General features: G+C 47.2%; 1 protein-coding gene, 2 non-coding genes and 1 pseudogene across 3 annotated transcripts; 1 reads left to right on the top strand and 3 right to left on the bottom strand.

Moving 5' to 3' along the window:
* Positions 1-5,648: 5,648 nt before the first annotated feature.
* Positions 5,649-8,085, top strand: LOC123099335 (inorganic phosphate transporter 1-11). The gene is made up of 2 exons (XM_044521510.1): positions 5,649-6,857; positions 7,414-8,085. Exons 1-2 carry the CDS (start codon positions 5,701-5,703, stop codon positions 7,916-7,918), a joined length of 1,662 nt encoding a protein of 553 aa, XP_044377445.1. The 5' UTR covers positions 5,649-5,700; the 3' UTR covers positions 7,919-8,085.
* A 33,440-nt stretch (positions 8,086-41,525) lies between these two features.
* Positions 41,526-42,253, bottom strand: LOC123100038 (protein TsetseEP-like; annotated as a pseudogene).
* Positions 42,254-51,583: 9,330 nt separating this feature from the next.
* On the bottom strand, positions 51,584-51,655 carry TRNAP-CGG (transfer RNA proline (anticodon CGG)). The gene has a single exon. It is a non-coding gene; the product is annotated as a tRNA-Pro (tRNA).
* A 9,367-nt stretch (positions 51,656-61,022) lies between these two features.
* TRNAP-CGG (transfer RNA proline (anticodon CGG)) lies at positions 61,023-61,094 on the bottom strand. Its single transcript has one exon. It is a non-coding gene; the product is annotated as a tRNA-Pro (tRNA).
* Positions 61,095-72,089: the final 10,995 nt, after the last annotated feature.

Genomic DNA, 72,089 nt, shown 5'->3' with positions numbered 1-72,089 from the left:
GGCATGCATGTATCTTATGCTCCTCCAATCCTAGAGGGCATACGACCTTCTTTGATGCGTACGTACTGTCGGGCAATTCGTTATCCTTTGGAAGCTTCTTCTTCAATATTTTCAGTAGCTTCTCAAATCCTTTATTGTCAGGCACAGCATTCTCTGCCTTCCACTGCAGCAATTCCAGTACTGTACCGAGCTTTGTGTTGCCATCTTCGCAATTGGGGTACAATCCTTTTTTGTGATCCTCTAACATGCGATCGAACTTCTGCTTCTCCTTTTGACTTTCGCATTGTGTCCTTGCATCGACAATGACACGGCGGAGATCATCATCATCGGGCACATCGTCTGGTTCCTCTTGATCTTCAGCAGCTTCCCCCGTTGCAGCATCACCGTATTCAGGGGGCACATAGTTGTCATCGTCCTCTTCTTCTTCGCTGTCTTCCATCATAACCCCTATTTATCCTTGCCTCGTCCAAACATTATAGTGTGGCATGAAACCCTTATAAAGCAGGTGGGTGTGAAGGATTTTCCGGTCAGAGTAAGACTTCGTATTCCCACAATTAGGGCATGGACAACACATAAAACCATTCTGCTTGTTTGCCTCAGCCACTTCGAGAAAATTATGCAGGCCCTTAATGTACTCGGAGGTGTGTCTGTCACCGTACATCCATTGCCGGTTCATAAGCGTGCATTATATATAATTATGTGTGTCAAAAGTAAGAAAATTAGACAAGTATCTATCTAAAGTAAGAATTTTTTTTCTTTCGGAAAGAAGATAAGAACAAGAGGCTCACCACGGTGGTGCCGGCGACGAGATCGGCGCGGGAGATCGACGGCGGTGAAGACGGGGACGGGACGGGACGGACCGCTAAACCTAGACAAATCTCGGAAAAAATGGATCTCGGAGGTCGAGTTTCGAGAGGGGAAAGCTTAACTAGTGTGGCTCGGGCATTTCATCGAACACCTCATGTGCATAGGAGGTGAGCTAGAGCACCACAAAGCTCTCACCTCGCCGGCCAGAAAAACAGAGCAGTGTGGAGTGCTCACCTCATTTGTCCCGGTTCGTGGCTGGAACCAGGACTAAAGGCCACCCTTCTGTCCCGGTTCTAGGCACGAACTGGGACCAATGGTTGTGGGCCAGGAGCGAGCACCATTGGTCCCGGTTCGTACCTAGAACCGGGACAAATGGGTCCACACGAACCGGGACAAATGCTTCCTGGGGCCCGGCCGGCCCCCCGCGGGCACGAACCGGGACGTATGCCCCCCATGGGTCCCAGTTCGTGCTTGAACTGGTACTAATGGGCTGGCCAGGCCGCAACCAAAGCCCTCTTTTCTACTAGTGTATATGGATGATTCATAGAATTCCCCCACTTGTCTGTTAGACATATGGTCCTGTTATTCAATAAAGTTCTATGACTCGTTAGGTTTGTGAGAAGCTTGGCCCAAGCTTGTATGAGTTTCTGCAGAAAACTGCCTACCACCCATTTCCAATCGACCTAGTCCTCAAGCTTGGAGTGCCACTTTTGGAATCTGCCCCATGTATGTGGTGACAATACCTTTGCAAACCTCGTTTGTTTCTTGTACTTGCTTTTCTTTCCTATTATGATTCCCTATTTTTTGTCCTGCGCGCTTTTTCCGTCTACTTTTCTATTGCCTAACTATCATACCTACATTGTCTCTACTAGGAACGACCACACTCATGAGCTTATTTTGGGCATGAATACTGACATGACTGGATATTAGTGTACATTCTTTTGTTTGTTTTGTCAAGGACTAGAGCTGACTTTCCCTGGTCTTGTTAAGGAAAGGGTGGAGCTATCCATATGATATATGGAGCATTGGGTCTATTTATTTAGGACAATATAACTGAGCCAAATCCCAACGCTCTAATGACTTAGGCATTTCGAGCCGTCCATTTGCATGATTTGGGAGATCGCAGCCATCAAATCTGGTGCCAGTTCTGGCCTCTACCACATGTTCTATTTGTTGGGCCAGATGTCCTAAAGGGCTGTTGTTCTGGAGGAAAAATCTGAGCGCTCTCGTTCATTGGGCCTTTTCTCCTCGCCCAGAGGGCTAACCAACTATGGTCCACAAGCTTTAGGGGAGAGAGAGAGAGAGAGAGAGAGAGAGAGAGAGAGAGAGAGAGAGAGAGAGAGAGAGAGAGAGAGAGAGAGAGAGAGAGAGAGAGAGAGAGAGAGAGAGAGAGGGACTAACGCGGACGGTCGCCGATGTTGGCGGCCTCCGGCGCCCCCAGCCCCCCCAGCCCCCGTGGATAATCCCCATTCATCTACACCATGGGATCCTGATCCCCTCCCCAAGCTCGCCACCGACTGCTCCTCTCCACATCGCGGCGCTATTTGATGCCGAAGTTTGATCCCGGCCCGACGGAGTAGATCTATTCGAGTTTCACGCCACAAGGTCTCCCTCCACCTCCCCCCTCCATCAACATCATCATGCCTATACTGCTGAAAGCCTGGAACCCTTCAACTATTCTTATTTTGTTTCCAAAGTAAACTGGTGGGATTATTTACTGATATCATATCATAAGTGTATTTTTTCATGTATTGGCAGAATCTTGCCTTTTGTCTTCCTAGCAAAAGAGCCCATGCGTTGCAACAGGAGAAAAAAAAAATCATAATCTTCAATGGTCATGACCACATTTTGCTGCATCACCGAGTTACACTTTCACTGCTAATTTTGTGAAATCATGAACATTTTTAAACTCATGCTCATATTTGAAATTGTGAACATTTTTCAAATTCATGAACACTTCTACAAATATTCAAAGAGTTTCTAAAATGAAGAACATTTTTTTGAATTCACGAAAATTTTATACTATTTCCAGACATTTTTAAAAATTCTGAACATTTTTTTTTAAATTCTAGAATCGGCGAAGATTTCTAGAATCGACCGGCATTTTTTGGAAATTGGTGGAACAATGTTTAAATTCATGAACATTTTTTTATTTAACGAACATTTTTTCATTTAACGAACATTTAAAACCAATGCGGACCATCTTAATTCATGCACAATTGCAATTGCACCTAACCTTTCTTTACATGGTGTAGATAACCTCCAGACATGACAAAAGTATCTATCTACATCAGCATTTCAAGAATATACACTAGGCTGCATGTATCATGGCTATCAAGTACGATTTTGGTTTATTTGTATATGTGCATTACCCTATTTTACATGGGATTTGTATGCAAACTTCTGAAAGTATGGTCGGTTTCTGTAGGGTCATATTTTGTGCCTGTGGTCTATTACGACCGCACTTCTAATTATATTATTTATGTAAACTTTTTATGAGCAATTAGTTTTGTTTATTTCACATCACCGATCACTCCATTAATCATGATAGTTTGAGTTTTAAAATTCTATATATCCTACATGCTTGTTCCTTCACTCCTGGCTTCCTCCATTACCAGTGACCAACACTCATGGTACATATGCCAATAACATAAGTTGACTGGCTCCAAGTTGATAACCCATATTGTAGTTTGATTCTAGTGCCAAGTTTTATTCCTTGCAGCTATAGTAGTGATAATTATTTTAACTTCCTTTTGGGCATAGACTGAAGAACGTAGTACCTAATGGTAGCTGCAAGTCCATATACCGAGAATTACATTTTTGTTCCTTGCAAGTCCCTGTATTGAGAATTCCTACAATCTGGGTTGAGGAATAGTAGTACCTAATGGTAGCTCCAAGTCCATATACTGAGAATTACTTTTTTGTTCCTTGCAAGTCCCTATATTGAGAATTCCTATAATCTGGGTTGAGGAATAGTAGTACCTAATGGTAGCTGCAAGTCCCTATACTGAGAATTAATTTGATTCCAATGCCGAGTTTTATTTGCTTTCCACGTCAGTAGTTTTGCTACACTATAGTAGTGATAATCCCCGTGGCAATTATTTTGGTGATTAGATCATCACACAGGGACAATACGAGGAGCTTTCAAGCAACAATTCGAGAGACAGTCTGTGTTTGGCCTTGGGAGATGCTCAACTATAAAGCACAGACACGGGGACGGAGAGACGGGGATACAGGATACAAAATTTCAGAAACAGCCATTCAGGGATACGGTGAGTATATATGAAATATAAATTAAATAAAAATATGCCATGTAATATAGAGTTAAGACAGAAAATTAATTAGAAAGAGATCATAATAGAGAATACTGCCCCATTTGGTGTCTCTTTTATCAAGTGCTTGATTGATCCTCATCCCCACATGTCATGTTGTCATTGCAAGCTACATCCATCTTGCAAAACACATGAAACACAAACAGTAAAGAAGATTAGAAGGCAAGACATAATTGGAAGACAATACAAACACATGAAAACAATTCATGATTTTTTGTCTTTATTATTTCATGTTGAGTTTGCTATGGTAATGTGTTTCACAATGATCTTTGTATTCTTTATGAATAAAACATAGATTTCACAGTTATTAATGATATGTAATTTCTTTATTATTTAATGGCTAGAAGTTAGTTTTCTGGACTTAGTAAGTACTCTATGTTAAGAGTCAGCTTACTTTAAACTTTGCCTTAGCGCTGTTATTCCGAACTGAACATCAATATTCTATTAAATATTTGAATTCTAAAGACTGAAGCCTGACCTAGGAGTCCATTACTAATACCATGTCCTTAGACCAAATAAAATTGACCTTCTTTTTATTGACCAATACCATGCTCCACTGTTGTCTACTGATTATAGTTTTGTACTTTGATTACTGACAAAATATGGCTCTACTTAAATTCTATTGTAAAACGCAACGCGCGTCATCAACGATCTAGTACTCGTTGACAGTGGCGGAGCTTCGACAAGGCCGAGTGGGCCGTGGCCCGCCCAGGTCAGGAGCAAAAATATTTTTGATACGGAGCACATCCCATGACGATGGACAGCGATACTGAAATACATCAGCCATTACGGCATCAAGCCTCACATAATCTCAATGCTAGTGATCGAATGGCCATGAACTTGACCGGGACTCTGCTAAATCTCAGCTGACTGACTGAGTGAGGTCTAGGAAAACAGTCTTTTTTATTACCACACACGACCGATGATTCAGACAGTTGGCCTGCAACCGTTGGAAAACTAAGTTTGACAGCTGGACCTCCCTTTGTTCTTACGGTACCTACCTATCGCCGACCAGAAAGGGGGGTTCGACTGGTTGCGGAATATCCTGCCAAAAAGACACATTTGTGCCTTAGTTACCTTCGCTCCTGCCATGTCGAGGTGCGTTCCCCAGCACTAGCCTCCAAGTAAATTTCACGAGAGAGACAAAATAAGCACATGCCTCGCTTCCCGCCATTTTCTAGATGGGAACGGCTGCTTGTTTATTTTTCGTCTTTGTCAAGGGTATTATTCTGTCGTGTATGTTTGTCCCGGTGTATTAAACTTGTAGAAGTATGCCCGTGTGTGTTCAATTGGTAAGAAATGTATGATCCGAGTAGTATGCGGAATATGCTGCCAGCCAACCAGCACGAGGCAGACGGAGCCTACGAGCGATGAGGACAGTTTTCCCTTGTTGCCGCCGTCCTCTCCTTCATCGTCATTATCTCCGGCCGGAGCACAGTTATAAGAACCATGGCGAGCAAGCAGCAAAGCACAAACACACGGAAGTTGAGTTGAGAGTTGAGACACAGTCTCATAGTCTCATAAAAGCGCCCTTTATCGGAAAAAAAAAGTTGGGACCGGGATGGCGGAGAATGGGGCGGGCGGCGGAGGGGGGCAGAACCTGGCGGTGCTGGACGCGCTGGACTCGGCGCGCACCCAGATGTACCACATGAAGGCCATCGTCATCGCCGGCATGGGCTTCTTCACCGACGCCTACGACCTCTTCTGCATCACAACCGTCTCCAAGCTGCTGGGCCGCCTCTACTACCCGGACAGCAACGCCGACATCGGCAAACCCGGCACCATGCCCGTGCGCATCAACAACATGGTCACAGGGGTCGCGCTCGTCGGCACACTCATGGGCCAGCTCGTCTTCGGCTACTTCGGGGACAAGCTCGGCCGCAAGCGCGTCTACGGGATCACGCTCGTCCTCATGGCCGTGTGCGCCATCGGCTCCGGCCTCTCCTTCGGGAGCTCCGCCAGCGCCGTCATCGGCACGCTCTGCTTCTTCCGCTTCTGGCTCGGCTTCGGCATCGGCGGGGACTACCCGCTGTCCGCCACAATCATGTCCGAGTACGCCAACAAGAAGACCCGCGGCGCCTTCATCGCCGCCGTCTTCGCCATGCAGGGCGTCGGCATCATCTTCGCGGGCCTCGTGTCCATGATCGTCTCCGCCATTTTCCTCCACTACAACCCTGCACCGGCGTGGGATGCGCACCATGGCCGGACGGCTGATGGTCAAATGGATCAGTGGCCCGGGGCGGACTACATGTGGCGCGTCGTGCTCATGCTCGGGGCGTTCCCCGCGGTGGCCACCTTCTACTGGCGGATGAAGATGCCCGAGACCGCCAGGTACACCGCTCTCATCGAGGGTAACGCCAAGCAGGCTACCAACGACATGCAGAAAGTGCTGGAGATCCGCATCGACGAGGAGCAGGAGAAGCTCTCCAAGTTTAGGGCGGCCAACGAATACTCTCTGCTGTCCATGGAGTTTGCGCGGCGTCACGGCTTGCACCTCATCGGCACCACCACCACGTGGTTCCTCCTCGACATCGCCTTCTACAGCCAGAACCTGACACAAAAGGACATCTTCCCAGCCATCAACCTCACCGGTCCCCCGGGCACCATGAGCGCCCTCAAAGAGGTGTTCGTGATATCACGAGCCATGTTCCTCATCGCCCTCTTCGGTACTTTCCCAGGCTACTGGGTCACCGTGGCACTCATCGACAAGATGGGAAGGTACGTACCTATATCATATTATGAACAAAAAATATAAAATTGTGAACAATTTTTTTGTCTATCGAGTAAAATAGTCATTATCCCTCAATCATGCTTTACAAATAAGCTCACATTTTTCCTAGATCAGAAATGGGCACATGCAATCTTTATAAAAAAATTAGGATTGAAAAAAAATGACACGTTCATACAAACGAAAGAAGATTCAATGTTTGGTTTTTAGGCCTAAAACAGACATTCTTTTGTACTAATAATTTAGTGGCAACAAGAGGTCAAACATGGCCAGTTTGGCTATAGTTTGACTCTCCTCCCGGAAGCACCTTGTGCTATTTGTAGCTGTCCGTATGTACATAGGTTCTGTCTAAAGTAGTAGTGAAAATTTTAAAGTTTTTGGAGGGGGCTGGCTTCAGCCTATTGAAGTCTGCCGTCTGCCTACTAGACACGCCACCATCTATATGTACGCATGCATAACTCATGCACACACAGTCCATGCGCGACCGACTTGGTTGGTTTTGTTACACCCTACACATTTGAGCATCTATGAATTGACTGCATGCAGGTACTTGATCCAGCTTCTTGGTTTCTTCATGATGTCCCTGTTCATGCTAGTGATGGGCATCAAATACGAATACCTCAAGGACCACGGCCACGCCCTGTTCGCCATCCTGTACGCGCTCACATTCTTCTTCGCAAACTTCGGCCCCAACAGCACCACCTTCGTGCTGCCGGCCGAGCTATTCCCCACGCGTGTCCGCTCTACATGCCACGCCATCAGCGCCGCGTCAGGCAAGGCAGGCGCCATCGTCGCGGCCTTCGGGGTGCAGACCCTCACCCTCAAGGGCGACCCCAAGCACATGAAGCAGGCGCTCATTCTCCTCTCTGTCACCAACATGTTCGGCTTCTTCTTCACCTTCCTCGTCCCCGAGACGATGGGCCGATCGCTCGAAGAGATCTCCGGCGAGGACGGCAACGTTGCCGGCGCGGCCGCTGGGCATGTGGACAAGGATGTCGAGAAGGCCCCTCCTTCAAGCACCGAATGGCAGCCACCATCGTCCATGAATTAATGCATGACAAGTTGACAACACACGCACAAGCACGTGTGCGGAATAATATCATCTTATCTTCTGCTATACTATCAGCTAGCGAATTGGAAAGGGGACAAGAATAATAACGGCAACCAGCTGCATGCATGCTACTTAAGTTGCCAGGCACTTGGTTTGAGAGTTTGTTGTTTTATCTACACGTGTAATATTATTGCACTAGGATTGCTTGTGTTGTGTGTGATACCATCCATTGTGTTGTTAAGGTTATATTGAATTTTCAGTGTGAATGTACGAGCATTGACTAAGGATCGATTTCCCTTCTCAATCGTCAATATGTATTGCTATACTTATAATAATGCATGTCAAGTTTAATGAATTTTTTTAGGGGTAACCAAGTTTACAGAATTAAATAACCATGCATGTCGAGTAGGCATATATATGCACTGTGTTTTTTTTCTTGTTGTACAGAGCTAAATTGTATTGCATCTCAATAAGTTAACGAATGGGTATTTTTTTTTCATTACCAAATCTCCAACCGAACAGCTAGAAAGAACAAACTACGTAGACCATACAAATCTGCTTTTTGGAACGAGTGGGTTTAGACTCACTCTGAAGGCTACTTTTTTTTCGATAAAGGACATTTCATTGAATAGATATATCGAGATGATACAATCATGTCGAAAGAAAGCCCAGCCTCTGCATAGCTAGATGCACACAGCCAAAAAATCCAGAGCACCCTAAAAATAAAATAATTTGATACAATGCCAAGCAATAAATCGTGTCCAGCCTAAGGACCGGTAGATCCTATCCGTAAATCACACCGCCATCCATGGGGTAGAAAACCTCCCTGGCCGTACGCTCCAGCCGTGTAGACGCCATCATAAAAATGTCCCTGTCTTCCGGCTTCTGCAGGATAGACCAAGTACGAAGCCATCGTGTACAAACATGAATAACTCTGAAGGCTACTGGTCGAAGTATACAAACCAAGTAGAAGAGCAGGACTGCAGGAGCAGGACAGAGCAGCAGAAGCATCGAGGTGGCAACCCACATTACCCCTGCAACCATAATAGACAAGGTAACACTATAGCATCATCATCATCAGGCATCCTTCTGAGTGAGCGACTATGACTGTGACAGACGAGGGTTAGAGCATCTACAGGCGGACGCCTCAAACAATCTCTCATACGTTTGGGATGTGTCCGGTCAGTGACCGGACAGGAGAGAGAAGGAAAAACGTCACTCAACCGGACCGCTCATATCATCCCTATACGTTCGGACTATCCGCGAACCCTCATATCCATGTCAAATATGGGGAGGATATGAGGGCACGCGGACGCGCCTGGTCAGTCCGCCACGTTGGATGCGGCCGCACCCCGAGCCACATTTTCTCTTTCTTTATTCATTCTTTTCTCTCTCTCTCTCTCTCTTCATCTCCACCAATCACATGCACATGACTGGACATATGAGGAAGAAAATGGAGAGTTTGGCTGTGCAGACGGACAAATAGGGGTTCAAAAAGGACACGCCCGGTCACTGACCGGTCGCGTCCACGGGCGTTTTAGGGGTCGAATTAGAGGTGTGTGGCTGAAGATGCTCTTAGGGAAGGAGACAAGGTGCTAGTGTGGCCGGCTCTCGATCTTGGCAGGCTGATCTCCCGGAACATGAATGCCCATAACGGTGAACCAGACCGCTTGAGGGATGGAGTCACCCGCACCCGCGCCTGCCTCTGGCGACTGCCGGGGCGATGTCCCCGACGCGGCCACCGCGGCGGCGCCGCCGGCCTCTCCGCCCATGTCCCCGGCCCCCTCCCCCTCCGCCCCCGCCCCCTTCGATGCCCCGTCGTCCCAGGTTTGGGCTGACCTTGCGGAGGACGAGGACGTCGCTGCCGGCCGCCCTGTGGTCTGCCGGGATCGGGTCCCCCCTCCCGCCCCTGCTCGCTCGCCGCAGCTCCCTGCCGCCGGCGGCCTTACCCCCAGGGGTGGGGGTTCGGCTGTCCGTGCGCGAGCGCAGCGCCGTCGAGGCTCGAGCTCAGCTCGGCCTTCTTCGGGGCAAGGCACGACCTTGGGGACGGGACGATCCCGCCGCCGCCGGCGCGCGGCTGGCTGGGGGGTCGCGGGACGCGCGGACCTGGGCCCTGCCCGGTCGTCGTGGCGGCCTTCGGGCGCTGTGGCTGCGGCCGAGGTGGCCGCGCCTCCCCAGGCGATCGCCATCAACTTGTCGTGCCCGCCCGCCGCACCCCGTTCCGGCCGTTCATCGCCACCTTCGGTTCCTCCCGGCTCCGTTTTGTCTCAGCCCACCGCGCCGTTCGCCCGTGCCCCCCTCCCCGGCGACCTGCCCCCGCCTCCGCGCCGCTCCCCACGCCGGCGGCGGTAGGGGAATCCCTAGCCGTCTGCCCGCCCCGTGCCTGCGTGGTGGGCCGCCCTGGCGTGGGCCACCCCTCCCGGGCTGGACTGCCTCCCGCGGCGCCTGCGGCTGGGCTGGTCATGGGCTTGGGAACGACACGGCCCACGGTGGGTGCCGGCCCATCCCAAGGCCTGCTGCCCCGGCCTCCTCTGGTGCGATCGGTTTGGCCCCCGCTAGGGTTCCCGATCCAGCCAACTCGCTCCCCTCTCCCCTCGTCTCTCCCTCACTCGCCCCCTCCCCCGCCGCCTCGGCTCGCCCCTGCTGCGCCGGCCCTCCCTCCCTCCCCCGACCTCGGCCCCGCCCCCTCGCCGGGGATGACACGCGAGTGGGGGGACAACGCTGGCCGCCCCAAGCGCGGCCTGGACGACCGCCGTGCCCCGCCACGCTCGTCACCCGAGGGACTTCGCCGGGAGGCAGACCTGCGCCGCGAGCTCGACTCCAGGGCCCCGCGCCGCTCCCCTCCCCGCAAAGCTCGGCTCTCCCCCAGTCGTGACAGACGCCGCTCGCCGGCCAGAGACGGCCGCCGCTCCCCGCCCCGCGATGACCGCCGGGACCGCCCCCGGTCGCCCGTGGTGGAGGCGCGACAACCTGACCGGCGGCGGTCCCCATCCCCGGAGCGGCGCCGGGCCCGTTCTCCGTCCCCGTCCCGTCACCCTGTTCCTGCTGCCGCCGATGCACCCTCACGCCGCTACCAACCCCCCCACAACCAGCCCAGTTTCCCTCCCACTTCTGGAGGCAATGGGAGGCGAGGGCGCCAGGGCGCAAAGAAGAAGAAGAAGCGGGGTCCGGCTCGCCCCCCTGCTGCTGCGGCCCCCTCCCCCGCGACCTCGGCGTTGGCCGATGTGGTAGCTACTCGTGACCAGCCCCCATGCTTCAACTGCGGGATCGCGGGCCACTACCAAGTGGAGTGCACCAACCCTCCGATGTGCTACCTCTGCAAGGATACCGGACACCCGGCGGCCTTGTGCCCGGATCGTTCGTTGACTGATGAGCTCATGATGTACGGCCATGGCATCGAGGGCCTCGGGTTCTTCCACATCGAGGTCGATGATCTACCACCCCCCTCCCCATCGCTCCAGGCGATCGTCACCGTCGTGGGGGTGGGTGTTGCTTCTTCGGAGATGATCGAGGCCGAGCTCAACCACCTGTGCCACCGTGTGTGGGACTGGCAGGTGACTCCGACCTCTGCCAGCTCTTTCACCGTTGTCTTTCCTGACGCCATCAGCCTGGGCCTCTGCACCCGCAGCGACGACATCACCTTGGCCCTGAACAAGCTTGTGGTCAACATCTCTGAGCCTAAGGCCGACCCCAAGGCGGTCGCAGTTCTGGATACTGCTTGGATCCTCATCGCTGGGCTACCTGATGTCGCCCGGTCCGAGCGGGTCATTCGCAGTATGTCCAAGATCCTGGGCAAGGTGGTGGTGGTAGACGAGCTCTCCCTCCGCAAAGAGGAGGAGGTCCGGGTCAAGGTTAAATGCCTCGACTCCGACAAGCTCCGTGTCACCGTTCGCGTCTTCTTCAACGACCTGGGATTCGACCTCAAGATCTCCCCCGAGCCTCCCAACCACGTTGGGCGCCCACGCTTCTCTGATGATGGGCACTTTGGGGTGGGGGCACTGACCGGCGTGACGACTCCCACTACCGCCGGCCACGCCCCTCCCGCCACGAGGATCCGGACGACGACGATGAGCGTTCGGGCCACAGCCGCTCCCCCTCGCGCGACCCAACTCCGGGCCGTGGGGGAACGGGCGCCGGCTCGGGCCGCTCACATGGACTGATCCGTGCTGTCGGGGCTGCTCCCGGGATGTTGCCGACGGCCGTTCCCTCCTCCTCCACGGAGATGAGTGACATCTCCAGCGTCGGCCTTCTCGTCGCTCCGCCTTCCTCACCGCGCTCGCCCTGCTCCACCCCGACGCCCGGTCCCCCGCCTCCGACCCTGGAAGTACCCCTCCTGGCCCTGGCGGACCCACCTTCGGCCATGCCTCCCTCCGGCGAGCTCCCTCTGCTCGGCTCCCCTGAGGGCGCACCGGCGCTGCCTGCCGCCGCCTCCCCAGAGGCCGCCGTTTCGGCATCGCCGGAGGATGGCCCGCCGGCCCCGGACCCGCCCTCTCCAGCTCTGCCAGGGTCCGACGCCAGCCAGGAGCCCGCGACGACTGCTTCTCCGACCTCTCGGCCCGCGACGACTGCTCCTCCGACCGCTCTGCCCCTGGGGGTTGCTACGGACGTGGCCACCCCCGTCGCCCCCCACCCGCCCCGGACTGCGCCGTACGCACGCCGGGCTCGGGCCTCGTCGACTCCGGTGACTGCCTCCCGTCGCAGTGCCCGTCTCGATGCGGACCGCCCTACGGGAGGCCCTCCGCCGTCCATCTCCGAGCGCGCTGAGATCCGGGCCGCGGCCCGGAACCTCGAGCCAGGTGCGATCGACATCCCCCCCAGCTCTTCCCGTTGCTCGTTTTCTGCTCTTGAGGCTGTTCCGCTGGGCCACCTCGCCAGGGTGGCCGCGGACTCGTCCATAGTTTTCAGGGGGGAGGTTGGACCCCCCTTAGAGCAGATTGCTGCGATCCAGGCCCGGGAAATCCTTGATGGGAAACTCGCTGAGACCCGGGCCCGCCTCCTCCACCCTCCGGCTCCCCAGCCCCCTGCACCCGAAATCCGTGGCCACACCCGATCCCGCACTGCGGCGCTTAGGGCTAGTAGCACCTCCTCTGTTCTGGGGTCAAGCAGCCCCCCGATGGGGGTTTAGATGCGGGTCCTCTTTTGGAACATCCGCGGTTTCGGTCATGACGGCCGGCGCCACCAGCTAGTGGAGTACATGCGTGACGAACACATCGACATCATCGCCATTCAGGAAACCTTGCGCACGGAATTTTCTCTTCCCGAGCTGGAGCGCCTGAGCCCCCACCTATTCGCCTGGCATTGGCTCCCTTCTAGTGGGACCACGGGGCACTCGGGAGGCATCCTTTTAGGTGTGAAGGATGCCACCTTTGAGGTAGGCGGGATGGACCGGGGCGAGTTCTTCGTTAGCATGGAGCTTTTCGAGAGGGCGCTCAACTTCAAATGGGAGGTTGTCATTGTCTATGGGCCGGCGGACCACCGCCGCTCCCCGACCTTCCTTGATGAGCTCCAACGGAAGGTCTCCGCCTCCACCTTCCCGGTGGTTGTCGGAGGGGACTTCAACCTCATCCGCTCCCCTGATGATAAGAATAATGACCGAATCAACCTCCCCAGGATGCAGATGTTCAACGACTGCATCGCGGATCTCGGCCTACGCGAGCTTGAGCGGACGGGTGCCAGGTTTACCTGGACTAACCGCCAAGCCGACCCGACGCGGTCCGTCATGGACCGCGTCCTAGTCTCCCCGGAATGGGAACTTAGATGCCCCTTGGCCTCGCTTCGTGCGATTACCCGGATTGGGTCGGACCACGTCCCTCTCCTTCTCTCCACCGTCGATGAACGTCCTCCCACCCCGCCTCGCTTCAGGTTCGAGCTCTTCTGGCTCAACCAAGCGGGCTTCAGGGAGGCGGTCGCGACCAAGTGGACCTCTGCGCGCTCCTCTCCCCACCGATCCATGTCAGCGGTGGACTCGTGGCAGTTCTGTGCCAAGATCAGCCGCCAAGTCATGAAAGGGTGGGGAGCTAACCTAGGTAGGGACCTCCGCGAACGGAAAAAAGTCCTCCTTTCAGCCATCCAGGCCTTGGATTACCGCGCGGACACCTCCGGGATCTCCCCGGATGAGTGGATGGTGCGATATGATCTCGAGGATCAGCTCGCTACCATCTACACGGATGAAGAAGCTTACTGGAGGCTCCGCGGTACCCAGCGTTGGGTGCTGCGGGGCGACGCTAATACGGCATATTTCCAGGCGATCGCGAATGGGCGGCGACGTTGGAACTCCATCCACTGTTTGTGGGATGGTGATTCCCAGCTCCTCCGCCCCTCGGACATCCGGACACATGTAGATGGCTTCTATAAAGCCCTATTCTCCCCCACCCCTCGGGGTGGGATCGCTCTGGCACCTGACATTTGGTCAGGTGCCCAACTTGTGTCGGTTGCGGACAATGCCGCCTTAGTTGCCCCGTTCTCCGAGGAGGAAGTCCTCGCGGCGATTAAGGGTATGAACGCCTCCTCGGCACCGGGGCCAGATGGACTGCCAGTCTCCTTTTTTAAAGCTTTCTGGCAGACCATCAAACCTGAGATCATGGCTCTCTTTGACGAGTTTTTCTTAGGGACCATGGATCTTGGGCGCCTGAACTACGGGGTAGTCACTCTTATCCCCAAAGTTCCGGGTGCGACGGACATCCGCCAATTCCGACCCATCACTGTGATCAATGTGATCTTTCGGATCCTGGCCAAAGGGTACGCCAATAGGGTGACCCGGCTCGCCGACGCGATCACCCACCCCAATCAGTCGGCTTTCATTCAGGGCCGTTTTATCCTGGATGGGGTGTTGGTCTTCCACGAGGTCCTTCACGAAGTCCGCTCCAAGCACCAACGGGCGGTATTCCTGAAGCTTGATTTCCATAAAGCCTATGACACTGTGCACTGGCCCTTCCTTCGGGAAGTTTTACTCCGTAAGGGCTTTGATGACCGTTGGGTGACCAGAGTTATGCAGCTTGTCTCCTGCGGTCGGACCGCTATTAACATTAACGGTGAGATTGGCCCCTTCTTCCCCACACTTTGTGGGGTCCGCCAGGGCGACCCTTTCTCGCCGTTCCTGTTTAACATGGTGGCCGATGCCCTCGCGGCCATTCTTGACAAAGCCAAATCGGCCGGCCACATTCACGGCGTGGTCCCACACCTTGTAGGAGGGGGGGGTCTCCCTCCTACAATATGCCGACGACACCATAATAATGGTTGAGGGCTCCGAGTCCGATATTGCCAACCTGAAGTTCCTCCTTCTCTGCTTCCAACGGATGTCCGGTCTGACCATCAACTTTGATAAGAGCGAACTGATGGTGCTAGGATACCCACCGCTGGAGGCCCAGGGCATTGCGGACCGGCTTAATTGCCGACTGGGTTCTTTCCCCACGACCTATCTGGGGATCCCCATTAGTGACTCTCGCCTCACCGTAGCAGACCTCCGCCCTTCCGTGACCCGGATGCAACACCGAGTCGAACCCTGGAAGGGTCGGTGGCTTTCGAAGGCGGCGCGGGTAATCCTCATCAACTCATCGATGGCTAGCCTCCTCTGGTTCCTCACGAGCTTCTATAGACGCCATGAGACGCTCCACCAGGAGGTGGCCAAATATCAGTCCAGATTTTACTGGGCTGGCGAGGGCGACAAGCAAAAATACCATATTGTGAGCTGGCCGGACATTTGCAAACCCAAGGACCAGGGAGGTCTGGGGATCTTGTCCTCCCGTCGCATGAACATTGCTCTCCTGACCCGATGGCTATGGCGTATTACCAACGGGGAGGGCGGCCTCTGGCTTACCATCATTCAGAATAAGTACCTCCGAGGACAACCTCTTGCTTTCTGCCAGCGCACTGGGGGATCCCAGTTCTGGCAGACGGTGATTCAGCTCCTCCCCGTGCTACGGATTGGCACCTCCATCTCGGTGGGTTCCGGGTCCTCGACCCTGTTTTGGTTCGACCGCTGGCTTGGGGATTCCCCTCTGGCCGCCCGCTTCCCGGGCTTATTTGCCATTGCGGCAGACCCTCGCATTTCCGTCGAAGCGGCCCTTATTGACTTAGGGCGCCTCGCCTTTCGGCGCTCCTTTGGCCCCCAGGAGGTTGACGCGTGGGACGCCCTTCTATAGGACATCGCTCTCTTGCCAATGCAGGTAGAGGGCGCCACCGACTCCATGGCGTGGCGTCTGGAGCCCTCGGGATGCTTCTTCACGAAGTCTCTGTATGCTGCCATCGCCCCTTCGCTGGCCCCTGAGCCCTTTAGCCTGATCTGGGACATTCGTCTCCCCCTCAAGATCCGGATATTCCTCTGGCAGTGGATCCGAGGACGTCTCCCCTCTGGGGTGGAAGTCCGCAAGCGCAATGGCCCTGGGGACGGGATGTGTCCCCTGTGTGCCACGGTGGAGGATTCGAACCACATTTTCTTCAACTGCTCCACTGCCCAGTTCCTATGGTCGTGCTTCCGTGAAACGGTCGGCGGACAGTGGTGCAATTCCAACTTCCCTGACCTACTCGCGGAGATCCATGCCTCCTCCCCACGCTACCGCCATATTAGATGGTTGTGCATTGGGATACTTGCATGGACGCTTTGGAATATTCGCAACAAGCTCGTTATTCAGAAAGTGCCTCTGCGACGTGCGACTGACGCGATCTTCAAAATGTGTGGCTATTTGCAGCTTGGCGGCCGCTTAGCCGCCCCGAGGACCGGAGCACCATCGACACCCTCCTCACCGACCTTCGATCGATGGCCTTCCGCATGGCGCCCCCGCTTCCGCCTCCTCCGCCGGAACCTGATTAGGCTGGTCTCGCCCGTGCCGGTCTTTGCCTGTGTTCTTTTGTTCTTAGGGCTTGTTGAGCTGTGCCCTCAGCATTAACCCCTTTGGTACCGTGCGTTTTGTGCGGCTGTGACGTTGTGCGTGTGTGTGTGTGAACTCTGTTGGATGTTTGTTTCGGGCAGTTTGCTTTATCTATAAAGCGGGGCGAAAGCCTTTTTCGATAATGCCCATAACACCCTGAAGAACACTGTCATATGTGCCCTCTCGGTCTTGAATTACTAGGAAACCAAACCGCATCTCTAGAAATTAATGGCCACGTGTGATTATAAAGAACTACTCCCTCTGTTTCTAAATGTAAGTCTTTTTAGAGATTTCACTACAACCTACATACGGATGTATATGGACATATTTTAGAGTGTAGATTCACTCATTTTGATCCGTAACTAGTCCACAGTGGAATCTTTAAAAAAACTTATATTTAGGAACGGAGGGAGTAGAAGATACCCCACGCGTTGCAGCGGGACTTTTGTTGGATTTTGTGTGATATGCTGGTATGTAATTGTACCGTTTATACAACCAGTGCAAAACACTAATTAGGCAGCAGCAAAATACTTCGGACACCTAGAGCATGCAAATCTAAAAGGAAGTGGATTTCAAATCTATAACAGCTGTATTGGTCCAATGAAGTTAAAAAACGTTCAGCTTGAGGTAAATTTAATGAGTAATTTGAAGGATACCTAACGTTCATAGAAGATGGGTGAGGGAGAGCTGTCATTGGTTTTTTAGGCTCCAGTGATATATTCGCTGTACCCTTGTATGTCGTCATCATGATTTCCATGACTGAAAAACAGAAAAACCAATAAATCATGCGCCTATAATTAAGATGGGTGAGGAACAGTATAGAGGAACCACCAAGATACCTGATGCGTTGATGTTAGAAAGAAAATACCTGATGCGTCCATTCAGACACCAATGAAAGGGTCTGCACAATGATGCGGTTGCTGTGTGCAAGGGAATGCCCCTCGTCTACCTCTGCCTCGACCTCTCCACCCGCTGTGTTTCCATCGCTCTGGTGGCGTCGCCAACAGGTACTCGTACTCAAGTTCGAGGGCAGCATCCCAGCCATTAACAGCCATGACACGTTACCTTGCATATGAATCGGCTAGCTTTGCCTTCGCGCCCTGGGGCCGCACTGACACATAAAAAGCCTCTGCATGTTGGAGCCTTGGAGGTGCTCATCCTACTTAGGCACTAACTATCTAACAATTATGCCCCGTCTGTGACTCCGCGTTGCCGAGCTCACGACGTCATCAGCACGGCGAGCCGGCAAAAATTGTTGTTGCGCAGGGCAACCATGGACATGACAAGGGAGCTCACACGCATGTCAAACAATGCCATCATGACGATGTTTGTTAGCCATAATCTTGATCTAGAAATTAGCTGCATGCATTTAGTTCACGTGGTGCGGATCGTGGACTTGACGGGCGTTGCGTCGTGCCGCTGGGTCGTGGGCTGCATGCGTGCTGTAGTTAGTGCAGAGCAAAAAAAGGATCAAGCCGTTGTGTGGCTTGACCGGCGAGTTTGCATGCTAGCTAGGTAGTTAGTGCATGGGGTTAGTGGCCGATCTGGGCGGCTGGGCTGTGCGTGAGTCTGCGTATTAAAATGGCCGCGGTGCTGCTGTGTAGAGTAGCAAGAGAGAGATGTAGCATCTCGGAGTGTATGTGTGCTCGCCGTGGGATGGTGTGTGTGATTCGAGTTCTTGCTCGGGGAAAAGATCGCCGTTGTTGTGGCGGGCGTACGTGCGCTGGAAACTCCACCGTATCCTCTGTGTTCTCCGTTTCTTCTTCTTCTTCTGTCGTGCGAGCGGAGCAAGAGAGAGAGCCAAGTGAGAGCTCGGGTGAGGAGGAGAGCTAGGGCTAGACAACAACAGTGGCGAGCAAGCTACCTAGCGGAGTGATGGATGCGGCTCGGACCTGCGCCAAGCAGGTTGTGTATCGGACCTGCAGTGGCTGAGCCAGAGGACGCATGCCGTGCACGCAGGTTCGACGTGCTGCTAGAATCCATGATAAGACCAAGGAAAAGCAGGGCCTGAGAAAGACGAGAAGACAGAACACTTGAAGATAGTACAAACGATGGGGCGTTTGGAAAGAGAAGTGGGATCCGGGAGGTAAAAAGGCATCTGGCCATGGACCACTGGCATGCCTCGTCGGAGTTAATTCCCCCATCGGTTTGTTTCCACCCGGAGAGAATGTGGTCTTTGATAGTTTGTTCAAGGAAACTTAATAATTAAGATGAAAATGATGATGTGGAACACTTAGTGAGATGGATAGGCTGCATGTCAAAAAAAATAACATAGTGGGGATGATGTGGCACATTGCTGATGTGAACAGTGTGTGTGGTGAGAGAATAGGGAGTAGTGGGGAGCAACTTCTTAAGAATGGTAATGGTAGATAAGGAAAAAGAGAATAATACACTATGCAATAGGGGAAGGTGAGCCCACAAATGGTGGGTGACCTCCATGGAGGTGGTTATTTTGGAAAAGTCAAAAATCTTTTTTTTTAGTTTCCAAAACTTCTAAAAAAGGCATACATGTCCATGAGACTGCACCCTATAGGTTCTCAAAAGAAAAATGAAACTGCGCCCTATAGAGAAAACAACATAGACTGGACAAAATAGCTCATTCGTATAAATGGATGCAATCATGCATAGATACTTAAAACAACGAGTCGAGTCACATACAAAGTAGATTAACATATACCAACAAGAAAATAATAATTACAAAGTACTAATACCCATCACACGTGCATGGAACTATAAATGAATACAGGGAATACAACACCACTTATTCTAGAAATAACACATTGTGGCTTCATACAGGGTCTCCTCCAGCAACTGGCATATATCAGTATCCCATCAACTGTGAGTGGTTGGTGGTTTGCACTTCGGAGGCGGCTTCGGTTTCGGTTCAGGTTTAGGCTTGGGCTCCAGCTTTGGTTCAGGTTTTGGCATTGGATCGGGCTTAGGCTTTGGCTTTGGTTTGGAGCAAGGCTTGGGCTTGGGCTTTGGCTTCGGTTTTGGCATCGGCTCGGGCTTTGTTTTGGGTTCAGGCTTGGGTCCAGACTTCGGTTTGGGTTTGGGCATCGGTTCAGGTTTGCAGGGCTCCGGCTCTGAGTGTGGCATAGGTTTTGGCATTGGCTCTTGTTTGGGTTTTGGCTTTGGCTCTGGATCTGCAAACTTCTCAACGGCAGCAAGGCCTCGGCCAGCAGCGGCTGCTTGGTGGAAAGCGGAGGCTGCCACTACCCCCATGAGGAGCACGGCAACGAACCGATGCCTCACCATTGCTGCCTACTTCTTGTGCTTGTAGCCAGTGTTGCACCTGCTGTGCTTTGTGTGTGTGCGCGTGTGTGTTGTGTGGAGAACTGGAGATACATATTGTGTGGTTTTATAGAGCGTGCGAAACAAAGCAGATCTGGAGGCTGCATCAATTAACATTGCAGGTAGCTAGCTGGAGTGACAAGTATTGTGTAACATGGCAATGCAGTTATATTGGTTAATTACAAATGAAGGAACCAATGTGCGTACCTACAGGGTGTTAATAAGCACAGCTGGACTTTGCGTGTGTGTCTCCATGCGATGATAGAAGAAGGGTAACAATATTTTAACTCTGTTAGTTGTCTCCCGCAAGCAGAAAATTATGTTAGTTGCGCTGTCCACTGCTCACACGTCTATGTGATCAGCCATCATCTAGAAATCACGAGCGACCGTGTACACGTAAGTGCAATACTTCCGTTCAATTCACAATGGAAAAGAAAGCCCGGTTGATGCTAAGATGTGATGGCCATTTACTATGTTGTGATGTGATGGCCATTTACGATTTTGATTGCAGCAAAGGCTACATGCGTTGGCTCACCATTCTGTCAAGATATGGGAATATGAGACAAGCCTTATATTATTTTGTCCAGAAGAAATTTTGAACCACGCCTTCTAAACCCAGATGAAGGGGGTAGAAGAGAGGCGTTTTGGACGAAAATTATAAACTCGCGGAGCTTTACGGGGCTTCTTCCATAACTAATCTTCACCCTTCTGATTTTCAGGGGCTGTGGGCCCCTAACCCTGGTTTCTATCCAATTAAACTATGCCAACTAAGCCTTTCTGTAAATCCCGTATTAATTCGTCCGTGCGTGTAGCATAGCTCCGTTTTGGAGCTCAGACTCCATGGATCCTTTTTTTTAACAAAATGATCAAAAATTAATGTTTGAAGTTTCAAAAAATGTTACAAAACAAATTGTGGATTCTAATAGTGAACAGTATATGTGCTAACAAACTACTTTTTTGTTCTTTTTTGCAGCTCAGATGTAAAAAATCATTACGAAAGTCTATACACATTCGAAGGTACATGTGGATTTTATTTTTGAATTTGCGGAAACTTGAAACATGATTTTGATTTATTTTTTCATAAAAGGGCTCCATGGAGCCCAAACTCCAGAACAAAAATGGTTACAGTGTTTAATACCATGATATATTTAGATAGGCTAAGAATTATGTTGTACCGATATTTTTGCCTTTGATTGCGGCATTATTGTCAGGTTTACCTCATTACTTGCATTTTCTTTTGATCGTGCCTAGCTTCTACTTGGGGGCAAATTCACCAAAATGATTACAAAGCAAATGTTTCACTGGAGCAGGATTCGGACCCTAAGTGGGATTCCTTAGTAGTAGTATCAGGGGAAAATACTGATCTACTAGGGTTGGTTCAGTTTTGTTTTATCTACTTAAGTGTAACACGGATTGATCCTATGTTTTTATGCAAGCTTAAGGACCTACTTGTGCAATTGTCGAGATCAAAGATCTAAATCTCATGATAATGCGAATTTTTTTACCCTATGGCTCACTTAGCACATCGGTTCAAAATGTCATGTTTCTCCTATTTCGTTGTGACTTGAGAGTCAGCCGATGAGATTTGCGAAGAGACTTCCAAGGTCAGCATCCCATTGTCGAGGGAGCAATGCCTGGCAACTTTGCATTGGTGCCAAGAGAATTTGTCAAGATATGTGGAGATGCACAACATGTTCTTACAACAACTCTCTATTGCACAGATGTCATCGAGATGTGGTACACTCTATACCAGGTCAACCTTCCCTTTTCCCCATAGACAACATCTCCAAGATGGTGGAAACTGAGAGCTCACAGTCGAAGAGATCGACCATAGGAGGAAAGATCACGTGAAGATATGAAAACTTGAAAACTATCCCTTGGAAGTCATGTATGAAAAAAAATAGGAATTCTAGACAAAAATAATCTAGAACGATGCAAAAATAAATAAAAACATGAGGTGGCACATTATATTTGATGTTCTTCTATAATTTCTTTAGTCTGTAGGAAGCCCAGATAAATCGAGGGTGACCAGTCCTTTTTTCCAAACGTTACAAAAGAAGAAGAAAATTATATGAATCCTATCCTGCAAAATTCTTACATTTTTCCTGTGTTTCAAACAGTGTCTACAATTAAAGAAAGACTTGCTATTCCTCGACAACTTAGGAAACTACTATTTCTCATTCAACAAATGTGCAGCTGACAAATTATATATCGATAAACCAAAATTTACACATATAAATTTTAGATATGCAATTGCTCGACAGACCTTTATATCAAGAATCGATGTTAAAGATCGCCGTTTATAGAAATAACGAACTTCCTCTTACGACATTGATCCTGTTGGGGATCGTTGCAGAAATTAAAAAATTTCAACGCATCACCAAGATCGATCTATAGAGAGACTAGCAACGAGAGAGAGGGGAGTGCATCTTCATACCCTTGAAGATCGCGATGCGGAAGCGTTACAAGAACACGGATGAAGGAGTCGTACTCGTAGCGATTCAGATCGCGGTTGATTCCGATCTAAGCGCCGAACAACGGCGCCTCCACGTTCAACACACGTGCAGCCCGGTGACGTCTCCCACGCCTTGATCCAGCAAGGAGAGAGGGGGAGGTTGGGGAAGACAACTCCAGCAGCAGCACGACGGCGTGGTGGTGTTGGAGCAGCGTGGTACTCCGGCAGGGCTTCGCCAAGCACCGCGGAAGGAGGAGGAGGTGTTGGAGAGGGGGAGGGCTGCGCCTTGGATGTGGTGCTGCTGCCCTCCCTCCTCCCCTCTATTTATAGGGCGAAGGGGAAAGGGGGCCGGCCCCTCTAGATGAGATCTAGAGGGGGGGCCGTGGCCAAGGGGAGGGGGCTTGCCCCCCAAGCCAAGGGGGGCGCCCCCCCTTAGGGTTCGCCCCCAACCCTAGGCGCATGGGCCCTAGGGGGGATGGCGCCCAGCCCACTTAGGGGCTGGTTCCCTTCCACATACAGCCCATACAGCCCTCCGGGGCAGGTCGACCCTCCCGGTGGACCCCCGGAACCCCTTCGGTGGTCCCGGTACAATACTGGCACACCCCCGAACACTTCCGGTGATCGTATGATGACTTCCCATATATAAATCTTCACCTCCGGAAAATTCCGGAACTCCTCGTGACGTCCAGGATCTCATCCGGGACTCCGAACAACATTCGGTAACCACGTACAAACTTTCCCTATAACCCTAGCGTCATCGAACCTTAAGTGTGTAGACCCTACGGGTTCAGGAGGCATGTAGACATGACCGAGACATCTCTCTAGCCAATAACCAACAGCGGGATCTGGATACCCATGTTGGCTCCCACATGCTCCACGATGATCTCATCGGATGAACCACGATGTCGGGGATTCAATCAATCTCGTACACAATTCCCTTTGTCTACTGGTATGATACTTGCCCGAGATTCGATCGTCGGTATCCCTATACCTTGTTCAATGTCGTTACCGGCAAGTCTCTTTACTCGTTCGTAACACATCATCCCGTGATCAACTCCTTGGTCACATTGAGCTCATTATGATGATGTCCTACCGAGTGGGCCCAGAGATACCTCTCCATCACACGGAGTGACAAATCCTAGTCTCGATTCATGCCAACCCAACAGACACTTTCGGAGATACCCGTAGTGCACCTTTATAGCCACCCAGTTACGTTGTGACGTTTGGCACACCCAAAGCATTCCTATGGTATCCGGGAGTTGCACAATCTCATGGTCTAAGGAAATGATACTTGACATTAGAAAAGCTTTAGCAGATGAACTACACGATCTTGTGCTATGCTTAGGATTGGGTCTTGTCCATCACATCATTCTCCTAATGATGTGATCCCATTATCAACGACATCCAATGTCCATGGTCAGGAAACCGTAACCATCTATTGATCAACGAGCTAGTCAACTAGAGGCTCACTTGGGACATGTTGTGGTCTATGTATTCATACATGTATTACGATTTCCGGATAACACAATTATAGCATGAAAAATAGACAATTATCATGAACAAGGAAATATAATAATAACCACTTTATTATTGCCTCTAGGGCATATTTCAAACAGTCTCCCACTTGCACTAGAGTCAATAATCTAGTTACATTGTGATGAATCGAACACCCATAGAGTTCTGGTGTTGATCATGTTTTGCTCGTGGAAGAGGTTTAGTCAACGGATCTGCGACATTCAGATCTGTATGCACTTTACAAATATCTATGTCTCCATCTTGAATATATTCACGAATGGAGTTGAAGCGACGCTTGATATGCCTGATCTTCTTGTGAAACCTGGGCTCCTTGGCAAGGGCAATAGCTCCAGTGTTGTCACAGAAGAGATTCATTGGGCCCGACGCATTGGGAATAAATCCTAGGTCGGTGATGAACTCCTTCATCCAGATTGCTTCCTGTGCTGCCTCCGAGGCTGCTATGTACTCCGCTTCACATGTAGATCCTGCCACGACGCTTTGCTTGCAACTGCACTAGCTGACTGCCCCTCCATTCAAAATATACACGTATCCGGTTTGCGACTTGGAGTCATCCAGATTTGTGTCGAAGCTAGCATCGACGTAACCCTCTACGACGAGCTCTTCATCACCTCCATAAACGAGAAACATATCCTTAGTCCTTTTCAGGTACTTCAGGATATTCTTGACCGCTGTCCAGTGTTCCATGCCGGGATTACTTTGGTACCTTCCTACCAAGCTTACGGCATGGTTCAGATCAGGTCTGGTACACAGCATGGCATACATAATAGACCCTATAGCCGAGGCATAGGGGATGACACTCATCTTTTCTCTATCTTCTGCCGTGGTCGGGCATTGATCCGTGCTGAATCTCACACCTTGCAAATACAGGCAAGAACCCCTTCTTGGACTGATCCATATTGAACTTCTTCAATATCTTGTCAAGGTATGTGCTTTGTGAAAGACCAATGAGGCGTCTCGATCTATCTCTATAGATCTTGATGCCTAATATGTAAGCAGCTTCTGCAAGGTCCTTCATTGAAAACCACTTATTCAAGTAGGCCTTTATGCTTTCCAAGAATTCTATATCATTTCCCATCAATAGTATGTCATCCACATATAATATGAGAAATGCTACAGAGCTCCCACTCACTTTCTTGTAAACACAAGCTTCTCCATAAGTCTGTGTAAACCCAAACGCTTTGATCATCTCATCCAAGCGAATGTTCCAACTCCGAGATGCTTGCACCAGCCCATAGATTGAGCGTTGGAGCTTGCATACCTTGTCAGCATTCTTAGGATCGACAAAACCTTCCGGCTGCATCATATACAATTCTTCCTTAAGGAAACCATTAAGGAATCCCGTTTTGACGTCCATTTGCCATATCTCATAATCATAGAATGCGGCAATTGCTAACATGATTCGGACGGACTTCAGCTTTGCTACGGGTGATAAGTCTCATCGTAGTCAACCCCTTGAACTTTTCGATAACCCTTAGCGACAAGTCGAGCCTTATAGATGGTCACATTACCATCCGCGTCTGTCTTCTTCTTAAAGATCCATTTGTTCTCTATGGCTTGCCGATCATTGGGCAAGTCTGTCAAAGTCCATACTTCGTTTTCATACATGGATCCTATCTCGGATTTCATGGCTTCAAGCCATTTGTTGGAATCCGGGCCCGCCATCGCTTCTTCATAGTTCGAAGGTTCACCATTGTCTAACAACATGATTTCCAGGACAGGGTTGCCGTACCACTCTGGTGCGGAACGTGTCCTTGTGGACCTACGAAGTTCAGTAGCAACTTGATCCGAAGTTTCATGATCATCATCATTAACTTCCTCTCTAGTCGGTGCAGGCACCACAGAAACATCTTCCTGAGCTGCGCTACTCTCCGGTTCAAGAGGCAATACCTCATCAAGTTCTACTTTCCTCCCACTTACTTCTTTCAAGAGAAACTCTTTCTCTAGAAAGGATCCATTCTTGGCAACAAAGATCTTGCCTTCGGATTTGAGGTAGAAGGTATACCCAATAGTTTCCTTAGGGTATCCTATGAAGACGCATTTTTTCGATTTGGGTTCGAGCTTTTCAAGTTGAAGTTTCTTAACATAAGCATCGCATCCCCAAACTTTCAGAAACGACAGCTTAGGTTTCTTCCCAAACCATAATTCATACGGTGTCGTCTCAACAGATTTCGACGGAGCCCTATTTAAAGTCAATGCGGCAGTCTCTAAAGCATAACCCCAAAATGATAGTGGTAGATCGGTAAGAGACATCATAGATTGCACCATATCTAATAGAGTGCGATTACGACGTTCGGACACACCATTACGCTGAGGTGTTCCAGGCGGCGTGAGTTGTGAAACAATTCCATATTTCCTTAAGTGTGTGCCAAATTCGTGACTTAAATATTCCCCTCCATGATCTGATCGTAAGAACTTTATTTTCCTATCACGTTGATTCTCAACCTCACTCTGAAATTCCTTGAACTTTTCAAAGGTCTCAGACTTGTGTTTCCTTAAGTATACATACCCATATCTACTTAAGTCATCAGTGAGGGTGAGAACATAAGGATAACCACCGCGAGCCTCAACGCTCATTGGACCGCACACATCAGTATGTATGATTTCCAATAAGTTGGTTGCTCGCTCCATTGTTCCGGAGAACGGAGTCTTGGTCATTTTGCCCATGAGGCATGGTTCGCACGTGTCAAATGATTCATAATCAAGAGACTCCAAAAGTCCATCTGCATGGAGTTTTTTCATGCGTTTGACACCAATGTGACCAAGGCGGCAGTGCCACAAGAATGTGGGACTATCATTATCAACCTTACATCCACTAGTAGGAAAAGGGGCTTTTACCCCGGTTTGTAAGGGCCTTTTGTCCCGGTTTTTGAACCGGGACTAAAGGGTCGTTACTAAAGCCCTAACCCTTTAGTCCCGGTTCTTACACGAACCGGGACAGAAGGCCCTCCACGAGGCCGCTGCTGCCAGCCCAGGCAGGGGGGCCTTTGGTCCCGGTTGGTGCCACCAACCGGGACCAATAGGCAGGGCCTTTTGTCCCGGTTGGTGTCACCAACCGGGACCAATAGGCATCCACGCGTCAGCAGCTGGCAGGAGCTGAGGTTTTTGTTTTTTTTGAAAGGGGGTGGTTTAGGGGTTTTGGGGGGTTAATTTAGGTGTTTCATATATTGTGTTAGCTAGCTAATTAATAGAGAGAAGTGTCCTCTCTTATCTCCGTGCTTGGTCGACGCTACGTACTATATACGTATGGAGAGGACTAGACACGCTAGCTAGTAATCAAATGAAGGAAACAGAAGATCGTCATGAACATACGCATACAGAGAGAAGTGATATCGACCACCTCTCCTTCTCCGAGAGATTGGTCGAACAACAAGTTCTCGTATATCTATCCGACACTACCGGCTACATATATACAATAATTATCTCTTACAATACAATCTCCTAATTAAATTGTAGGAACACAGGGTCCACATAGTATTCTCCGTTTTCAGCGATCACGTGGTCAAGGAAGAATGCCGCCAATTCCTCGCATACGATCTGGTTCTAGGAGTTCATCCCGCTTCCGAAACATCTAATTTGAAGAAGGGGGTCAATACATATATATATATGAATAAATGAAACTCAACACAAATGATGGTAATAAAATAAAATTGTGAATATTATTGCTTACGCACTTCATATTGTTCTTCAGTGTAGCCCCGCTCACAGGTCGTGTAGCGGATGGACTCGCAAACGTAGTATCCACAGTAATTATTCCCGGATTCCTGCCACAACCACTTTACAAGAAATAGAGGTCAATCTAACTGATAAGCAAGCATGCTAAATGGTATTGATGAAACTAGCGCTTGAATCACTAGGAGATGCGCGGAACATGCTACTATAGTACTTACTTTCGGGTGTTTAAATTGCAGCTTCTTCGGCAGTCCCGGAGCTTTCGTGGTGAATTTTCTCCAAACCCTGCCAGACAAAGAAAACAATTACTTGATATCAGGAAATGAACAAAGTTGCTGATATGGTGGATAATGATCGATTTAACTTACTTCTCGAGCATTTGAGTCATGTTCGCATAGTCCTGGGGATCTTTTCGTCTCGAGTCTAAGACGGTTACTACTCCCTGCTCAAGCTTAATCTCTAGGAGAATATAGTGGAAGCTGCGCATGCATGCATAAGTCATCAATTACATTACCATAACCTGGACTAATAAGGGAAACCGAATATGCACAAGACAGTAACACTCACTTGAAGTTGTAAGGAAAGAGTATTATATCATTGTTTTGATTTAATACCAACGATTGTAGCAAGTTGGCCTCGGCTTCTTTGGGATGTTTTTCAACCGTATATGCATCTATGAGATTGGTGTTAATGAACCCAATATCACCGATTTGTCTTTTCTTCAATTCGGCGATCTTCAATCTGCATAATATAGTGAGGATAATTATAAATACATGCAATGAAAGAGCTGACCTATATAGAGAGACTTAATGACAGAAGTAGTACTACTTACAGACAGTAGCAAGTGATCGTTGTTTTATCGAGGGCCTTTTGATTGTAAAACTGGAAGAAATCCTCAAATGGAACATTCAGCAGTTCAATTCCAACCAGGTCATGCTCCGGTTTAACTCTCAGCGTCAAAGTACTCGTCCCATCAGACTCTCTGCAGGTTTTCATGTACCAATCATGTAATCTTTGCATCATCGTTGTTAGAGATCTTTCATCTTTGACGAGAGGCTTCCCGTAATGGTATTTGTGTTCGTCCACCTCCATGATTTCATAATGTACATCGTCGGGCAGGTAATCTCCAAGATTGCTATAACCGGGCACCATCCTCGGATCATTAGCGACGATGTCTTTTGACACCTTGAGCGGGGGGCACGATCGGTTCGCTTGTTCGCCGAGCTGGGCAAAAAAATTTCCCAGCTCGTCGTTCTTTTAACCTCTTATCACTGACGGTACTTCCCGACCGCTCCGCTTCGGCATATGTCTTTGCAAGAATGCGCTCATAGTTGCCTCTCGGCGGAGACTTTGGTGGTTTTGTCAGGGCAGCTAGAGTGCGCTTTGCTTTCACCGGATCTACCTTCTCCTCCGGAGGTGGATGTTTCTTTGCTTTCACCCCTTCAAAGAAGTTTGTCACTTCGGCTCGCACGATCTCCCTGGTTTCCTCCTCGGTCCTCTCGTATGGTAACTTCTCTGGAGTCTTCAGAGAAGGACCGAATTTGTATTGCCTCCCGCCTCTGGCAGCTGTACTGCTAGACGCTGGCAGTGCAGACGAAGCGGCTGCGGCTGTCTTCTTTCCTTGCTTACGAGGCGGAGGAGAAGGACTACGACGCGCCGGAGCAGCCGCAGCGGCGGCGGGTCTCTTCCGCCCTTGCTGACGAGGTGGAGAAGGAGGAGGCTGGCTGCTCTGGCGCGCCGGCGCAGGCGGAGAAGGAGGCGGAGTGCCGCCACACGCCGGAGAAGGAGGCTGAGTGCCATGATAACTCGCCGGAGGAGGAGGCGGAGTGCCCTTACTCACCGGAGCCGTCCAGTTCGGAAGCTTGATGAGCTCCTTCCGCCATAGGCATGGAGTCTTCAGAGCAGAACCCAGCCGAGTCTCCCCTTCACCGGTAGGGTGGTCAAGCTGGAGCTCCTCAAATCCCTCCGTTATTTCATCCACCATCACCCTAGCATATCCTTCTGGAATCGGCCGGCAGTGGTAGGTTGCGCCGGGTTCAGGAGGTAAAACAGAGCCAACAGCCGCCTTGACTTTGAAGTTCTGCCATTCCGCCATAAGGTGGCAATGTTGAGACTCCGTGATAGCATCCACGGGGTAGCTAGCAGGAGCCGCATGCTCCAGCTGAAGCAGCTCGGTGGAAGCCACGCTGCTTCTCCGCTGAGATGGCGGTGTAGCTTTGGGGGCAGTTTCGGCATGTCGATTGCCGTCTCGTTCCTCTAGCGCTTGAACCCTTTCGTGCAGCTTCTGAATTTGGATCTGCTCCACTTTTTCCTCCTCTCCTGGCTTTTGTAACCGCCCGCGTCCGGAAAACCAGCCTTCCACGGAACGGAGCCTGGCGTGCCTCGTGTCCGTCCAGGGTGCTCAGGATTCCCGAGGGCCATTGTGAGCTCGTCGTTCTCTCTGTCTGGAACGAACGTCCCTTCCTGCGCTGCATCGATATAGTACTTAAGCTTCTTGACGGGTATTTCAAGTTGCTCGTCCGTCCAACGGCACTTCCCTGATACAGGGTCCAAGGTTCCGCCAGCCCCAAAGAACCAAGTCCGGCAACGGTCTGGCCAGTTCATTGTCTCTGGTTCGATCCCTTTATCAAGCAGATCCCTCTCAGCCTTGGCCCACTTAGGTCGGGCTTTGAGGTAGCCACCTGACCCCGTGCGATGGTGAAGCTTCTTCTTCGCAGCATTCTTCTTGTTTCTCGCTGACATCTTCTTACTCTTTTCCGATGTCTTGTGGGCCACAAATGCGGGCCAGTGGTCTCTGATCTTCTCATACCGGCCGATGAATTCTGGTGTCTCTTCTTTGTTGACAAACGTTTTTAGCTCATTCTTCCACCTCCTGAATAGGTCTGCCATCTTCTTAAGAGCATGAGACTTGATTAATTGCTCTTTAACTGGCTTCTCCGGATCCTCCTCTGGTGGTACGGTGAAATTTGCCTTCAGCTCAGTCCAAAGATCATCTTTCTGCATATCATTGACATAAGACACCTCAGGGTCTTCCTTCTTAGGCTTATACCATTGGTGGATGCTGATCGGGATCTCGTCCCTAACTAGAACCCCGCACTGAGCAGCAAATGCATCCTTTGTCCGGAGGGGTTCAATCGGTTGGCCGTCGCGCGCGATTGCTGTGATCTCAAACCTTTCATCCGAGCGCAACTTTCTCTTCGGGCCTCGTATCTTTACCGAAGATGTGCTCGATCCGGAGGGCTAGAAAAAAGAAGAAAGACGAGTGTTAATTAATATGTGTACATACCAAAACAATGAATGCATCAATTAGCTAGTCGGCACAGGCTTAACTAATATATTTACCTGGCCGGACTCTGTTCGGTCACCGGAGCCGTCACCACGGGCTCCTTCTTGCACCAGCATTGGGTCACCGGAGCCATCATAATCATGTCTTTCCTCCTCCACTCTTCGATCACCGTAGCCTGCTTCTTCACCCTGTTCTTCCAGACCATCATTGTCGTTAAGATACGACAAGATATCACCTCCGGCTAAGATTATGTCCCCCAACACCTCTTCTGCTTGCTCGTCTCGTCCGTGCTCCATTGTTTCTGCAAATATTACAACATGGCAATTATTACACAAACATGACAGCAGGTGGATATATTAGTGCAAACGCAGACCTAGCTTATTCCGGGTTTGGGGTGGCCTCGGCAATGCTTCAAGGGTAGGGGCGCGGCGGGAGGGGGTAGGAGACCGACATCGTTTTTTTCTAGGGTTTGGGTGTCCTCGAGAGTTTTGGTCGAGCGAGAGGGCCAGGGGGTGCTCCCATGGTATAAGTTATCACGGTCGAGAGGGGGTATAAATATCGACCGTCCATCATGTCGAAGTTATCTGGGAGGGAGTTATATATATCGACAACGACAACATACATACATGGGAAAATGATGTTATCGGGGAGGGGGTATATCGACCCCCCCCCCCACGTGTTGAAGTTATCGGGAGCGGGTTATATCGACAACGACGACATACGTACATGGGTAATATTATCGGGGAGGGGGTATATCGACCCCCCCTCGTGTTGAAGTTATCGGGAGAGGGGTAGTATATCGACGACGACATACCCGATAAAACATAAGAAAACGAAGAAGAAATAAAAAGAGGAGAAGAAGAAAAGGAATAGAGGAGAAGATCGAAGAAAAAAAAGAAGAAAAAAAAGAGGAGAAGAAGAAAGGAATAGAGGAGAGAAGAAGAAAAAATAGAATTTTTTCTATTTTTTCTTCTTCTCTTCTATTCCTTTCTTCTTCTCCTCTTCTTTTTCTTCTTTTTTCCTCTTCTTATTTATTTCTCCTCTTCTTCCTCTCCTCTTCTTCTCCTTTCTTCCTCTTCTTATTTTCCTTTTTCCTCTCATTCATAAAAAAATGTTCAAATAGAAAATTTCGAAAAACTACATTTTCTTTGCATATGCATATGAACATACATACATACATTTTTCTTTCATATGAACATACATACATTTTCTTTGCATATGACCATACATACATTTTTCTTTGCATATGACCATTCATACATTTTCTTTGCATATGCTTTGCATATAAACATATATACATATGAACATACATACATACATACATATAAACATAACATACATACACAAAAAATTCTAAAAATCTGCCTAAAAAAATTATATGAAAAAAAGCATACATCATCCATCCATCCATATAATGAACATATACATCATCCAACCATCCATATAATCAACATATGCATATGAAAAAAAATATGAAAAAATTATATGAAGAGGATCGAGGGGACGGGGAGGAAAGGGGGTCACCGGAGCCGGACCGAACGGGGAGGAGGGGCGGGGTCGAGGCAGGGGCGGCAGTGGGGGCGGGCCGGGGCGCAGGGGCGCGGCCGTGCGTGCTCTTGGACGGGGCAGGGGCACGGGGCGGCGGCCGACGTGGGCTCGGGCGCGGGGCAGGGGCACGGGGAGACGGGGATGGCGGCCGGCGGCGGCGACGGCGACGAGGAGCGCGCGAGCGATTTGGGCAGCCTGGCGGCGGGGGCAACTGGCGAGGGAGGCGAGGGAGATGTAAAATTTTCACAAGTCCTGGTTATATAGCAAAGGCATTGGTCCCGGTTCGTGGCACCAACCGGGACCAATGCCACCCTTTAGTCCCGGTTGGTGCCACCAACCGGGACCAAAGGTCCCTTTTCAGCAGCACAAAGGGCGGGAAGCGGCGGCCTTTGGTCCCGGTTGGTGGCACCAACCGGGACTAAAGGGGGGGCATTGGTCCCGGTTGGTGCCATGAACCGGTACCAATGCCCCCTTTAGTCCCGGTTGGTGCCACCAACCAGGACCAAAGGCCTTGCGCTGCCCGCGGCCAAAAGTTTAGTCCCACCTCGCTAGTTGAGAGGGGCTCGGAGTGGTTTATAAGCCCCACTGCGGCTGCCCTCTCGAGCTCCTCTCAAATGCAGGCTTACAGGCCTAATGTCACACTGTGCTGTCTGTGGGCCTATTGGGCCTTCTGCGGGCCTGAATCCTGGCCCAGGTTGGGTTTCTAGTCGTATTCAGGCCGTGGTGGCCCAATAGGTGGCAGGTTTTTTAAATTTTTTTTCCAGTTTTTTGGTTCTGTTTTTTGCATTATTTATTTTCTTCTGTTTTTTGCTTTATTTTTTAATTCTTTGTGCTTTTAGGTCAGAAAATTTATAAACTTTCTGTTAGTGCCATTAGTTTTCAAATTTAAATAGTTAAAATTTGAATTCTACGAAATTTGTGTGAATCACAAGTTTGTGATTAACTTTACTATAAAAATAGTTTTTTTCAGTTTTTTTGTTTTGTTTTTTGCATTATTTATTTTCTTTTGTTTTTTGCTTTATTTTTTAATTCTTTTTGCTTTTAGGTCAGCAAAATTATAAACTTTCTGTTAGTGCCATTAGTTGTAGAAAAAATATAAACTTTCTATTAGTGCCCTTAGTTTTCAAATTTGAATTTTTAAAATTTGAAGTGTTAAAATTTGAATTCTTTGAAATTTGTGTGAATCACAAGTTTGTGATTAACTTTAGTATAAAAATAGTTTTTTTTCATTTTTTTGTTTGTTTTTTGCATTATTTATTTTCTTTTGTTTTTTGCTTTATTTTTTAATTCTTTTTGCTTTTAGGTCAGCAAAATTATAAACTGTCTGTTAGTGCCATTAGTTTTAGAAAAAATATAAACTTTCTATTAGTGCCATTAGTTCTTTATGAAAATTCTTTTTGCTGTATTTAGTTTTTTTGTTTTCTTTTTTGCTATATTTATTTTGTTTTGTTTCTACTTACAAAAAAAACTTATTTATTTTATTTTATTTTGTTTCTAATTACTTATTTATTTTACTTTATGATAATTCTTTTTGCTATTAAAGTTTCTATCAAAAAAAGTTCTTTATGAAAATTCTTTTTGCTTTTAATGATTTTGAACAGAAAATACTTCGATAATTTTAGTTGCATCAATTTTATATGATTTTAGTTTCAATAATAATAGAGGTTTCTTATAATGTTTTGAACAGAAAATACTTTGTTAATTTTAGTTTCATAAATTTTATTAAAGTTTATTTTATTTTGTCGGAACACAAGAAGTCCGGAGTTGTAATAAGTTATTAAAAATAAAAAAGAGGCGCAATGCTCGTTGATTTGCTTCAAGCCTTTCGGAATAGTGTAGACTGCACTGCACATAGCTCGATGCAGTCTACCTTATTCCTCAAGGCTTGAAGCTAAGCAACGTGAGCATTGCGCCTCTTCTTCATCGTCTCTGCACTCAGGGCTTATAAACCGCTCCTAGTGCCTCTCAGCTAGCGAGGTGGGACTAAAAAACTGCTTAGTAAGAAACTCTAGTACCGGTTCGTGCCACGAACAGGTACTAAAGGTGCTCGTGCGGCCACAGCCTCATTAGTACCGGTTCGTGGCACCAACAGGGACCAAAGGGTGGAATTGGTCCCGGTTCGTGCCACCAACCAGGACCAATGGCCTTGCACAGCGGCGTGGTGGTGAGTTTAGTCCCACCTCGCTAGCTAAGAGAGAGCCGCACCTGTTTATAAGGTGCGGTGCGCCTGAGCTGTGGAGCTCCTCTCTAAAGCAGGCTTACGGGCCTAACCTCTCTGTACATGCCTGTGGGGCCTACTGGGCCTTCTGCGGGCCTGAATCCTGGCCCATGGATGGGTTTCTAGTCGTATTCAGGCCGTGGTGGCCCAGTAGGTGGCATAATTTTTTTCCTCTGTTTTTTTTCTCTTTTGCTTTATTTGTTTTGTTTTGTTTCTACTTACAACAAAAAACTTTTTTATTTTGTTTCTAATTACTTATGTATTTTACTTTAATTATTTTATTTTTATTTATTTTACTGCTGCTATTTTTATTTATTTTACTGCTGCTATTTTTACTTAATTTATTAAGGTTTATTTATTTTAGTTACTATAGTTTATTTTATTTTATTTTATTAAGGTTTATTTATTTTATAAATATAAAAAAATGAACATAGATGCGCTTATAGAGAAAATTAAACCTATATAGGCATAGAGGGACGGGCTTATAAACTGGTGTGAGCGCCCTTCGGTTGGCGAGGTGGGACTAAACACTGGCCGCAACTAGGACCAGCCCTTTAGTCCCGGTTTGTGGTATGAACCGGGACTAAAGGGTGGTGGGCCAGGAGCGTGGCCCATTGGTCCCGATTTGTCCCACCAACCGGGACCAATGCCCCCACGAGGCCCGGCAGGCCCCTGGACGCACGAACTGGGACCAATGCTCGCATTAGTCCCGGTTCGTGACTGAATCGGGACTAATGTGAATATTGCCCTGTGACCAAAGCCCTTGTCCCACCAACCGGGACCAAAGGGTCTGGACGAACCGGGACCAATGCCCCCACGAGGCCCGGCAGGCCCCTGGCCGCATGAACTGGGACCAATGCTCGCATTAGTCCCGGTTCGTGACTGAACCGGGACTAATGTGAATATTGCCCTGTGACCAAAGCCCAGTTTTCTACTAGTGATCTTTTGGCATTCACACTATGAATATGTGTAACATCACGTTCGAGATTCAACAAGAATAAACCATTGACCAGCCGGGCATGACCATAAAACATATCTCTGATATAAATAGAACAACCATTATTCTTAAATTTAAATGAGTAGCCATCTCGCATTAAGCGAGATCCAGATACAATGTTCATGCTCAAAGCTGGCACTAAATAACAATTATTGAGGTTTAAAACTAATCTCGTAGGTAAATGTAGAGGTAGCGTGCCGACGGCGATCACATCGACCTTGGAACCATTCCCGACACGCATGGTCACCTCGTCCTTCGCCAGTCTCCGCTTATTCCGCAGCTCCTGTTTTGAGTTACAAATATGAGCAACCGCACCGGTATCAAATACTCAGGAGCTACTACGAGTGCTGGTAAGGTACACATCAATAACATGTATATCATATATACCTTTGGTATTGCCGGCCTTCTTATCCGCTAAGTATTTGGGGCAGTTCTGCTTCTAGTGACCGTTTCCCCTGTAATAAAAGCACTCAGTCTCAGGCTTGGGTCCATGCTTTGGCTTCTTCCCGGCAACTGGCTTACCGGGCGCGGCAGCTCCCTTGTCGTCCTTCTTGAAGTTCTTCTTACCCTTGCCTTTCTTGAAACTAGTGGTTTTACTGACCATCAACACTTGATGTTCCTTTTTGATCTCCACCTCCGCTGATTTCAGCATTGAATATACCTCAGGAATGGTTTTCTCCATCCCCTGCATATTGAAATTCATCACAAAGCTCTTGTAGCTAGGTGGAAGCGCTGAAGGATTCTGTCAATGACCGCGTCATCCGGGAGATTAACTCCCAGCTGAGACAAGCGGTTGTGCAACCCAGACATTTTGAGTATGTGCTCGCTGACAGAACTATTCTCCTCCATCTTACAACTGTAGAACTTGTCGGAGACTTCATATCTCTCGACTCGGGCATGAGCTTGGAAAACCATTTTCAGCTCTTGGAACATCTCATATGCTCCGTGCTGCTCAAAACGCTTTTGGAGCCCTGATTCTAAGCTGTAAAGCATGCCGCACTGAACCAGGGAGTAATCATCACTACGCGACTGCTAGGCGTTCATAACGTCTTGAGTTGCTGGGAAAATAGGTGCTTCACCTAGCGGTGCATCAAGGACATATGCTTTCTTGGCAGCTATGAGGATGATCCTCAAGTTACGGACCCAGTCCATATAGTTGCTACCATCGTCTTTCAGCTTGGTTTTCTCTAGGAACGCGTTGAAGTTGAGGGCAACATTAGCGTGGGTCATTTGATCTACAAGACATATTGTAAAGACATTTAGACTAAGTTCATGACAATTAATTTCATCTAATCAAATTATTTAATGAACTCCCACTCGGAAAGACATCCCTCTAGTCATCTAAGTGATACATGATCCGAATCGACCAGGCCGTGTCCGATCATCACGTGAGACGGACTAGTCATCAACGGTGAACATCTCCATATTGATCGTATCTACTATACGACTCATGTTCGACCTTTCGGTATCTCATGTTCCGAGGCCATGTCTGTACATGCTAGGCTCGTCAAGTCAACCTAAGTGTTTTGCTTGTGTAAATCTGGCTTACACCCGTTGTATTCGAACGTTAGAATCTATCACACCCGATCATCACGTGGTGCTTCGAAACAACGAACCTTCGCAACGGTGCACAGTTAGGGGGAACACTTTCTTGAAATTTTAGCGAGGGATCATCTTATTTATGCTACCTATGGCCAATATCATTTTGCTCCTTTTGATCTCCATCTTCGGGGCGCCATGATTATCATCGTCACCGGCATGACACCATGATCTCCATCATCGTGTCTTCATGAAGTTGTCTCGCCAACTATTACTCCTACTACTATGGCTAACGGTTAGCAATAAAGTAAAGTAATTACATGGCGTTTTCATTGACATGCAGGTCATACAATAAATTAAGACAAGTCCTATGGCTCCTGCCGGCCGGTTGTCATACTCATCGACATGCAAGTCGTGATTCCTATTACAAGAACATGATCAATCTCATACATCACATATATCATTCATCACATCCTTTTGGCCATATCACATCACACGGCATATGTTGCAAGAACAAGTTAGAGGTCCTCTAATTGTCGTTGCAAATTTTTTACGTGGCTGCTATAGGTTTCTAGCAAGAACGTTTCTTACCTACGCCAAAACCACAACGTGATATGCCAATTTCTATTTACCCTTCATAAGGACCCTTTTCATCGAATCCGATCCGACTAAAGTGGGAGAGACAGACACCAGCTAGCCACCTTATGCAACTAGTGCATGTCAGTCGGTGGAACCTGTCTCACGTAAGCCTACGTGTAAGGTCGGTCTGGGCCGCTTCATCCCATGATGCCGCCGAATCAAGATAAGACTAGTAACGGCAAGTAAATTGACAAAATCGACGCCCACAACAACTTGTTTTCTACTCGTGCATAGAAACTATGCATAGACCTAGCTCTGATACCACTGTTGGGGATCGTTGCAGAAATTAAAAATTTCTACGCATCACCAAGATCAATCTATGGAGAGACTAGCAACAAGAGAGAGGGGAGTGCATCTTCATACCCTTGAAGATCGCGATGCGGAAGCGTTACAAGAACGCAGATGAAGGAGTCGTACTCGTAGCGATTCAGATCGCGGTTGATTCCGATCTAAGCGCCGAACAACGGCGCCTCCGCGTTCAACACACGTGCAGCCCGGTGACGTCTCCCACGCCTTGATCTAGCAAGGAGAGAGGGAGAGGTTGGGGAAGACAACTCCAGCAGCAGCACGACGGCGTGGTGGTGTTGGAGCAGCGTGGTACTCCGGCAGGGCTTCGCCAAGCACCGCGGAAGGAGGAGGAGGTGTTGGAGAGGGGGAGGGTTGCGCCTTGGATGTGGTGCTGCTGCCCTCCCTCTCCCCTCTATTTATAGGCCGAAGGGGAAAGGGGGCCGGCCCCTCTAGATGAGATCTAGAGGGGGGCGGCGGCCAAGGGGAGGGGGCTTGCCCCCCAAGCCAAGGGGGGCGCCCCCCTTAGGGTCCCCCCCCCCAACCCTAGGCGCATGGGCCCTAGGGGGATGGCGCCCAGCCCACTTAGGGGCTGGTTCACTTCCACATACAGCCCATAGGGCCCTCCGGGGTAGGTGGACCCTCCCGGTGGACCCCCCGGAACCCCTTCGGTGGTCCCGGTACAATACTGGCACACCCCCGAACAATTCCGGTGAACGTATGAGGACTTCCCATATATAAATCTTCACCTCCGGACAATTACGGAACTCCTCGTGACGTACAGGATCTCATCCGGGACTCCCAACAACATTCGGTAACCACGTACAAACTTTCCCTATAACCCTAGCGTCATCGAACCTTAAGTGTGTAGACCCTACGGGTTCGGGAGGCATGTAGACATGACCGAGACATCTCTCTGGCCAATAACCAACAGCGGGATCTGGATACCCATGTTGGCTCCCACATGCTCCACGATGATCTCATCGGATGAACCACGATGTCGGGGATTCAATCAATCCCGTACACAAATCCCTTTGTCTACCGGTATGATACTTGCCCGAGATTCGATCGTCGGTATCCCTATACCTTGTTCAATCTCGTTACCGGCAAGTCTCTTTACTCGTTCCTAACACATCATCATGTGATCAACTCCTTGGTCACATTGAGCTCATTATGGTGATGTCCTACCGAGTGGGCCCAGAGATACCTCTCCGTCACACGGAGTAACAAATCCCAGTCTCGATTCGTGCCAACCCAACAGACACTTTCGGAGATACCCGTAGTGCACCTTTATAGCCACCCATTTACGTTGTGACGTTTGGCACACCCAAAGCATTCCTACGGTATCCGGGAGTTGCACAATCTCATGGTCTAAGGAAATGATACTTGACATTAGAAAAGCTTTAGCAGATGAACTACACGATCTTGTGCTATGCTTAGGATTGGGTCTTGTCCATCACATCATTCTCCTAATGATGTGATCCCGTTATCAACGACATCCAATGTCCATGGTCAGGAAACCGTAACCATCTATTGATCAACGAGCTAGTCAACTAGAGGCTCACTTGGGACATTGTGGTCTATGTATTCACACATGTATTACGATTTCCGGATAACACAATTATAGCATGAACAATAGACAATTATCATGAACAAGGAAATATAATAATAACCACTTTATTATTGCCTCTAGGGCATATTTCCAACAGATCCAACTATACAATTGTTGGTGCCATATACAAAGAGTGCAATAGAATTTTTTTTTGACAAAGAGTTCAATAGATATGCACATCTTATAGTTTTATTGCCTACACATGCATGCAAGCTATGCTACTGGTGCATCATTTCTCCCCTTCATTTCTCTCTCCTTCCTTCCCTTCAAGTCACTAGAGGTTCCCCCACTTCTCTTCTTCTCTCCTCCGGTGGCCTCACTGGTCAAAGTAGGGATGGGTTAGAAGGTCGGCTCATCTATGTATATAGTAGGTCTAGAGCTAGGTCTAGGTTTGGGTTTGCCTCTAGAGCGCCCGACATTTGGCATTATGCCATTTTGGAGGTTCAATCTAATGCTTGTGAGCAGCACCCGGGGGCAGTCTGTTCTCCTTTGGGAGGTCTTCCATGGTTGAGAACAACTGTTGGGGATGCATTCTGTGGGAGCTCGCCCAATAAGCCCGTCGGCAGTGGCGGAGCCATGAAAATTGTATTATAGATGGGCACTAAAGAGGACAACACTTTTGTACCAAAAAATCTGAAAACAATAAAGTAACAGATGTAATAGAAAAAAATATCATTGATCATACCAGCATTCACCATCAATAGAAAAAAGATATACAATATTTGAATTGTACATTACACAAAAGAAAAATATAGACAATAGAAGATAGAGAAACTCATTCGGAGGATACTCATCCATGCGAAAATGATATGGCACCTGCTTCATATATGACATTCTAGCTTTTTCTTGATCATTAGGAGGATAATACCAAATTTTGAACCGCGGACCTGATTTCCTTTCTATTACCAAAACAGCAGAATCATCGTTACCTTTTTGAACATCGTTACCGCCCAGAATCATCCACTAAGGGAGGGTCATCAACCAAATTAATCTGTTCTGGACCACCAACTCTTCCTATCATCTCAGAAAAAGGAATGCATTGTTGCAGGCTTTCTTTTATTTTTGGCCATGGTTAATTGATTATCCTAGAAATATTGAACACAAACCACTATAAGACTATCCAATTCGAAGACAGAGAAAGAGGGATTTCAAATCAATAATATATATCCCTCTTCTTGTATGCTTGCAGTGGCTTGAAGAAAGACCAGCCGTCCAGCCGGGAGTGGCAGTAGGACGGGCTAGAGCAGGTTTGTCTCCATGGGTGAGTAGAGCAAGGCAGGGCCGCAGGGGCTGGGGAAAGGGAAAATGGGGAAGAGGAATGGCGTGTGGCGGGGATCTCCGGTGTGTCTTTGGGATTAACTTAGTGAAAAGTCAAAGACTCATACAGATCCAATGGTATCAATTTGTATCATGTAATCCATTTATATTTTCAAGAAAAAAATGACCAAAAACAAATTTTGAACAAATGCAGGCACACCTTACTCTGAATATACAATATTCGATAAGCTATGCTTACCATACACAAGTCAGTCTGATAAAGAGCGGTATAACTAAAGACATCACAACAACAAGTGTATCAAATATGTACACAAATGGTTCTCTTAGTTCTAATTAAGTACACAAACTACTTGTAGAATCATATAGAAGTACACAAACTACTTGTAGAATCATATAAAAGTTTATTGCATATAGTATATCAGCAGTACAAATGTAAATACACAAAGATCATACCAGACCGATACATCACTTTAGATACAAAGTTTACAAAATGGTAGATTTATTTACATGAAGAAGCATCGCTTTATCTAAACAAAATAGTACAACAGTAAACCCATGAAAAGTATCTGTTTGTATGTAGCACCACGCGAATATAAAGTTGAGGCTGCACCAAGTGGTTGCGGTCCCTGTAGTGCGTTATTTTGTCGTCCGGGCGTGTTTGAATCCGGCAACGGTTGTACCTGCGGATATGAGCCTTGGACGTCTGGTTGAGGCAGTGGCTGTGGGTTTGGGCCCGGCAGTGGTTATGATAGAGGCTGCACGTTTGGGCCTGGCAGTGGTTGTGGCAGAGCAGGCTGTGGTAATGGTGTTGGTTGTGGGTTTGGATCCGGCAGAGGCGGTGGTAATGGTTGTGGCTGTGGGTTTGGGTCCGACAAAGGCTGAGGTAATGGTTATGGCTGCGGGTTAGGGTCTGGCGTAGGCAAAGGTTGTGGATTTGGGTCAGGTTGCGGGTTTGGATTTGGCAGCGGCGCTGGCGGTGGCGGTGGCCCCGACACCTACTGCAATTTCTGCTGTCGCACCTTCACACATCCTGCACCCTCCACTGCCACGGCAACGACAACGAGGAAGACGATGCATATGAGACTGGAGGAAGAGTGAAAGCACATCGCCATGGTGGTATGTAGTGGGAGATGGATGGCTAGCTGATTGCTTCCATGGCCACTCGCGGCATGGTGTTTATAGCCACGGCTAGCCAATCAACGGTAGGTGTGTGTCCATTGGCTATTAATCAGTACTTAATACTACTCCATTAGCGTAAAGTGCAACCTATGAGCAATGGTTATGTATGCAATATTTCTGATTGGTACCTTGTGATTGTGGCTGCAACTTTCAAGCATGTACTCCATATATCTACATGTGCTATGCGTATAAAGAAAAGTTAAGTTACAGGGATGGATTGGAGGTGCTCAGCCCATAGTTATCCCACTTTTTATTTTTTTCGCAACAATAGTTATCCTACCTACTCCGCAACTTTACTCACCAGGGGCATAAATATGCAGATGTCGTCGACATATCGTCCAAAAGATCAACAAGGTCTTCAGGATATTAATTTCAAACTGTCATCTGTAAGTGGTTGTCCAAAAGTAATATTCAAAATGACATCATAGCATATCATACGATTTAACCTTGAGCACCCAGAGATGACTTGATTGGATCAAGAGCCGCTTTTCGATTTTCTCTCATATTGCTTGCCGGCCTATATAAAGCAATGGTTGTACGGAGCTTTAATTCGCAACGTACACAATAGTCAAACAGCTAATTGAGGATATCCATCTGTTTGTGTTTGATGTCTATGCAGAAGTGCTGTTAAATAAAATGCCATATTGAAAATTGAATGTACGGTCGAGTACTGTCCTCCAGGTGGCTCATTGAAAATTTGGGTTTACTTACATTCCTCTCGATCGAACCACGTGTTTGTGTGTGAGTAGGTGAAGTTACAGCGTCTATAAAAATACACTCCCCCACTATGTATTACTTCCCTTGCTCTAAATTCTTGCGTCTTATCTCTCACAATAGTTCTCTTTTAGATGGGGGAGTCAAAATTGAAAAAACAAATCTCTCCATGCCATTCAACTTGCTTATTTTGACTGCATAGTACCAACAATAATTTTGCACAAAGTAATAATTCGAAATAAATTTCACTAACTAGAATCTATATCTATATCTATATCTACTAATAAAGCAAGGTGTGTTTCGCTAATTTTTTCATCCATTCACCCATATTGTTATTTTTATCTTTTCAGATTTTCTAATATCCGAGGTGGTACTAATTTTTCATCCGTTTATAATTAAAAGACGATTCGTATAGACGCAATGGGCCTCGGCCCACGCTGCCTCCGCTCGAAACTATACGGGCTGCGCCCACGCTCTAGAAGCTGGTAAAAATCGCTTGGGCTAGAATTTGGACTGGGCCACGAGCACTAGAAGAGATTAAAAATTGTGCGGCGTGGGTCGATCGATCTCCTGACACGACGTCCTGAGCTTAAAGCAGCAGCCAACTCATCTATCTCCTTCTATTGTAAAAATTAGGATTCATAGTTTGATTAATAGTCCCGCATTGCTATTACATAAAATTCCACTAATTTATATACGTTGGGAGTTACAAGAATATCAACAAGCGAGCCATTCATAAATAGAGGGTACAATATGGGCCCCGTTTACCCAGTAGAAACCAAAAACAAAAAAATTAATTGTCGTGGCTGCATGTGACAATAACAGATTTCGTGGGAAAAAATACGGCATTAATTATTCCAAAGAAAGGAAGGAGCCTGGTGCCTGCCATGGATGGCTAAATCGTAAATGGCTACCTAATTTTAAGCAGTCTTACAAAGAAAAGGAAGAAACCGAGGTGGGTGCCATGGCCAAATTCAATAGAACATAATTAAAATGGCTATTAATTAAGCCGACCATAATAGAAAGAGGTGATGAATATAGATTAGACCGGCACCTTCTCATATGTTATTGGTGAGGCGTGCATACCACGTCATAAAAAGTGTTCTCACGTTTTGTTTTTTGTGTCATTTCAATGTCTTTTGACTTTTGAAAAATCTTATTCAATTTTTTTAAAATCGTTCATGCATCTTAAAATGTTTGTGTAACTTTATTAAGAAATTGTTCATGTATGGAACATGAAACAAATTCGCCCTTTTCTTAAAAAACATGTAAATCTAAAAGGTGTTCATGTTCTTAAAGTTATATTCATAATTTTAAAAATATCCATGCCCTTTAAGACATTCCATGTGATTTAAAAGGTGGTTGTGTTTCAAAAAGAATGTTGATGCATTTTGAAAAATAAATATTATTTTTTAAAGTCAGTGGGCGTATGAGGGACTAGGCGTAGGCAATACCTCAGGAAGGGTGGCCTTCATTCCCCGTCTCGACGAGATTAGGTAAAAAACTATTAAACATTCACTTGCAATGGCGTAGTTTCGTGAGAGATGTGAGTGCGGTGGCCGAGATCATCACCTTTGGATTGACCATATTTGCACGCATTGCAATTAGGTCGATAGCTTGACCATCGGTGAGGGCAGGAAGGAGGATAAACGACGACACGGATGAGATACTATGTTCAAATAGATAACGTGCACCGGTGAATGGGTCTTGAGTCATGCTTATTGTGCTAGAAGTATGCGATTTTTTTTCTCCCGTTGCAACGCACGGGCATGTTTGCTAGTACATATAAATGATAAATTTAATTATGTTGCTATTTGTCATGCCATCCACCACCTCGCGTGCGTGACGTGTGTGCTTGTGGAAGCTTAGCCGGAATTTGCAACATGTTACCAAGGACGGGGGCAGCGTGTGAGGCGTGTCAGTGTAGGGGCTCAGCCTGAGATTGCAACATGAACGATCTTGCAAAGGATGGGGTACCGCGAGGTGCGTGACATGTGTGTGGGAGCTTAGCCTGGGATTGAAACATGGGTCATTTTGCAAAGGACAGGGCAGCAGCAGTAGAGGCAGTCGAAACATAAACTATGTTGTAATGGAAACGTTTTTTATATGAAACATAGAAAGTTGTTCGATGGAGGGGCAACACGGCTCGTTGCAAACAGACTGGACACACGGCTGACACGGGGAGAGAAGCCACGAATGTAGCACGAGCCATGTTATGAACAGACTGAGGCACACAACTGACGCGGAGAAAGATCGATGCCTAAGTGGTCGATGCGATCCGATTATCAGTCGGTCGCCCCCTAGGTGCTTCATCCACGACCACACCAGGTTTCAAACTTCGATGATAGATGAAATGCATCCCGCCTCACATAGTCGCTGCACAGACGGACGGCGGCCTCGTGCTCCCACGCGTCTCCGTCGGTGACCATCCATCCGATGCCATGCTCTGCCACAAATGACACTACTTCGTCTACGTCACCAGCGTCTCCTCGCTCAAGCATTTCCCACTCCCCGGGAACGACCACCATTTCAACGAGCAATCGTTTGCCATTGTGCACAAACCTGACTGCAGCTACGTCCTCGCCGCACAAGCTGTTGTGCTCGGATACCACAATCCTTCTTCTCACCTTTGCCTGTATCACTCCAGTACTGACTCCTAGAGCAATCTGCCGGTGAATGTCGATTTAGTCCCCTACGAGTTCACCACAAACAAGGCAATCACCATCGGAGGAGATGAAGGCATAGTGGCCTGAGTCAATTGTTTCTGCTGCAGAATTACAAGTATTAAAAATCCAAATAAGGGAACTTAAGAGCCATACTAACACTAGGCAAGAAAGGTCCATAATCAAAATTATCTCAAAAGCCATATTAGGTCCTAATAACAACAATTGCACAGGCGATAGTGGAAAACTGTAGAAACATACTCGGCTCTTGCCACATTTGATGTGGGAGAGGACCTAGAACCCTCGCCAAGTTATCATGGATGATGGGTCTAGAATAATGTCTCACCCTACCTCAGTCGATCGCACTGTGCAAATTGCATGGCACCGTGTGACTTATTTCAGGCTGCACGTTCGCGCGCTTTGTTTCCAACATCATTTGGTTAATTCAGCTAGTACAACAAGCAAGCCAATATGAAAATCCTAGTAAACATGAAACATACGTACAGTTTGTTGTCTCATATCTGTGCAGAAGACATGACAACATACACCCCACAGCAATCAACTGGCAATGTATCCCAAGAAAGGCTTTCGCCCCTGCATTTCTAAAACGTAACTAGATATGCCAGTGAAGCACTAGCCGCCGCCTAAGCATTGTGGAAATCAAGATTTTTCTTACCTTCCATTTTTTTCAACGGCTTCACAAATATTTGTCACTTTGTGTAGATGCCATCCGCAAGATAATAGCCATAGTTGTATGTATGGCCATTTGCTACAAACTCCACCGGTGTAGTTTCACCATTTGCAATCTTATTCATGAGTGGTGACCGATTAAGAACGTTGATGTCATTCAAAGATTCAGGCATTTCAAAAAAAGCATGCCAAATCCAAGTCTCTTGATCGGCCATTGCTTCAAGGATTATAGTGGAACGCTTTTTCTGGCCGTGGAATTGTCCATGCCATGCCTTAGGACAGTTCTTTCAACTCCAATGCATGCAATCTATTGAGCCAAGCATACCTGGGAACCCGTGAGCTTTGTTCATGTCCAAAAGCCTAACGGTGTCTTCAGCATTGGGAGCTCTCAAATACTCCGGACCAAACACTTGCACAATTCCAACTGCGAAGCGCTTGGCACACGTGATGGCTTGACTCTCACCCATGGCCAAATGGTCATCAACTAGATCAGCCGGAATACCGTATGCCAACATACACAAAGCAACTGTCACCTTTTGAAAGGTGGTATGCTCGAGTTCTCCGGCGGCATTCCTCCTTTGCTGAAAAAACCGATCATGGCTCGCCAGTTTCTCTGCAATGCATTTGAACAACTCGATGCTCGTCCTAAAACGGCGCCGAAAGTACGACTCGGGGTACGTGGGATTCTCCACAAAATAGTGCCTCATCAATCTGTTGTCGGCATCGATCTTATCCCTCCAATTTTTTTGACGTCCGATAACCGAACCACCGTGCTTCGGCTTTTTATTGACGTGCATAGCTAGGACCATTGCAAGGTCCTCCTCCTCTTGAATATCAAATTCTTCGTCGGAAGAATCATAGGACGAACTCATCTACAATATTGAATTTAAACTAGTCCATAAAACTACAAACAACATGCACCAAATTCATCTACTAAATATGAAGTTGAAGCAACACATACCTTGCAAGCGTTTGGTCAAACACTTTGTGGGTGCCGAGCGGCAGTACGCGGCCGGGCGCTGTTCGTCGAAGGAATGGCATGCTCGAGGGGCGGCAACGACGAGAGGAGGTGGAGGAAGCAGCGGCGGCGCGCGGGGATAGGCGGGGGAAGCGCCGATGGGTCGCCGGAGCAAATGGGGAAGGTACGGGCGGTGGCGCCAGCGCCTGGATCTGGCGGTTGGTGGAAGTCATGCGTGAGTCATTGTTGTCCACCGCGTGGGAGCGGGCGCACGAAATAAGCGGCGCGTGATGCCATTTTGCTCCGCGCGCTGAACCAACTATACCGCGCGCATTTTTTAAGCGTTTGCTAGAACACCCGTTCCGGCTGCGCGCGCAAAAAAGGCAATTCTTTCAGCGCGCTACTAAGATTGCGCGCGTGTTGGAGATACTCTAAACCTTGTCCGCAGTCGGTTAGCCCTCTGGGCCGGGAGAAAAGGCCTAGGACGTGTTTGGTAGCCTGCATGAGGCCCGGCCTGGCTCGCGCGGGACAAAAACGGGCCGATTGGTTGCATGCTTTCACTGTTCGACCAGCATGGCACAAACCTTAAAGCACTCCTGGGCCTGGCTCCCTGGGAACGCACGAATCGACAGTTTCTCCAGGGCCAGGCCCGAGCGGTGCACGTGGGCGGCGGCGGCTGCATGCGCGCGGCCACGCTCGAGAAGCCGCGTTGCTTCCCGAAGCGCTGGCAGTTATTAGTCTCACCGCCCCTCACCGCTCCCTCTCCCCACTCTCCCCCACTCTCCCAACTCTCACCGGTGGCGGCGAATCGGAGCAGAGCAAGAAGACCACCGGACTCCATCACCGGCGAGCGGATCATCACTTGGCCCGCGGCAATGGCGGTAAGCACTTCTCTCTGTTTGACATGCAGAACTTTTTCCCGTTCGATCCGGCGATAGATTCGATCCACGACGGAGGGGAATGGGGAATAGAGGTAGATAAGCACGTAGAGGTAGTTCATACTAGTTCATACGAGTTCATAGTACTTGAAACTAGTTGATGCAAGATCGGAATAGAGGTAGATGCAGATGTAGAAGGGGGATTGGGAGATAGGGGGTACACAACGGACACCGGCTCAGCGCGGCGGCCGTCACCGGCGTGCAGAGCGGCGGGTCGAGCCGCTGGCCTTCATATTCTTCTTCATCACCATGCGGGCCGGCGGGTCGTTGTCGTCGTCCTCGGCGGAGTCGAGGTCGAGGTCGATCTGCCAGGTACGACGACTGGCTCCGGCGCCCTCGCTAGCATCTGCACCGCTTCTTCCTCCTCCTTAGGCTCCCCATCGATGGCCGTCAGCGGCGCGATAGCCGTCTCCCAGTACACTGCGGCACGACGGTCATTAGGAGCCCAGTAGTTCTTGTACTTGCACCACTTCTTCCTCTGTTTAGCGTCGAGGGAGACGGCCTGATTCATGGCCCAGCGAATGATGTCAACTGCCATCGCGCCCTTCACTAGGTCAAGAATCAGCGTCTTCAGCTCTTCTGCAGTGGCCTTCATGAGCACTGCATTAGATTCCTTCTGCATGTCAGGCATGAAGCCGAAGTTCGAGCACACCTCCATGGTGTTCTCGAACTTGGTGCGATCACCAGCCGACCACCCGAGGAAGAAGGCCCTCCAGCCAATACCCCAAGGGAAGGGGTTGGCGTTGGAGCTGGAGCTAGAGCTCATGGCGATGGGGGAGGAGGAAGGTTGACAGTGAGAGAAGAGAGGGGGGGTGGGTAAGTAGTGTTGGGCAGGGTGAGTAAATATAGGGGCGATGGAGAGGAGAAGAGTGACAGTCATGCCGTTTTAACTACATGCTTTTCAATAATCCATGAACTCTGTGCTGTGCCTGACTCCATGAATTGTGTGCAGATCGAGGAGAGCAATGAGGTGCTCCCGGCCGTTGACAACAAGGGCAAGCAGCCCCTCCACTCAATGCCCGATGAGATTGTGCTGCCGCCCACCGCCGAGGAAGACCCGAAGACGCCCGAGGGTGGCGACGACGAGGGCATGGAGGAGCCCCCAGCAACAAGCGCCGCAACTACGGCCACTACCATCAGGAGATGGCCCGACTCACTTCTGCAAGGTCATCCTTGCATCGAAGCTTGAGTGCATCCCTATGCCCCTGGACTTCACCAAGCACTTCGTCATAGTGCCGACGGAGTTCAAGCTCAGGAACCACCCCGGCTGCTCCTTGAAGGTGACGGTGAAGCTGATGAACGGCAGGGTGACCCTGGATCAGGGTTGGGCCACCTACGCAGCCGTTCATCAGATCAAGATCCCGACACCCTCAAGGTCATCATCTTCGACGACGATGGCATTGAGGTCGTCAACAAGTGCGGGAAGCACGATGAAGCCTTCGCCGCCAAGGAGTAGGGTCGGGGCCTCCCTAAGTACTATCGAGTCTGCTTTGAACTGTTTATGTTTATGGTTTGCGTAGAACTGTTATGAAGTGTGGTACTGCTTATCTAAAATATGCTCTTAAGTAGTTGATCCTTTGTTTATACTCTGCTCTGCTTCTGATGTGTGCTACATGGTTGTGCCGAAGTGTGTTTGTAACCTCACCAACTAGCCAAAGAGGTTACCACACACCAGGTGTTGCATACAACCAAACAACATGCCTTGGGTTTGTCCACTAACATGCAGGCAACCAAACACCAGGCAATGTGGTTCTGCCCATGCAGGCAAGAGGGCATGTATGCAACCAAACAACATGCAGATGGTGTAATTGAGGCTGCATTTACATAGCCAGGCTGAGTTAAGAAGGCTATGCAATGTACCTACTGTTGGCTACGGCAACCAAAGACACCCCTAATGAACGAGCTCAGATTTTTCCTCCAGAGCAGCAGCCCTTCAAGCTTAAGGACTAGGTCGATTGAAAATGGGTGGCAGGCAGTTTTCTGCAGCACCTCATACAAGCTTGGGCCGAGCTTCTCACGAACCTATCGAGTCATAGAACTTTATTGAATAACAGGACCATATGTCTAACAGACAAGTGGGGGAAATTCAATGAATCAGCCATATACTTATTACAATACAAATATGGTTACGACAGTCAAACCAATTCCATATTTGCACATAGCTGCAAAAATACTAAGGAGTATGTGACTTATTTCTTTAGCACCATGATTTGAAAAAAAAAGGGTTTTGAGTTTGGGAAGTTTCCTGAAACCAGCAACATAAAATATTTGATGTGATAATAGCATGAAAATTTCAAATAATTATAAATACGTTTAGGATGTATCAACCCACCATTTGCAAAGATATTTCTGGCTATTAGTTTGTCCAATTCCAGCATTTTTATAAAGAAAACATGGTGGATATTTTTTTAGAATGTATCTTTATTTTATTGGTAATAATGTTTTCCATATACTTAGAATAAGGTGGATATTTAGTAGCAGAAGTCGAAGGAATTTGCAACTCAAGCATTTTAAGCAATTAAAGAAATTTTGCAAATCATTTTTCATGGCCTTGACAGCTGAGAATAGACCAGAAGTTCGTCCTAACCCCCTTTTCGCTTCTATTTTTTCTTCTTTTACGAAGAAATTCTTGTATATTACTCAAAAGACCAAAGATTTACAGTCATCAAAAATTTCTAAGGCGCTAGGGCCGGAAGGGGAGGGGGGGTGCTGATCTAGGCCAAACAATAGTACGCCGTTGTGATCTACCAAAGTTTGCCATAAAGTGACTGGAGTTATTTTGGCATCGGCAATTGTAAGTAATACAAGATTAATTTCCTTCAAGCTTTTCTCGATTTCATCGACCAAGAAAGCACACTTCGATTTGGTGCCATCTACACTCTTAATCATAATGACCGCCTCAAGGCAATCAACATCAATAGGCTGGGTACTCCATTGAAGCGCCTCACCCAAATCTTCATGGAGAGCTAGAAGCATTTAGTTTAACGCGGCCGGCACACGGGACATGACCACGGCATAAGGACTTGTTAACCTCCGTTATTGCATGCTGGACTGACATGTGGAAAGCATGTAGTAGCTGTAGTGGCTGATTTCCCTTTGATTGTAATTATATAATTCCCTCTGTTAAGATTGTTTTGAGGTTTCTCCTCTGTTAATGAATGAAAGCACCACTCCTGATGGCTGCGTACATTAGTAGCAGAAGAAAAGGAGAGAGAAAAAAAGGGGTCCGATCGCCAATAACACCGTCTAAATAGTGGCAGATGGTGGGGTCCGATCGCCAACAACACCGTCTAAAAATTAGGGGTGTTCCGAGAATCGAACTCGGGACCTCTCGCACCCGAAGCGAGAATCATACCACTAGACCAAACACCCAAACTTTTTAATTAATGGCCGAAGTTTTATTTGTCCATCTAACCATCAACGATTGGCCCGCTCTTGGTAACCTTTCAGGACAAACAAGCAAGGGATACCACGCATGCACGCACTGTTTAGCTGACACCGAAAGTATATACCTGGACAAATGCAGGAAGAATGTGTACCTGGGCCATCGTCAATTTCTTTCGACCAACCATCAATGTCGAAAGAAAGGCAAGCATTTCAAAGGCGAGGCAGATCACCGGAAGAAGCCCACCATGCGTACCGGTGATCACGTACTTGCTACGGTCAATGATTTACACGTAATCTTTGGAAAGGGTCCCGGCGGACTAGCTGTTCCGAATGACGCCGAGGGACGCGCACCCATGTGGAACAAGAAATCTATATTTTGGGAACTACCCTACTGGAAAGACCTAGATGTCCACTCTTCAACCGACGTGATGCACGTGACGAAGAACCTTTGCGTGAACCTGCTAGGCTTCTTGGGCGTGTATGGGAAGACAAAAGATACACCGGAGGCACGGGAGGACCTGCAACATTTGGATGATAAAGATGGCATGCCTCCAAAGCGGTATGAAGGTCCTTCCAGCTACGCTCTTACCAAAGAAGAGAAGGAAATCTTCTTTGAATGCCTGCTCAGTATGAAGGTCCCGTCTGGCTTCTCGTCGAATATAAAGGGAATAATAAATATACCAGAGAAAAAGTTCCAGAACCTAAAGTCTCATGACTGCCACGTGATTATGACGTAACTGCTCCCGGTTGCATTGAGAGGGCTTCTACCGGAAAACGTCCGATTAGCCATTGTGAAGCTATGTGCATTCCTCAATGCAATCTCTCATAAGGTGATCGATCCAGAAATCATATCAAGGCTAAGGAGTGACGTGACGCAATGTCTTGTCAGTTTCGAGCTGGTGTTCCCACTGTCCTAGTTCATTTAGTCGACAAGATTGTCATTCTGGGCCCCGTATTTCTACACAATATGTTCCCCTTTGAGAGGTTCATGGGAGTCCTAAAGAAATATGTCCGTAACCGCGCTAGGCCAGAAGGAAGCATCTCCATGGGCCATCAAACAGAGGATGTCATTTGGTTTTGTGTTGACTTCATTCCTGGCCTTAAGAAGATAGGTCTCCCTATATCGCGGTATGAGGGGAGACTGACGGGAAAAGACAAACTTGGGGGGACTCAATAATATGCAGGGACTGGCATTCTTGGTCTCAAGCACACTACACAGTTCTATAGAACTCTACCTTGGTGACCCCGTATGTCGATGAACACAAGAACAGTCTGCGCTCCAAACACCCGGAGCAGTGTGACGACTGGATTACATGTGAACACATCAGGACTTTCAGCAGTTGGTTGGAAACACGTCTCAGAGGTGACAACACTCTTTGTGATGAGTTGTACTCGTTTTCCAGGGGACCATCTTTGACTGTATTGACTTACAAAGGATACGAGATAAATGGGAATACATTTTACACGATCACCCAAGATCACAAGAGCACCAACCAAAACAGCGGTGTCCGCTTTGATGCAGCAACCAAGAGGGGAAAGGACACATATTATGGTTACATAGTGGACATATGGGAACTTGACTACGGACATGATTTTAAGGTCTCTTTGTTTAAGTGCAAATGGGTCAATCTGTCAGGTGGCGGTGTACAGGTAGACCCACAGTACGGAATGACAACAGTTGATCGGAATAATCTTGGGTACACCGACGAACCGTTCGTCCTAGCCAATGATGTGGCACAGGTTATCTATGTGAAGGACATGTCTACCAAACCGTCAAATAGAAAAGATAAGGAAGCGAATACATCATACGATGAGCCAAAGCGCCATATAGTTCTTTTAGGAAAAAGGGACATCGTGGGAGTGGAGGGCAAGACAGACATGTCTGAAGATTATGAAAAGTTTCATGAAATTCCTCCCTTCAAAGTCAAGGCTGACACAAGCACCCTGTTAAACGATGAAGATTATCCATGGTTACGACGCAATAAGCAAAGGACACAAGCGAAGAAAAAGTGAAGACTTTCTCTCCACAACTATTAGGATGATACCATGCCAACTTTCAACCTTTTCGTAGTTCATTTGAAATGCCTGTTGTAACAGACGAATTTCCGTATGAAACCCTGATATCTCGAAACAGATTGTCCGTTTTGTACACGAAGTGCATCCAGTTTTTGTCGTAACCCTCTCAACTTTTTAGCACATGCTATGTGGGTGAAATGATGATACCATGCCAACTTTATACCTTTTCATAGTTCATTTGAAATGCTTTTCAATTTCAGGATCTTATAGCTAAAAAAATCAGTAAATGCATGAAAAATAACAAATGAAGTCAGAAAGGGTTGAAAATTGATGACGTGGCTTTGAATGGTGCATTTTCAACACACAAGAAGTCCAGAGTTGTAATAAGTCATTAAAAATAAAATAGAGGCGCAATGCTCACCTGCACGTTGCTTAGCTTCAGGCCTTGAGGAAATAGTGTAGACTACACGGAGCTATGTGTAGTTTTCGACCGAAACCCTGATAGCTCCGTGCAGTCTACACCACTTCCTCAAGGCCTGAAGCTAAGCAACGTGCAGGTGAGCATTGCGCCTCTCCTTCATCGTCTCTACATTGAGGGCTTATAAACCGCTGCGAGTGCCTCTCGCTTAGCGAGGTGGGACTAAAAAACAGCTGCAAAAAGAATCAACTAAAAAACTCTATTACCGGTTCATGCCACGAACCGGTACTAAAGGTGCTCGTGGGGCCCCAGTCTTAGAACCGGTACTAAATGAAATGCCTTTGTAACAGCCTTAGAACCGGTACTAAAGGAATCAACTAAAAACCTCTAGTATTATTGAAACTAAAATTATATAGAATTTATGCAACTAATATTATCAAAGTATTTTCTGTTCAAAACATTAAAAGCAAAAAGAATTTTCATAAAATAAATACAAAAAGCAAAAATAAAATAAAATAAATAAGTAGAAACAAAATAAATTTTTATAAATAAGTAGAAACAAAATAAAATAAATAAGTAGAAACAAAATAAAATAAAATAACATAAAATAAATTGTTATAAATTAAATAAGTAGAAACAAAACAAAATAAAATAAACTATAATAAAATAAAATAAATAAACCTTAATAAAATAAATAAAAATAGCAACAGTAAGTATTTTGTTGTAAGTTGAAACAAAATAAAAACAATAAAGCAATAAAGAAAACAAAAAACTTTGGAAAAAATAAAAAATGCCACCTACTGGGCCACCACGCCCTGAATACGACTAGAAACCCAGCTAGTTGGGCCAAGATTCAGGCCTGTAGAAGGCCCAGCAGCCCACAGGCAAAGCAGTGTCAGATTAGGCCCATAGGCCTGCAGTTCAGAGGAGTTCGAGAGGGAGGAGGCAGCGGAGCTTATAAATAGGTGTTGGGCGCTCTCAACTAGAGAGGTGGGACTAAACTCCCACCACCACGCCGCTGTGTAAGGCCATTGGTCCCGGTTGGTGGCACGAACCGGGACCAATGCCCACCTTTGGTACCGGTTGTTGCCACCAACCGGGACCGATGCCCACCTTTAGTCCCGGTTGGTGCCACCAACCAGGACCAAAGGCCTCTGCTTTCCGCCCTTTGAGCTGCTGAAAAGAGACCTTCTATATAAGCCACACTTATGAAAAATTTCGATTCAGTTCTTCTTCCCACTGCCTCGACGCCGTCGCCGCGCCGCCGCCCCCTGCCCCGACGCAGTCACCGCGCCCCCAGTGAGCCCCCGCACCCCTGTCCTGCCCCGCCCCGTGGCCGCCGTATGCATATCAGTTTTTTGCATATATGTTGATGTATATATAATGTTGATGTATGGAGTATATATGATGATGTTTTGTTCAGCGTCGTCATATATGATGTTTTTTCCTGCATATATATATATCATCATATGATTTTTTTGTTCATAGATGTGATTTTTTTTTCATATATCATATGATGTTTTTATATTGTTCATAGATGATCGATCATATTTGTTCATATGTATGCAAGCAAAGTCGTTGTCGTTAGTTATACTGTTTAGGGTTAGGGTCGTCGAGGAAGGTAAATAAGGAAAGAAGAAAAGAGGAAGAAAAGAGGAAGAAGGAAGAAGAAGAAAAAAAAAAGAGGAGAAGGAGAAGGAATAGAGGAGAAGGAATAGAACTAGTTAAACTAGTTTATTCTTAGGAAGTACTACTTTATTTTATTTATAGTAAGTGCTTAGTAGTTGAACTAGTTGATTTAATAAAACTACTTTATTTTACTATAGAAGTAGTTTATTTTTAGGAAGTACTACTTTATTTTATTTATAGTAAGTGCTTAGTAGTTGAACTAGTTGATTTAATAAGACTACTTTATTTTACTATAGAAGTAGTTTATTTTTAGGAAGTACTACTTTATTTTATTTATAGTAAGTGCTTAGTAGTTGAACTAGTTGATTTAATAAAACTACTTTATTTTACTATAGAAGTAGTTTATTTTTTTAGTAAGTACTACTTTATTTTATTTATAGTAAGTGCTTAGTAGTTGAACTAGTTGATTTAATAAAACTACTTTAATTTACTATAGAAGTAGTTTATTTTTAGTAAGTATTACTTTATTTTATTTATAGTAAGTGCTTAGTAGTTGAACTAGTTGATTTAATAAAAACTACTTTATTTTACTATAGAAGTAGTTTATTTTTAGTAAGTAGCACTTTATTTTATTTATAGTAAGTGCTTAGTAGTTGAACTAGTTGATTTAATAAAACTACTATATTTTACTATAGAAGTAGTTTATTTTTAGTAAGTACTACTTTATTTTATTTATAGTAAGTGCTTAGTAGTTGAACTATTTGATTTAATAAAAACTACTTTATTTTTATATAGAAATAGTTTATTTTTAGTAAGTACTACTTTATTTTATTTATAGTAAGTGCTTAGTAGTTGAACTAGTTGATTTAATAAAACTAATTTATTTTACTATAGAAGTAGTTTATTTTTAGCAAGAAAATTAATACAACTAGTTTATTTTTTTAGTTAAAGCAATTATTCCCGCATCGACATCGACGATGCCTATCCCGCATCCTCGTCGTCGACTCGCCGGAGGAGGCCTGCTTGATCAGAGGGGCCATGCCCGGGACTGGGCTCCGCCGGGCTGGTATTGGGAGGTGCTACCTTTCGGGGGGCGTAGGTTGATGAGGAGCCAACCCGTCGTTGACCCGAACCTTGTTTGGTGGCGGTCGCGTGGGCCAGTGACGGTGCCAAGGCGAGGAGGACGAGCATGCCCGTCGCTACATGGTTGCGTTGGAGGGCAGGTTCGACAATACCAGGCAGGTTCTTCAGAGATCTCACTGGAGCTATGATCCTGTGATGGTTCCTTCTCTTTGGGTGTCCACCGCCCGCTCCGATACCCGTCGGGCGCTACGGTTCTAGCTGTATTAGCGATGCTATATGTATGATACTATTCGAGGTGTATTAGTGATAATATTCGACGATGTACGGACGCAAGAGATTATGTAGTTTGCTTATTGAATGCATGGTAATTTGAATACCAATTTATTTTATGATTTGGTTTTGCTTATTGAATGCTCAAATTGGAAAACTACTCCTACTTTGAATGCTAAAATTGGAGAACACTATGCAAGGCGTATGCATTTGATTAGTTCATAGCTTATAGGGTTTTTGTTTTTGTAGAAATCTAGGAGCCCCCTTCATCATCCCCGCCGTCATCCCCGTCACCGACCCCCCTCCGACCTCGAGGTGAGACCAGCCAAATCTCCATGTCAATATGAGTCCTATAAGATATTTTGAAATGTTTTTGCTCATATTTTCAACGATATTTCGGGTTGACTTTAAGTCTGTCGAGTCTCCACCATATATGAGAGGACGAAGAATCCCGACTGTTGTCGTGGGGGTAGCTTCTCCTTCGTTCCCGTGTGCTAGACAATTGTAATGCACTCGGGAACGAAAGGAGGAGCTACCATCACCGACGGTCGCAAATGTCAGAGAGGATCAGTGAGGGAGAGTCTCCACCATATATGAGAGGACGAAGAATCCCGACTGTTGTCGTGGGGGTAGCTTCTCCTTTCCTGTGTGCTAGACAATTTGGTGTAATGCACTCGGGAACGAAATGAGGAGCTACCATCACCGACGGTCGAATATATACACCCCGTGAGCTGAGAATTTTCAAGGAAAGACTCGACAGACCGATAGTCAACCCGTGATGAATAATAATGTTCTAATTTAGTTTTTGTAGTACATATATTTAATTGTACAAGTTTAATCTTTGAATTATGAATATAGGAAATGTCGTACTCGGACGACGAAAGTCTCCCGGGGGAGTGCTCCTGGTGCAACGATGACCGAGGTCTGTGCGACAGGTGCCCTCACCTAGATGAAGATCAATGCTTTAGCATTAAGCTCCAGGAGACCTTCGATGTTGAAATGGTACACAACGACGACAAGTGTTTTTTTCGTAATTAAGCACGACTTCAACTATTTCAACGTGTAATTTTCATCTTTTACAATTCGACTAGCTTATCCCATGCCATGCAAGACGCTATGTCTTGGAGAGGATGGGTTTTGAAGACCATGAAAGTTTCAAAACAAAGAAAATTCACGTAAGGACCCATCATGGTATGGATTTTAAAGTAAATCTGTACAATTCTCAGAGCATATACCATTTTGGTTGCCCAAATTGGGAAGCACTTTGCAAGATGTATGGTTTTTATGAGGATATGCTTCTCACCATGGATCTTGGTGATCCTGACATCGAGCAAGACAATATGGACATTTGGGTCCTTGTTGATACACTTCCAATTCTACCGCTATGTTAGTTTCTCAAACATAGTTGTTAGCTAATTTATATTGTTTATTTCAAAATAGTTGACAGCTTATTTCCATTGGACAACTTATTTTCATTCTTCAACAATGTGCGGAAGATGGTAAACAAAACCCACTACACCGATGGCTCCGAATTAACTTATCAGGAGAAAAATCATCTCATCGCATTTTGTACTGACCTTGAGAATTACAATACCTATTATGACACTCCTCCAAATTATGGTCAATACGTGCCACTAGTGCACGTGTTGAACCACGGTAACTTCTATGGAGATACCCTGGTAAGATTTTTTACTATTATGACATCCGTGCATCTTTTGCATACTTCTAAAACTAGTACATCATTGCTAACTACGAAGTTATTACAATGTTTTTCAACAAAGAATCCCGATGGATTGTGTGCCTCATTTGATGTATCAGAATGGTCGCCTTGATGTTTTGAACATACAGCCAGGTCATTCTACGAATCTCAACTGTCCATACCGGATTTCTAAAAGAAGTGGAGACATGAAAATCAAAGAATGAAAAAAATGTATGGACAGTCGTAAGGAGGTTCTTGGAAGCAAAAGGAAGTGAAGCGCAAGAATTGGAGACAGGATGATCTCCATTCTCCATAATGGAGAGTCAGGGTCTATATTGTTTTATGCTATTTTACCTTAAAGAGGGTATTTAGGTCCTACCTAATACTGATGATCACGTGCTAAGAACAATTAAATAGGGTTGGTTCGATGACTATGAGGATGATGATCGTATGACTTGTTATTAATAACGAGTAAAAGTTGTATGATGATGATTAGTAGGAGTTGTTATTATGATGATGCATGATGCGAGCATGAAGAGTTATTATATATCAGTGGGTGAAATGAACATGGATTGGATTGAAGTGAAGGCAACATGCATGTGGTGTATGTCGAAAGTAGTACTAATCCAAACTTGATCAAGTTAGGATTAGTATTACTTTCGACATGCACCACATGTTGCGTTCACTTCAATCTAAGCCATGTTTAGGCATAGCAGTAGCGTTGGTAAACCAAGCACGGAGATAAGAGAGGACACTTCTCTCTAATAGCTAGCTAACACCCTAAATTAACCCCCCAAAACCCCCTAAACCACCCCCTTCAAAAAATAAAAACCTCAGCTCCTGCCAGCTGCTGACGCATGGATGCCTTTTGGTCCCGGTTGGTGCCACCAACCGGGACCAAAGGCCCTCCTGCCTGGGCTTGCCGCAGCGGCCACGTGGAGGCCCATATGTCCCGGTTGGTGTAAGAACCGGGACTAAAGGTGTAGAGCTTTAGTACCGACCCTTTAGTCCCGGTTCACCATCCGGGACAAATGGGCCTTACGAACCGGGACAAATGGCCCTTTTTCTACTACTTAAAATACAAATATGGTTACGACAACCGAACCAATTCCATATTTGCACATAGCTGCAAAAACACTAAGGAGTATGTGACTTATTTCTTTGGCACCATGATTTGAAAAAAAAAAGGTTTTGAGTTTGGGAAGTTTCCTGAAACCAGCAACATAAAAGATTGATGTGATAATAGCATGAAAAATTCAAATAATTATAAATACATTTAGGATATCTCAACCCACCATTTGCAAAGATATTTCTGGCTATTATTTTGTCCAATTCCAGCATTTTTATAAAAAAAACATGGTGGATATTTTTCTTAGTAGGTATCTTTATTTTATTGGTAATAATGTTTTTCATATAATTAGAATAAGGTGGATATTTAGTAGCAGAAGTCGAAGGAATTTGCAACTCAAGCGTTTTAAGCAGTTAAAGAAATTTTGCAAATCATTTTTCATGGCCATGACAGCTGAGAATAGACCAAAAGTTCGTCCTAACCCCCTTTTGCTTCTATTTGTTTTTCTTTTGTTACGAAGAAATTATTGTATATTACTCAAAAGACCAATGATTTACAGTCATAAAAAAATTCTAAAGCGCTGGACCCGGAGGGGGAGGGGGGTGGTGCTGATCTAGGCCAAACAATAGTACGTCGTTGAGATCTACCAAAGTTTGCCATAAAGTGACTAGAGTTATTTTGGCATCGGCAATTCTAAGTAATACAAGAATTAATTTCCTTCAAGCTTTTCTTGATTTTATCGACCAAGAAAGCATACTTGGATTTGTTGCCATCTCCACTCTTGACCATAGTGACCGCCTCAAGGCAATCAACATCAATAGGCCGGGTACTCCATTGAAGCGCCAAACCCAAACCTTAACGTGGCCGCGCACAGGACTCGACCACGGCACATGCGGAATTGTTGACCTCCGTTATTGCATGCTGGACTCACATGCGGAAAGCATGTAGTAGTGACTGATTTCCCTTTGATTGTAATTACATAATTCCCTCTGTTAGATTGTTTTGAGGTTTCTCCTCTCTTAATGAATGAAAGCACCACTCCTGATGGCTGCGTACATTAGTAGCAGAAGAAAAGGAGAGAGAAAAAAAGGGGTCCGATCGCCAATAACACCGTCTAAATAGTGGCAGATGGTGGGGTCCGATCGCCAACAACACCGTCTAAAAATTAGGGGTGTTCCGAGAATCGAACTCGGGACCTCTCGCACCCGAAGCGAGAATCATACCACTAGACCAAACACCCAAACTTTTTAATTAATGGCCGAAGTTTTATTTGTCCATCTAACCACTTGATGTGCTACGAAGAAGATAGTGAAGCGCTTGTTGTTGGGCAGATATGTACTGTGTTTTTTTTTTTGCGGGGCAGAGATAAATTGTATTGCATCTCTATAAGTTAACGAATGGGTATTTTTCTCATTGTCAAATCCCCAACCGAACATCTAGAAAGAACAAACTACATAGACCACACAATCCTGCTTTTTGGAACGAACAATTAAGCTGGTAAACATTCGATTTAAATCTCGAGTGGGTCTGGTCTCCCTCCGAAGACAACTGGCCGAACTACAAACTAAGTAGAAGAGCAGGAGCACGGCAGAGCAGCAGAAGCATCAAGGTGGCAACCGCCTTCTGCCATCGAGCCATCATAATAGACAAGGTAACACAATAGCATCATCCTCATCAGGCCTCCTCTCGATCTTGGTAGGCTGATGTCCGAGAACGTGAACGCCCATAACACCTTGAATAACACGGTCGTTCATGCCCTCCCGGTCTTGAATGACCGTTCCACACACGGGATGATGGGCTCCAGCGCTGGCTAGGGAAACCAAACCCCATCTCTAGAAATTAATGTCCACTTGTGATTATAAAGCATAAAAAAAAGAATAATACACTATGCAATAGGGAAAGGTGAGCCATACTTTGAAATCTCAAAAAGGCCACCCCTACAGTAATCTGTCACCAAAAGTAACAAGTCATCACAATGCAGCTCTTCGTGTTTTTCTCGTACTTGATTCGTCGCCGCGTTGCGGTTCGACTTTAAGCCTTTCCCACTCGCATATTATTGGGAGGGATGAGACCAGTGATGAAAAATCGACATGTCCTTTTATGAAATCTTGTGAACCGAAAAACCTTTAGCTTCCTAATGCATTTCGTTTTGTATAATCCTATATGTGTGGCATTTCATCTAGTCACACTTGTTTGGGAAAGCACATGCCATTTCAGTTAAACCAACCGATTATCTTTGCAGTATGAAAGAATTCATGTCAAGCTTTACAACCATAAAATTTTAATATTTCACAACACTGCAATATTATGGAAGAGATATGTTTCTCATCGCGATTTTACCTCTCTTTTTTCCCCAAAATCAAGCAACATCTTTGTGAAATGCCAGACCTATTATCTCATAAGACTTACACATCTACTAGAATAATTTTGGTAGCATATTATTTTTCTTTTAATAAGTGGTGTTGGGAGGATGCTGCTTTCTGATCCAGTTTGGCTTTATTTAATCTAGTTTATTTCAGTGCATGGCACCATGTGACACATGCACTATGCAATCAAAACATATCAAAAAAAGTTCAGTACATGTCCAGAAGGGGAGCCTTGTCACGGTGATAAAGTTATTGCCTTGTAACCATGAGGTCGCGAACTCGTTTCCTGGAAATAGTCGCTTACAGAAATGCAGGGAAAGGATGCACACAAAAGACCCAAATTGGTCGGGCCCTTCATCAAACCATGTGCAAGCAGGAGCTAACGTGCACCTGGTTGCCTTTTTTAGTTCAGTACATGTCCAACCACACCGAGTATTTAACCAAAAACTACCACAATTTAGGCAACCTTCCCCCGAACTACCACTTTACAAGTCTTGACAAAAGCATGCCTATTTCACTCTTTTTTTTTTATAAAAACTACCACTTCTAGTTGATGGCCGATTGAGCTTAAACTAAGGCTGATATTTTTTATGCTGGATTTTAAAAGTTAACTTGCAAAATAAATGCAACCGGCGAAAAGAAAAAGAAAATAACAAACCAAATAAAAAGCAATGTGTTGGAACAAACCAACACGAGTGTTTGAAGCTCAGCAAGCTGAAATGCAATCTCATTACAACTTATTTAAATGAATATCACCACATCTTGATGTAGACGTGGAAGTCTTTATTTAAGTGTTGTATTTATATACTTCTTTTAGAGTTATGTTTATCTTTCAAATATGCATTTTTCAGAACTGTGCGAATATTCACTTGGCACAGATGAACATTTTGCATGCAAGGTGGAATAAATTGTAATAACATATATGTAACATTTTTTGCAACAGGTCGAACTATTTTAAGGTGCGTGCACATTTCTTAAAATGCAACGACATTTTACATACAAAAGGAATGAAATGCCGGAAAAATTATCTTGAGTTAGGTAAACATTTATTTTACTTATATGAACATTGTTCATACTTGAATGAAGAATTTTCAATGAAGTTTGGTTCATTTCAACTAGCTAGGCAACCTTTTTTTGTTGTCATAACCGAACAATTTGTGGATAGTTGGAATTGTTGTGGTGTATAGAGCCGAAAATGCTCTTTGGTGGCCGAGCTAACCGCAGGCCGGTATGACACCCGTCTGCGCTCGTCGTGATCAGTGCCAAGCCCGTATGTAGCTACTGTATTTGTAGTAGAGGCCGCTGCAAAGTGCTCGTATTTGCTAGAAATTGAACAGTGGCAGCCCATGTATAATAGCTGGCACCGCAGTGCCAGTGCGTGCACAGATGTGTGAACGACATGGGTTTTGACTTCGTCAACATGTGCCATGGCAGCGAGCCGTTTTGAGTCGATGTTGGGCATCTAGCAGTTGCCGTCGTCTCACCGGAGAGCCATTTGAGTCGATCGTTGGGCACCCAGCCGTTGCAGTGTTCTCGCCGGCTATATAAAGGAGAGCTCGTTTTGCATCCCAGCCACACCCAACTCAAACAGACTCGCCCTGGCTTCTTCTTCTTCTTTTTCAGTTTGACCCATCTTCTCTCATCGTTACATTGGTCATATTCTCAGGAGCCATGTTGTTTGAGTCGCCGACCACCTCTACCATTGTACGAGCCGACATTCTCGTCCTCCTCTTGGCACTGCAGTTCGCCACCACTGCCGGACATGAGATCAGAAGAGATCAAATCTGTTGAGCGCCCGCGGGCTTCATGGATGGAAGCAACAACGGACTCCACAGTAGCGACTCCGTCGCCTAAAATATCCCCCCCATCCACCTAGGGACCAATCTGCAAGTCAACCGTATTTGTCAGCTCATCAGACACCAACAAAGATGCAGATGAAATAAGCCAAAAAACAAATTCTAGAAAAATCCCACGGCATACAAAATTCTGGAAGCAAAAGAGCAAGAGCAAGAGAAATAATTCGGCACACTCACTAGTTTTTTACCCTGATTCCACTTCTTCAAAGAAGAACTCGAGGCCATCCATGGCGACTCGTCGCTCGCCAGCCACCACCGAAGGGGGATGAATGGCTTTATGGGTCAGAGAAAACATTTTGTTTTTTGAGACAGAGAAAACTGACCACTGCTTAGAAGTTAAGCTACCGGCAACGCAAATGGGCCAATCACGCTAGAGAATTAAGAGCACCCCCAGCCGTTCGCCTTCAAGACGCCGAAAAAGAGCCGCCTGAGGTCGAACCGGTGTTTGCTTGGTGCATGAGGGCAATTGCGTTCCCAGTCGTCGCCCCCAGATCGTCGCCAAAACCGCGCAAACTCGTCAATCTTTCATAGAAATTTGCACAAACTCGGCGATTTGGCACAAACTCGGCGATCTAGCACAAACTCGACGATTTTTCACTGAAATTTGTATAAAAACAGAGAAACATAAGAACTACGCCTAGCCCTGCTACGACGGGGCCGCCACCCGCCTTCTACATGCCGACGAGCCCGTAGAAACGGGTGTAGTCGCCGCCGTCGTCGTCGTCGTCGTGCGCCCCGCCGAAGCCGCCGCCGTCCCTGCTGCACCCCTGGCCAGAGTCGACGATGCGCGGGGGGGGGGGGGGGGGGAGGGGGGAGGGTGGACGGCCCGGCCTCGGCCTCGTCGCTGTCGAGGACGATGACGCCACCCTCCTCGCGTCCGCGGCGCCGAGCCTAGAGCTCCGTGTATGCCCGGCGCTGGCAGGGCACCTGCTCGCGGACGTAGTCCTCCCTCGCCCACTTGAGGGCGGCCTCGTCATCGAGAACCATCTCCGCGTGCTCCGGCTTCATTGGGAGCAACCCCGACTCGGTCTTTGGCCGGACCAAGCGGAGGGAGCGCGAGCAGGGGCGGGCGCCCTCGTTGATGACGAGGGCGCCACTACGGGTGCGGCACCGAAGCGGCGTCTCCTCCGGATCTGGCTTGATGGGGCGGAGGGCCGGCGAGATGACGAGGTCCCCGGCTCCATACGCCGCGGCGTCCAGGAGCAGCCGCGGCGGCGAGAGAATGACGGGTGCGGCGAGTACTCGAGGCGTGGCGTGTTGCCGGTCTCGATGTGGTCGAGAACAGCCTCGAGGATGCGGCCGGGCACACCCCACCACTCGCGCCACCCGTCGGCGTTGAGGCGTCCGCGGGGGATGATGCCGTTGGCGGAGGCGATCTGGTCTTCCCGGCGGTGTTCGAAGTACATCGTCACAGCGTGTGGCTGTCGGCGGCGTACCTCGGTTCGTTCCGCTGCTCCTCCGCTCAGCCATTGCTCATCGCCGGGAAGAGGGGGGGAGTGTTTGTTCTGTGGTTAGACAAGGCGAGTTTGTGGCGGCTGTGGCGGTCACCGGCGGGGAGGCTAGCTTTTATAGCCGAAGCGGGGCGGTGAGAGCCTGCATGCCGAGCGACGCGTGGCGGGAGCGGGCGGGACGCGCGTCGCGGGCGCCTTCACTGCGCCGCCCGTGAGGCATTAATGGAGGCTGACCGGCGCGGCAGCACGACAGCCTTGGCATTGCTTCCCGCGGGAACCGAGGCGATGAGGACGACGAAGCGACGTCTCGCTGACTCGGCGGGCCCATCCCCGTTCGAGCCAAAAACGCTTCCCCGGTGCTCCCAGGCACCCCCGGCGCGTCGGGTTCGATCTGTGTCCGCTGGCGTCAGTTTCGGCCCAAACCGACGAAAAAAGGGGCTCCTGGGGGCGCGAGTGGGCCGTTTTTTAGGCGCCGGCGGCAAAAAAAGCCTGGGGCGGGCCTGTTGGGGGCGCGGCTGCAGATGCTCTAATATCACACCAACCCAACCACCGCAAAATCCTATAGGCCGCTTGCTGCATCGTAATGTCGACGCTTCGCACAAGAGGATGCGCGAGCGAACGACGCAGTGGGCCGGCCCAACTTCTAGCGTTGCTTTTTTCTTCTTCTTTTAGTTTTTAGTTATTTATGTTTATTTTTTCTTTTCGTCTTTTTTCATTTTTTCCGTTTGTTTTCTTTCTTTGGTTGGTTATTTCTTTTTATTTTTCTTTTCTCCTCTTTTTTTTCAAAATATTCAAATTTTGTTAGCGTTTCTATAAAATGTTCAGTTCTCAAAATTCAAAAATTGTTCTTGTTACACAAAAAAATTCACAACTTTCAAACTTCATATAATGTACCATATTTCAATTTTTTGTTCACATTTCCAAAAAATGTTCACGCTTCCTATGGGATTTTTCAATTTTTTTCTCCATTTCAAATTTTGTTCTCAATATTAAAAAAATATTTTTGCTTTAAGAAGTTGTCCGTGCTTCCAAATTTGTTCTCTGTTTTAAAATTTGTTCTCAAGATTCAAAAGAATGTTCATGCTTTAAAAAATAGTCCGCGCTTCCGAATTTGTTCTCTGTTTCAAAATTGGTTCTCAAGAATCAAAAAATGTTCGTGCTTTAAAAAATGTTCATGTTCAAATTTTGTTCTATAATTAAAAAAAATGTTCGGGGTTTTAAATTTTTGTTCAAAATTAAAAGGTATTCAGAAATTTTCCAAATTTGGTTGTTTTTGTCAAGATTGTTCGCAAGTATACTTTTTTGCTCCCTTTTTTGGAAATCTGTTCGTGGTTGTCTTCAAGTGCTATGTTTTGCGGTTGTATTTAGGTCTTCTAGTATCGTGTTGTACTACCCTCGGTGGAACTCGACTGGTGCTTTGGCTAGCAGCTCGCGCAAGTGAGTGGATGGTCGTTGGTTTGATTCCAAATTTTGTTCAGGAGTTTCAAAATATGTTCATGTTTCCTATTGTTTATGGAATTTCAAAAACTGTTCGCCTTTCAAAAAATAATGTTCCTGATTTTCCAAAATGCTTTTTTAAAATTTCCTTCACAAATTTGGAAATTATTTGTGTTCCACAGATCACTTCTTTGTTACAAAACAAAAAGTACACTTTTCAAGTTTTTTGTGCAAATTCTCAAAAATGTTTGCCTTTTGCACTTTGAAAAGACTTTCCAAAGTTTCAAAAATTTGCATTTTGTCATAAAATTATCCATAATTGAAAAAAAGTGTTCGAAATTTGGAATTTTGTTCGTAATTTCTTAAACAACGTTCAGTTTTCGCCATTCCTTTTAGTTCTTTAAATCCGGCACTACAAGTTAGTCAACAGCTAAGTTTGGTCGCACTGGCAAGCAAGTTGCCTGCATTTGCTTATTTTATTGAGACCAGGTCTCATGGGTTAGAAGGTGAGACCCGGGAAAGAATTATATGATGCTTTATGATGCTAGCCCGTGAGAGCTAAATCCTATTCGGCGCTGGGCGCCCGCTATAGGTCTTTCTACTAACGGGCGCATACCCCCCCAGACCACGTTGGGCCGGCTAGTTTCGACATTTTTTCTGTGTTTCCCAAAAGGCAGGGCGCTAGAGCTAGGTATCGAACACGCAACCGAGCAGTTAAGAGTACGACGCTACAACCACCCAACCACACCCCTTGGTGTGATTGGTTACACGTTTTCTCGTCTTTTCTTATGCTTCATTTCCTTTTTATTTTATTTTTCTTTCTTTTTTCAAATTCGCAAAACTGTTTCTTCATGAATATTTTCTGCAAATCGATGAACTTTTCTCTTTGAATTTGATGATTTTTTCGACAAATTTGATGAACGTTTTTTCAAATCCGATGAACTTTTTTAGAATTTCATGATTTTTTTTGAATTCCATGAACTTTTTTCAAATTCGATGAACTATTTTTCGAATGCGATGAACTTTTTCTGAATTCGATGAACTTTTTTTCGAATTCAATGAACTTTTGATCGAATTTGATGAACTTTTTCAAATTTGATGAACTTTTTTCAAATTTGATAAACTTTTTAAAATTCTGATGAACTTTTTGAAAGGACAAGAGTACATACTGTAGCAAAACGGTTTGTTTTTTTCCAAGAAAACCAGTACACACTGTAGCATTTTTTGAGCGAGAGAAAAAAAAGTGATCGAGCGGTAGCTATCAAGCGAGTGGCCAGCTAGCGACCGAGCGGCGACAGCAGCGAGCGTTGCTGGGCCAAGCCCATGCAAGCGACGCAGCTGGCGCCGTGATCACGCTAGCGCCGAGGAGGAGGTCTCCCCGTGAGACCTGGTCTCATATAATTCTTTTCCAGGTCTCACCTGCTAGCCCATGAGACCTGGTCTCATATAATTTTTTTCCCTCCAACCCACCGCCAGGATTCAGGTTACACGTGGTCTGCAGTTCTTAAATATACGTATATTTGTTGCTGAGATCATGTCTCATATGCCGCATCTCAAGCACAGGTGGTGCTGTCATGGTACCATGACTGCTGAGTACTTATTCAGTTGAGATTAGAATATCCACCCTAAACCCTACACTATTTATGGGTGTGATATGGTGATGTACCAAGAAAATGTGATTAATCTGATAATTTAGCATGTACTGGAAGTAACAGACAGCTAGGCATCAGTACAAATAAGCTACAATCTTCACACAAAAATTACGCTTTGAGATATGTCGAGATGCTACTTGCATTGTAGCCCCGGGCTAAACCAAGAGTCCTCTTGGCGCGAAACTCGACCGCTTGAGTGAGAGTCATGGTCTCCATGTCAACAGCAAGCACCCAAGTTGTGCGCTCGCTTTGGCAGTAGTCAATCTTGGCTAGGAAGTGAACAATGGCATCACTCTGCAGGCTGAGGATGGGCATGCCAACATGGAGAGTCGACAAGGTTGGAAGGGTACCCGCGGTACCAGAATCAACCTTTATATGGGTGGAATCGAGCTTGCACTCTGTATGCCAATCCTTGGACCAGGAGTGACGGGCCTTCTTCATGGCCCCGCTGCGACCTCCCAACGATAGGAGGGGGGCTTAGAGGAGCTTCTGTCGGGGTGAGGCAGCATCTCAACATACTTGATGGTGTTGCCAAGGACCGCAATGTTGTGAAGAGACATTGGATCACCAACCCCCACATCGGGGTCGGGCCTGATGTGTTGGGTTTAGTCCCACATCGGTTGTGAGGGGAGACATAACATGACTTATAAGAGCGGGGATGCCCCTCCTAATAGGCTAGTCTTTTGGGGGAAGAGGGCCCAAGGCCTCTCATAAGTCGGTCTTGCTTTCTAGTTCGGCCTGGTGATGCAGATGGGTCAGAAATGCTGATGTTAACGGACCCGAGATTATGTAACAATTGGCATCAGAGCCATGGTAAGGCGGCGGCATGACGTGTACGAGAGGCCATGGCGCGTGTGGCTGGGGCGGAACCTGGTGATGCCGGTGTGCGTGGCAGGCCCTACAGGCCCAAGAAAGCATTGTCACAGGTGGAGCAAGGTTCTTGTTGAGCTGGCTAGCTCCATTGAGTTGCACAAGGGCAGCGCACATGCGTGTGGTCATGCATGTACGGTGTGCTACAGGAGGCTGCAGAGGCGTTCGGTGAGCTGTGAAGGCTTAGATTTGTTGGTTAACAAAAGGAAAGGCTTGAGTGCTTGGCGTCACATGCATACGAACGTGCTTGGTGTCCAGGAGCAGTTGGAAGATGAAATAGCTTGTCTTGCTACTAGGGGTACACGGACAAGTGCTAGCAATGCATAAGGAAAATAATTTTGCGAGGACTCAGGTTTGCACGGAAGGTTTTTCTGTCAAGATTGCTACGGGGGTTCAGAGAGTATGTGACAAGGATGGCGACATGCGTATAAGGCTCGCAGGATTCTGGGCTTGTCGTGGTAGGATCATGCATATAGAGGGCGTTAAGCAACACACGGATGTGCATGGCAGAGAGGACGCAGGGTGGAGCATCGTTGCAGTCGGATAATTTCGGCTAGGTCAGACTAGACTGTCTGACGGATCGACGGGGATGTTGGTCGAAGCAGAAGACTGCGGTGATTTCAACGACGACGACATAGGAGCGTGATGCTGATGGTGGCCAGCTTCTGGGGCGTAGAAACACGTGGTACAGGCCCAAGGGCTTGTGCAGCTTCGACAAGACTATGATGCAGGGTTGATTCAAGGCGGTGCACACATGCATGACAGCTCGAAGTCAACGGGGCGCGAGGGTAGCATGGCCAGCTATATGGAGTTATGTTGAAGGTGGAGCTGGAGTCTGATGGACAGCTTCACTCTGAACTGATTGAGGGGTACGACATAAGTTAACGGAGAGTTGATGCCTATTTCATCAGGATAGCGAGACACACGTGGTTTGGACTGGGTAGCAGTTGTCTGATAGAGACGTGATACTCGGCATCGGTCGGTGATGATCGATGGTTCTCTGCCGTGTGGGTTGAGGCAGTGTGGGCTAGCTACCCGGGAAACTCGATCAGGACAATAGAGACTCGACGTGGTGATAACGAGGAGGCGTGTGGTAAGCACGGGACACCGCGGAGACAGAGTGCTATAGCGGTGGGACATATTAGTGACTATCTGGAAAAATGATGAGACAACTGCGAATTTAACTCAGGGTGACACAGGGCGACGTTGAAACTCCTTCAAGTTTCAAACAAGCTGTCAAGGAGAGCGATGACGTTGAGTTCGGGTAACTCTTATATGTGGCGTCCAATATGTGAGTTGTTCACTTTCACGCAGACAGTGATCGGCGTGTGATGGCGTTGAACAGATACTCCGAAAGTTAGGAGCACAAAGTAGAGTAATGATGAACTTAATTTTGCTCGAGTGTTGACTGTGAAGAAGACGAGAAAGGACTACAGTTGCAGGTGGAGTCATATAAAATCTGGGAGTAGCAGCGGTGCTCATGGCGTATCTTAAGTCCAAAGTACATGGAGATTTGACGCATGGATGAATCCAAGGTGGTGAAGAATATTCGTCAAGGTGAAGTTTGTTAGAGTTGTGTCGAATATTATTGTACAAGGTAGGTTACAGTTGGACATGTAGTTGTATTGTGTTTACAGGATCTGGAGTTGTGTCCTAGTAGGACACTTGTATCCTAGACCTTTCGTATATAGTGAGGGTAGACATACGATGTAACCTATAGCAACATAATAGCACAGGCACGCGGGGGGAGCCAGCGGCGTGTCGGCGCCCGGGCGGCCGGAGGTGCGGTATTGTAGCGGTGTTATGGGAAGGAGCGCCCGTAGTTAGGCCCTGGAAATGTAGTCATGTCGGTGAACCTCGTTAACAAATCTCGGTATCATGCTTGTGTGGTTGCTTAGTCCTCGATAGATCGACTGTGCGCCTTAGATTTATTCTAACATGATGGGCGGTGGCAGATTCAGGTAGCCGAGCTTGAGGTTTTTGAGGAGCACGTCTCAGAAGAAGATGTTGCGCTAGAGATACACCTAGGGCACGGTACCCGTGGGTCCTCCAATGGTGATGTGTTAGTTGTGAAGTGTGTTTTTGGAGATGAATATACCACCACCGGCGTCTTGCTCCAGGTCTTGGTAGCGGAGTGATAGATGCAGAGCTGAGGAGATCTTTTTACCACATAATATGTGAGCTTGTGCAGCAACGACGACGTGACCGGCTTCCGCCTATCCATGAGGGAGTAGGGTGAAGTTGTCGTAGCTGATGCCAGTGCCTTTGGAGTGTTTGTTGGGCTCGCGCATGATGGCGAGCGACAACATGTTGATTTCGTGTTGGGGGCCAGGGTGCGGGAGGTGGTAAAGTTGGCGGTCGCAGGCGTCGTAGATGAAGTATTGGCGATTTACGGGAAGCCGGACATCGGTTGGATGCTTACCCGTGACAACGCATAGGAGGACGAGGCCGCTGTCGGTCTCGGTGGCCACAATGAAGGGTGCGACGACGAACTCAGTGTGGTCCATGTGGGTGGCGTGGACGCGTAAGAGACGAGCGGCGGGGCGGCGACGCAAAAGGTGAGCTGGAGTTGGCCCTTGAGCTTGGGGCCCTCCATATCGCAG

This window comes from Triticum aestivum, chromosome 4D (genome assembly GCF_018294505.1).
Source record: "Triticum aestivum cultivar Chinese Spring chromosome 4D, IWGSC CS RefSeq v2.1, whole genome shotgun sequence".
NCBI classification, from domain to species: domain Eukaryota; kingdom Viridiplantae; phylum Streptophyta; class Magnoliopsida; order Poales; family Poaceae; genus Triticum; species Triticum aestivum.
This window is presented reverse-complemented; position numbering and strand designations above follow the sequence as displayed.

Bases quoted from the DNA above. Each gene is read 5' to 3' on its own strand.
- LOC123099335 (XM_044521510.1), top strand. From the start codon at position 5,701: ATGGCGGAGAATGGGGCGGGCGGCGGAGGGGGGCAGAACCTGGCGGTG. The intron at 6,858-7,413 runs GTACGTACCTAT...GACTGCATGCAG, and splicing joins CTCATCGACAAGATGGGAAG to GTACTTGATCCAGCTTCTTG.